The sequence below is a fragment of the Tiliqua scincoides genome, chromosome 4, assembly GCF_035046505.1.
Source record: "Tiliqua scincoides isolate rTilSci1 chromosome 4, rTilSci1.hap2, whole genome shotgun sequence".
Taxonomy (NCBI): Eukaryota; Metazoa; Chordata; class Lepidosauria; order Squamata; family Scincidae; genus Tiliqua; species Tiliqua scincoides.
Genome location: NC_089824.1, coordinates 171921531 through 171993274, shown reverse-complemented (window position 1 = coordinate 171993274; position 71744 = coordinate 171921531). Strand labels below are relative to the sequence as shown.

At 41.9% G+C, this 71744-nt stretch overlaps 1 protein-coding gene across 1 annotated transcript; it reads left to right on the top strand.

The window, feature by feature from the left end:
• The first annotated feature begins 19817 nt into the window (after positions 1–19817).
• Positions 19818–53054, top strand: NUDT3 (nudix hydrolase 3). The gene is made up of 5 exons (XM_066622842.1): positions 19818–20205; positions 41592–41702; positions 47613–47657; positions 48040–48124; positions 51552–53054. Exons 1-5 carry the CDS (start codon positions 20107–20109, stop codon positions 51722–51724), a joined length of 513 nt encoding a protein of 170 aa, XP_066478939.1. The 5' UTR covers positions 19818–20106; the 3' UTR covers positions 51725–53054.
• Positions 53055–71744: the final 18690 nt, after the last annotated feature.

Here is a 71744-nt window from a genome sequence, read left to right as displayed (position 1 = left end):
ACCAAAAGGTTGCCGGTAAAGTGAGTAGCCCCATTGCGGGGCTGCTTACCTTACTCGGGGGAAGGGGACGAACGTCCCCTTCTCCCGAGGCGCCTCCATGCTACCGTCGCTGGATTTGGGGCAGCCCTCCTTGGTGCCACAGAGCTTGGGCACCCTGGGCAGCTCAGGATTGGGCTGCACATTGTCAAAAGGATGTAGAGCTACCAATGTGCTTCTCTGATCCTCCATGCCTTTCTCTTAGATAAAAAAGGATTGTAAGGACCTGGTCTATCAAAGTTCATACGAGTAAACATTTATGTATAATCTGCTTTGATTCCACACTATAGGAACGAAAAACAATTTTTGCCTGATTAGTGCCCAAACCTGCTCATCTTTACATGGAAGGAAACTCCATTGAACTTAATAGGTTTTAATCCCAAATTAATGTGCAAAGGTTTACAACTTTATCCAAATGTTTGAACAAGTTGTTTCTATTCAGAAATGACCTGTTAAATTCAGCAACCCTTTAGTTCAGTGGTTCTCAAACTTGCAGGAAGTTTGAGGACTGCAGTAAGTCCTTGCAGGGGAGCAGGGAAGACAGCAGAGGTAGGGGGAAGGCAGTGACGTGGTCCCCAGGATTGCGTTGCTAAAGGGGGTGCAGGGACTGGCATGCATTTACCAGTCCCTGCAGCAGCCTCCGGGGGTGCTGGGAGCACTGCGCCATGCTCTGCAGAGCATGGCGCAAAGCTCCCCAACCTTCAGAAAATGAAAGTAGAGTGCTTTTGCTCTGCACAATCTCCCTTTTACTGATGAACTGAGAACTGAAGTTGAGATTTTGACATGCACAGTCACCTAGTGAACCAGCACCCTGGGCTGGGATCTCAACCCCAAGTTGATGTTAATCAGTGGTTTTACTTCTGGAAGGAGATCTTGGAAGGAAAAAAGTGTAGTATTATAAATGCAGACTTACCTGCTTGCTAATTTTGTAATGCAGTGTACTAAAATGCATAGTATTTAAAGGAGCTTGCCAAGGATTGAGATGCAATGTATAATTTTGCCAGTAGATGTCATTCTAATATTGAAAGGTTGCAGATCCTTTGTTAACGTTCATTGCTGGACCTTTGAAGTCTTGTAATCACCACACACCTACTGTGCTTTTACTGCTCTTAGAAAATTTTTTAAATTTACTAAAGTCAGTAATGGAAAAGATGAAATAAGAAAGACAAGTTTAAAAAAGATTGCACTGGGGAACAAAATCACCCCTGATACTCAAATGTTGGACAAACAATGCTCATTAATGTTCACTTTGAGAAGAGATGGTTCACTTTCTAAAGTCAGAGATCTGTGAATAGTATTCTGAAAATGGGCCATCTTTCTGATCTTACCATGTATAATGTATACCTTGAGGTCTAAGAGCATGTCTTGTCATGAATCAGGGCAAATACTGCTTTTTTGGAGAAGGGTGGTAGTATAGACATTGGTGTCCATACTGGGTCTCTGGAACTGTGGAGACAATGAGATTTTCTAGCATTAACCTTGTGTAGGTTAATACTGGTAATTATTACAGTATTAATACTGTTAATAATAATAATGGCCTTTTCAGCCACACTAGACGCTGTTCCAGAACCACCATTCAGAGCGGGATACCATAGTCTTTCGAGACTGAAGGTTGCCAACACAGTAATAATAGGTTGAACTAAGTGGTCAGCTCAACTAGGAGCAGAGAACAGACATCAGGGCAGTACTAAGTCATAAAATGTGTGGGCAGTGACCAGATTGTGATGGCTTGGTATGTTACCCAAACATACAATGAACACTGGGTACAGAATTCTGAATCCTAAGTTTTCAAAACAAAACAAAACAAAACTCCATGGAGCAGGAATTGTAGCGGTTAATGCTGCAAAGATGGATTTGAATTCACAGGAATTTGCTCCATAATCTCAAGTCACTTGCGGGCTGGGTTTGATTCTTGGTATCCACAGGACTTGTTCTGCATAGTTATTTTCCCTTACCCTAGACTAGCAGTAGTGGAGTAAATCACGCAAACATGCGGAGTACAGTATATCCAAGTTAAAATGTTCCCTTTTTTTGCATGGAGTGTAACATATCTGTGAGCTGGTTTTTCTGTAGTTGACTATTGATACCATGCAACAGCTCTGCTCATTTTATTCTTTTCAAGTATAGTTAGTGACTTGTAATTCAAAATGTATCACCAGCTGGGGTGATAGGAGTAGATTTGTAGTGGGGAGTATTCAGGGGACTGGAGAGAGAGAGGAAAATTGGTGGCAATTGTGCTACTTCCCTTCTCTGTAAGACCAGATTTTAAAACATGTTCTCTGCTTACTTTGAGCAAGCTGGCATGTTTTCTAGCACCAGTTAATGAGATGGATGTCTGGAGGGCATTTCTTTTGTTACTGCTGCTGTGTCAGTGACTAGCCTTGTGCTTTTAAGACATTAAAAAAAAAAAAAGCCCTGAAAGGCACTGCAGTTTGAGATTTTTTTTTTAGCTCATGGAATGTGTCTACTGAATCAATATTGACAAAGCACAATATGCTGGTGATGGTTGACCTTGAAGTATGTGGTGAGAAACAACCAATGCTTGCAGCTGAGAAAGAGCCTTTTGGTGCAGAGCTTCCAAGGGCAACGGGGGGGGGGGGACGGGGACCAAGAATTGTATCTATCTCCTTTTCCCTATCCCCCTCCCCCCAAAAAATCTCAGTTGTCTTGCTCACAATGAGTTGATCTTCCAAGCACAAAACTAGTAGATTTTCTGCTTGCAGTGGTGCCCTTTTGCTTTCTAATGTGCATCTGGGATTTGAAGCACAGCTGAGCAAACTCCTTGTTGTATTTGGAACAAAGCAAACCAGATTGTTGATGAGTTAGGTTAAGGAGCATCTTTCCCTATCCATATCAGGGAAATTGGCCAGGACACTGCATGCTTTTGCATCTAGTGCTTGGAGGTCCAGTGTATAATACCATAAAACAGAGATATACTGTTTTAAGATATAGCCCTTAGAGTATTTGAACTTCTGTTTTAGCTGTGTGGGAGAAAGTGAACAAAGGGAAGAGAGTGAATTGCCTAGCACAAGCGAGGCCAAACATGGGCAGACGGGACCAGGAGTTTTATCTATCTCCTTTTCCCTATCTCCCTCGCCCCCCAAAATCTCAGCTGTCTTGCTCGCAATGAGTTGATTTTCCCTATTGAGACCTGCTAGTGCATTTTAATCCCAGGTTGGGTAGTAGTACAGTATTTGCAAGCTGGAGACTGACTAGCGAGGCTTGTTTTTCAATTTATCTGAGCTTTTGGAGTGGACCTAGCTGCAAAGTACTGCGTGGCTAAAAAAATTAAACAACCTACTTCACCCTGACCCTTAAGTTGCTGACTGAGCATATGATCAAAAACATCTTGCTCAGGGTTGAATTTTGACACAAATCCAGAAGAAGCATTCCATAGTGGGTGAATCAGCCACATCTATGTTTTTTCTCCCTTTTTTGACATCTTGCAAGTTTGGTCCATTACAATTAAGAAGGTGCTCTTGATTTATTTTAGGAAAGATGCAGTGTGTTTTGACCTTTTTTGTTGTTGAACCTCGCCTCTCTAGTTGAGCCAAGGAGTTGACTTCTCTAGTCATGCCAAAGAAAACATCCAGGAGACAGGATTTAACCAAAAGCCCTTGATATGGGGAGACTGTCTTGGAAAAGTAAATTCCTTTCTCTTACTCCCTGCTTGACAGAGCCCATCCACATTAAGTTGCTTGAGGTTGAATTGCTGATGCCTGATGTATAATTTAAAATAATATGCTGCACACTGGGCATATTTCAAACACAATATATATTCTGAAATGTTTCAAATGTCGTTCAGTGTACCTCATTGTTGCTTTGATGTCTGATTCTGTGTCCTATCCTCTTTTCAATATAGTGAGGATGTTTTTCTCATAGAGAAGCATTCTGCTCCGAAATCTGGATCAGAAATGTCTGCATCTTGTCTGCAAGATGAAAAACTGCTACCAGACAGTGTAGGCAACATGGAAGAGAGAGCCAGTAGTGAGAGACAGTAAGAGAGAGGAAGTATTGTACCATCAGCCAGCCAATTTGCTTTGAAAATTAAGGCACATTCACTGGCAAGAGGACTGGAAACTGGAGACTTCCCTGCAGCCCTTGGGGGAGGGATGCTGATGAGACCTCACTGCAAGGCCTGCCCAGTAGTAGGCAGTTAGCAGCTGCTGTCCTCTGGCTGCTGCCATTCTGATCATTTAGCTACCTAAATGCTTTCACAGCCTTGTGGAATTGGTGTAATCAGTTTCCTTCAGAGCTTGTGCAGAGTTCCCAGCTGACATGCACAAGTGGTTCTGATGGCAGTGAAAGCAGGGCAGTTTCCTGGTTCTGCTGGCATAGCCCAACCAAGAACAGCAGTGTTAACATGGCAGTGAATTTAACCACCCTGTAAATCTTACTCTATGCGAGTGTTTCAGGTGGCCTCATCAATTGGCTAGCCCTGCAGACAGCCCAATGCCCCTCTGGAATGTTTAAACCAGCCATTTGCAACCTTTTTCATCACATGGCACACTGACAAGGCACTAAAATTTTCACGGCACACCAGTTCTTTTACAATTGGCAAGGCATATTGTGCTGCCGGTAGGGGGGGGTCACACACCTAAATTGCCCTAGTAAAAAACCACCCTCCTGTGAAGTCCCACAACACACTTGCAGACAATTTGTGGCACACCAATGTGCTGCAGCACACAAAATATCTGGTTTAAACCAATCAGCTAACACTCTGGGGTGGAATGTATAGGGCTTGAGAGTGACCAATCAGGGTTGCATTTGAAGTTCTGGAGAGGTAGAAGGGAGTTAAGCTGAATGTTGGAGTTGTTGGTGTTTAGCTGGAGGGTGTGTTGGTTGTTGGCGTTAAGGAGGAGTGAGAGTGAGAAAGTTTTAGCTCTGGTGGGGCTGTGTAGAAATAAGCTAGGGAGACTCACAGTTGTCAGAGACTTGTCTGTCACTGCATTTAAATGCAGGCTAGGGTACAAGTGTGAAGAAAATCACGTCCTAGAAAAGTCTATGGGTGATAGTGCTATGCCTACTGTCTGGGTACTGTGAGGGGCAGATTGGGGTCTTGCTAGATTAATACTCCCAGGGCAATAGTAAAGCTTAACAAATATTGATAATTTCAGTCATATCAGAAATCTTCTGTAACAAGCAAATGTAAAAGCTCTGAAATACAGTTTGCCTTAATAGCCCTCTTAACTCATTTCAACAACTTAAGTCAAATCTGTTTGTGCCAAACAAGAAGCTGTGATGCTGAATTGCTGTGTTAAGTTCAAATAACAGCTACCAAATGAGCCATCTACCCTCTTTTTAGGGGTACTATAAAATCTTATTCTGTCTATAGTTGGCCTCTTTTGTACTTTTGCAAGAAGTGTTGTGGTTTTATGTGTATTTAAACAGTACCTAGCCTCCATTCTTCACTGCCCTGAGAACCTGCACATTAGAACCATCAAAGCAACATTCAACATAAACAGTGTTATGCTCCCACACTACATGCCATTTGTGATCGCACACTCATTTTCCTCCCTCACTTGAAATAAGGTGTCACATATACCTTCTGTGCTACAGAATTATATCTGTAGTATCTCAAATGAGGGGTGAAATAAATTTCCGTTAGCTCTTTCTGTACACATGCAAGACAATCTACTGGAAGACAAAAGATTGCATACAAAGTTCAGCTAGTCATAATTAAACTTGCAACAGAACACAAAAGCTGCAATGCTATGTACACATGCTTGAGTGTTGCACTTAAAAGGAAGTAAGTTCCATTGAACTAGGAGCACAATTCTATGCTTATCTACACAGAAGTCTTATTGTCTTCAGTGCTCCTTACTCTCAGGAAAGTGTGCACAGAATTGCTGCCTAGTGAGCATAAAATGCTTAAAATTTGATGGAAAATACCCTGAATTTTCCATCTCATTGTGAGAAATGGTTTTGCTCCAGTTACGAGCCATTGCTTCTGGAAAGTAAATTTCCATGCTGTTTAGTTAGTTATGCACTATAAATATTCATAATGCTTAGCATATTGGAGTGCTTGGGTAGAAGGCACAAAGTGAGAGTATGACATCACCAGATGGGTTCAGTGGATGATCCTGCTGAGATACAGGATGGCACCGCCTGGATCCTAGTGCCTGTGATGATTTGCCAATCCCTGGGTCCCATACGAAGTCAATAACAATAAATAGATGATTGTATCAGAACTACAAAGCTTTACCGAAAAGGTCAAGATATTCTCCCCTCCCCCATTCTCTTACATGAAGCCAACAGCAAGTGCCATCTGTGAATTACAATGCGGTTACTGTGTAAGTTGGTACTATTGAAATGTACCTACAGAACTAGTTTAGAACAATTATTTGACGGACACAAAGCAAATGTATTGCAAACCAAACTGGTTCAGAATAATATTTCTTGCATATCACAGCTGCTGGTTCTTTAGCTGGACTTGGTGTTAATTGCTAGTCTGGCCCCACCCAGGGGCATAGGACCTTGTAATGTATTTATGTATCATGTGTGCTAAACCAAGCAGGGCAGCTTTTTGAATTTGACCAATAGTAACTTTGTCAATTTTCAGGTGTTTTAAATGCAATTCAAGCATTTTTGAGACTGCACCCAGCATACCAATCACAACTGGGATAACCACTGCTGGTTTGTGCCATAATCTTTGGATCTCAATTTTTAAATTTGGATATTTACTAATTTTTTTATACTCTTTTTTTTATAAATCCTACTATTGCCTGGTATTGTTATATTGATAATAGTTTATTTTTTTTCTATTACTGTAATATTTGGTGTATTATGTGCAAAACCTTATCAGTTTGTATTCAAAAATCCCACAAGATCTTCATTCTCTCTTTTTCTGTTACTTTTTCTGGCTTATGTTCCCACCAATTCTTGATTGTTTAAGGGCGCAGTCCTAACCCCTTATATCAGTGCTTTCCAGCACTGGCATAGCGGTGCCAATGGGACGTGTGCTGCATCCTGCAGTTGGGTGTCACTCATGGAGGCCTCTTCAAAGTAAGAGAATGTTTGTTCCTTTACCTCAGAGCTGCATTGCCCTTATGTCAGTGCTGTAAAGCACTGACATAAGGGGTTAGGATTGTGCCCTTAATGTTGTAATTTCTGCATACTTTCCAATAGATTGTTTGAGCCACTGTATTATGTCTAATTTATAATCAGTCTGTGCAGTCTTCTTGCAGGAACTAAGTATATAATTAACTGTTCCTTTGGCTTCTTTGCACCATCTGCATTTTGCATCATTTGATGATTTTTCAATTCTGGCTTTTATTGCATTTGTTCATTGGGCTGCTAAAATTAATGATTCTGATTTTTTTCTTTAAGGTTCCAGATGTTAACCATAGCCAGATCTTTTATTATTTATTTTATCTTTGATTTTTTCCATATATTGGCCATGCAATGCTTTATTGTGCCAGCTTTCAGTTCTTGTTTTTATAGCATTTTTCACTACACTCCTGTTTAGTTTGCTTAACTTTTAGTAAGTTCCTATTTGTTACTTCAAGTGCTTGTTCTTGACTCTCTTTTACATAATCAGCCAATGCATGTTTCTCTCCCTCCACTGTTTGTTTTACTTGCAGAAGCCCTCTGCCACCAAATTTACGGGGCAAATACAATCTGTATACATCACTACGTGGATGTAAAGCATAGTGTATTGACATGTTTATGGGTTTTCTAATCCAAAGAATCCAGATCAGCTTGAGTCTAATTAATTATTCCAGTATATTTTATGACTGGTATGGCCCAGCAGTTGATGGCCTAACTGTATTCCAACCATTTAGTCTGGATTTCAAGACTTTTTCAAGAACCAAACTGGTTCAAAATATTTTTTTTAACAGCCCCACTGGATCAGGCCATAGGCCCATCTAGTCCAGCTTCCTGTATCTCACAGCGGCCCACCAAATGCCCCAGGGAGCACACAAGATAACAAGAGACCTGCATCCTGGTGCCCTCCCTTGCATCTGACATAGCCCATTTCTAAAATCAGGAGGTTGCACATACACATCATGGCTTGTGTAATGATTTACGGGAAAAACCCGTAATGATTTTTCCTCCAGTAACTTGTCCAATTCCCTTTTAAAGGCATCTAGGCCAGATGCCATCACTGTTGTTATTAACAATATTTATGTACTGCTTTTCAACAAAAAGTTCACAAAGCATTTTACAGAGGAAATCAAATAACTAATATACCACAGCATTCTCAGTCTAGCAGTACAGTCCTGTGCATGTCTCTTCAGAGGCAAGTCTTGTTGAGTTCAGTGGTGCGTGTTCCTATGTAAGTGTATACAGTATAGGATTGTGCTGTATACATAATTTATTTCCTTTGGGTGCTACTTCGCTTTGAACTGTGACCTGAACAAAAACGGAATACATTTCTCACTTGGGATGGTCTACTTACATGAAGAATCAACAGTTGCTCTTAGACAAATGTGGTACTGCTTAAGAAGTACTGAAAATCTTGCAAAATACAATAATGTGGAAACGTGGTTTTTGCTAAAGTGCTGTGATACAATACAATCCACAGATGCTCACATTTAAAATGTTTTGCCTTTCTCAGTTCATATTCAAGTAGGGTACGTTAGCTCATTTTTTTTTAAATTATCATGGACTAAAGAGGTTGTATGCATTTCATATACTGGCATAAGGCTCCACTAAGAAACGATTCTACCCATCCCTAGCTGGCCTAGGCTGTGCTGAACCTATGACTAGCATGCTCTGAGGCAGGAAGGGGAAAATAAACACATCTGTTCAAGTTATTTTCAGAACAGGACCAATATTCAGTGGGTCCTGTTTCTATTCCAGAAAGGCTTTCACCCCAGCTGCTACCTGAATTTGTGACAGCTGGAAGTAGAAAGAGAAAAAACCTCCTTAGCCATTAGTATATTCATTGTCTGGAAGTCACTTTAACAATTGCAAACAGATGTACATATTGTTGGTGACAGCAATACAGTTTAGAGACTTTCAGATTTATAATTTTCCAAACAGAATAACCACCAGTTCTAAATTTAAACCATGCACCTACATTTGTTTCTTCATGTGATTAAGTTTTTAAAATATTCACACATCTGCTTTTTTGCCTTCATTTGGAAAAAATACAAATGAAATGCCTTTTGGGCATTTTTCATGACAATGTTTTCTCTCAATTGATTTCTTCATAAATATCCTTAGTAAAATGACATGCCGTCTCCTATGTGGTTATTGCTATGATACCTGCATGCTTTTCCTTATATTTTCATGGTGTCAAAGTATGCCAACACAGTCATGGCAGAAGCAAGTCTTAGACAAAGACTTGGCAGACTTACACAAAACTTCCCCACCTCCAGTTCCCAAGGCCTTTTCCTTACTTAAGGTACATTGATGATGTCAGCAACTCAATGCCAGTTCATCCATGAAGGAAGCAATGCGCTCATGTCAGCAAAAGATAGTGAGGGGTGCAGCATATTTGTCCTTTACCTTGAGTCTGCCATGGCCTTGCTCCAGAGCACCACAGATGGAGCCACAAAGATCTGCTGCTTTACCTGCTCCTTCCTTGGATTCAACTCCTGCTTCTTTCCCTTGTGGTGCTTCTTCTTTTATTTAAAGGGACAACTCTTTCTCATATCACTTTCAGTTATTTTGTATTTTACAAAGTGGGTTGTAGTCTGTGAACTTTTATACCACAAGTCCGTTAGTGTTTCAGGTATCACAAGAGTTTTTGTTGTAACAAACTTTAGATGCAGTTATCCACATGGAATAATTTCATTGTAATTCAGAATCTGCACTGTTTTTATTACGTTATGGTCAACTGAATTGTCAGTGCAAAAGTGTATGCTTTTATACATCACCTACATATTCTACATGCTGTATTGATTGCAACTATCCATTTTTATACTGCTTTAGGCAGTAATCTGTGACTGCATTGTCTGTGCATTGAATAATCCCCATAGGACACAGGAGACCTGTTTTTCCCCTTTGACATGCATACACAATTAGCACCAGGCTGTATGCACCTCCTATATCCTGCTCATCTGAGTCAGAGAGCATAGATCCCTGCTTCTTGACTGCACGGAGCAGGCAGACTTGATGAAGATATGAGAGATGAGCATAGGCCACACATTCCTTGAAATGGCCTGATGTGGTGCCTGCGCATCATAGAGGAGGATGGGGAAAACAGGATTATGCCCTATATGGAGATTCTTTCATGATGTCAACACTGAACAGGATTGAACCTCTGAACACTGAACAGGATTGAACCTCTGAACAGGATTGAACCTCTTATATCTTGCTTCTTACCTGAAACAAAGAAAGGAAAAAAGAAAAGAAAGAAGTATACTTTTGAAGAAGAGTGCAATCAGGGGCAACACAATGAAGCTGGCTTAAGAAGTACATTTTGTAATGTCTAATATTAGGGGTCCAGAAACTTTTAGCTTCCAGGGCCACATCTCTCAGTCTTGCTCTTATGATGGACCAGAATGGGTTAATTATTGCATATATTATATACATTTGTATAACCTAGTGTTCTGTTTGTGACTGAGCCATTTCTTGTTCTAGGCCAGTATCTGGAGCACCCTGGGTTGGTTGGAGACTAGTAGTTCATTCCATGACTTACATTGGGCTGAAGGGGCAGACAGTATTCTCAAAAGGAGTGGGGGGGGGGGCATCTGTTTGTAGCCACCTGCAAAGAAAGAACATCAGTAACAAGTACTGCATTTACTTAACCCATTTCTGCCCATCTCACAGGTGTACATACTTGATCCCTGTTGCAACATTGGGCAGAAAAGGCTTAAGATCATCCTGCTGATGTGGTCTCATTGTTATGAGTTCCTGGCACTCTACCAAACTAAGAATTTTCACAGTAGGAGTTCTTTTTCTCTCAGTGGGAGTAATCCAGTTGGCATTTGCTTCAACCACAAGGAGGAAGAAGGTGTGTGGTGGCAGGCAAGAGGGAGAAGACAAAGGAGTGGGGGCACATGTAATTACATTGCCACTGGGTTGGTCAAAATGTATTTGTGAGGCAGACGTGGCCTTTGGATCGTAGTCTGAGAACCTCTATTTTAGAGGGTTCTCTTTCAATCTTGAACCACTAGGCATATAACCATCTGGGGTGTATGGAAGCTGTAAGCAATTGCAGTGCGTGGGTAGGAACCCTAAACCTAGGACCCAATACTATCCAACTTTCCAGTACTGATGCAGCTGCAATGCAGTCCTGAGGTAAGGGAACAAATATTCCCTTATCTTGAGGAAACCTTTATAACTGCTCCCCCACCACAGGGTACAGCACACACCCCATTAGTACAACTGCATCAGCACTGGAAAATTAGATAGGATTGGGCCCTTAAAGTGTTTCAAATTATTTAACATTAAATGTTAATTGAAACATTGTATTAAAATGAGTTATATCAATGTCAGGGGGATTATTGACAGCAGTTGTACATTTATATCAGCTAGAAAACCAAGAGCAAATTGACTGTGCAATGGAATTCTATGCAAGGTTACTCTGAAGTAAGTCCCACCATGTACCTAGGAATAAGCATGACTTATTAGGTAATTAGGTAGAAAAAACTCCATTACAAAAACTAGAGGTTTATTTTTTTCTTTTTTAAAGCTTTGAAACATTGCATCCTCTGAGTGCTTTCTTCTGCCCTGTAGAAATTCAAAGGGCAGATATCTTGTTCTGAATGTTTCTCTAAATGGATCTATTAATGTATGTTTTGGTGAAGAAGCTATTTATTCTAAGGCTTGACTGGAAGAGAGAAAAATCTTTCAGGAGGTAATAAATGTGAAGTACAAAACTGAGATGACTAAGGACCAAATCCTATCCAAGTTTCCACTGCTGGTGCAACCGTGCTGATGGGGTGTGTGCTCCATCCTGCAATGGGGAGGCAGAGGCCTCCTCAAGGTATGGGAACATTTGTTCCCTTACCTTGGGATTGCATTGCGTCTACACTGATGCTGGAAAGTTGGATAGGACTGGGCTCTAAGCCATTATGCAGAAGTAAATCGTGTACTTAAAATTGGTGCTTACAGTCTGACACCCTTCTGTTCACTGTAGCTTTTGGGCATAATTCTTAGTGTATGGCTCACTATCAGTAGTAATTCAGGGTTTAAATTAAATGCACACCTATATGAGAGAGAGAGAGAGAGAGATTCACTAGTAAATAAGATCAAATCCTGTTTCAGGTTCTTGTGTATATTTCTATCAATGTTGCGATTTTAAACAACGGCCTCCTATTACGACAAGTGGTAACTATGTCATACTATCCCTTTTTGGTTGTACAGCCTACCTAAAAGCAGTATTTTGAATCAGTCTGTGAGGGACGTTTTCTATCCACAGAGTTCCTTGACAAAGGGACTTTGCAAAAGGACCTCTTGCAACTTTACCGTTTGCTACAGTACAAAATATTGGCTGTATACCCAGCTACTATGCAAGTTTGAAAACTATTATAGTATAGAACAGGGGTCGCCAAACCCTGGCCCACGGGCCAGATGTGGCCCGCAGCCAGCCTCTTTCCGGCCCACAGCCAACCTCTTGTCCCCTGAAAGCTTCTGGCCCGCTCAACTGAACATGACCAGAACTGTGCTCTGATTGTGTCTGGAGGATGTTCTGAGGACCAGAGAGGTTGAATTAATGAGCCCATTCATTCATTTATTCACTCATCTAAGTTCCATCTCTAATGTATTTATTTGAATTTTATATTTAAATTGTTTTCCGGTCCTCCACACCACGCCAGATATTTGATGCGGCCCTCTGGCCAAAAAGTTTGGAGACCCGTTATAGAACATAATACTAGAATTCTCAATTCAGAGAACTGAATTGTGCAGTGCTTCTAATCTAGGCTTTGGGTCACACTTGCCATGTAAGGCAGTGTTTACCTTAATCCTAATGGCTGCCACAGAAGGAGGTACCACATTTTGTCATGCAAGGTAAGGTTACTAGACTTTTTAGCACAACACGAAACAGCCTTATGGCATTGAGGTAATTAAAAAAAGGTATCCCTTCTATTAAAATAATGAACTGAAATCTGTTCTGCACAATCATATGCATGTTTCATTTTCTTCAACCTCCCAATGCTCAAAGCAGGGTGCCAAATGCTGTGTCCCCTTATTTGGAGATGCGCCAGCCTCTGCTCTTGCCACTCCCTGGATGGATGAGGATGCTCACAAGCCCACTCTTCCTCTCCATTTTATCCCTTCTTCCTTCTCCAATTCAGGGAGTGGGGTGAGGAGAAGCAATGGAGGCATGTTGGCAGACAAATGTGGGTGCCCTCAGCCAAATTGCTGCCTGAGGCAACCTCCTCAATTGGTCTTGCTAGCCAAATTTCTCATGGTCCCTTTGGTCACTGGCTGTCAAACTCAGCTCTACCAGTGAGGGCCACAGATCACACACAGACAACAGGATGAAGTTGAACAAGAACAAAGCTTTTATTGAGAAAGAGATAAAAGGTGAAGCTTTGCTATACAGAACAAAGATCCCCAAGACATATAGCTAGCCATTCCCCTTCCTAAACCCTCTGCTATTAGAAGTGAAGGGTAAATATGGTTTTCCCCTTTGGCTGGTAGTCAGCTGCTAAGCTGGATCTTTGGGCAGTACAGCTTATGGTAGGTAACTTGGACCACAGATGTCTTGGCTGGATCTCAAGCAGATCTCTTTTTTATATGCTGGTCTCATGGGACCTTCTAGCTGTACAGCCAATCCAAACCACTTCAGAACTCAAATATTTGCATAACTGTCACCAACTGTCTACAACTGTCAACTGGGTGGGGCTGAGGAGCATTTAACTCTGAATTGACCAGTTACCCCCCCCCCCAGGAGTTTTTGACTTCATGATCTTCCAAGAGAAAGATAACAATTTTTCTTACAATTCCCCCCTTTGAACATTATTCCATGATCTTCAGGGCAGAATTGTCCACCATTCTCCTCTCTTGGGCCAAGTATCTATTACAAATTTTCTTGCAACATGCAAACACGTACCCACAACATTGTAACCACTGCAATCCACAACAACATATTATTGTAACACTCACTCCTATTACCAACCATTTGAATAATTCTTTGAACTCTTCCAACCAGTTTGGTATCCATGTGAATAGGCAATGGAACCATTCTTTCAATTCAGTGAGCCAATCTTTAGCTGTTTCATCTGATTCTTCATCTCTGGCCATTTGGGTTAAATGAGTTGTGCTATTATCTCCTTTTACTTTAACCATTAATATACTACCAATCAGCAACATGAACAATTTTCCATATTTTGCAATAACCTTAATAGTTACACTAATTTATTTTGTTGTTTTCTTTCACGTGGATTTCCTGGAGGTCTTCTCCTGAATTGTAAATTTTAGTCCACTTGATGCCTTTGTTTCCAAAAGTTCTGAAAGTCCAGTTTTCTCTAGACAACTAACAAGTCAATTCCCTCTGAGTCAGTGTTGTCTGTAAAATATATGTTGTCCCCTGGCTGGAACTGGTGGCTTGACACTTCAGACGCATGCTGCTGTGTGGCTGCCTGCTGATGAAGAGGAGAAAGAGTGGATGTCAGTTTTACCACATACTCTCGCTGTTCTTCATCTCCCAATACTCTCAGGGAGACCAATAGATGAGCTTGTGACCATTTAAACTTAATTTTTCTGCCCAGTTTTTTTAAAGGCACTACAAGAAGCATGAGAAGAAATGGGGTCAATAAGCACACTTGTGACCACTTCTTATAGATTTTTTAAAACAGATCAATGGGTTTTTGGTATGATTCAGTCTTTCCACCTGCTCCTTCAATTTACACGAGATCCATAGATTGGGACTGCAGCTTCTTCATGGTACCTTTCAAGGGTTGGATGAAGCTTTACCCAGAGAACTGTGCACCACAAGCAGCAGTTTGCTCTCCATTTCTGGTTCCTGAGCCAGTTGTGTGCTCCTCAATAGTCCTTCTTCAGGGTCAAATTCATTAGACTGGTTTCTGGTTTGCTGTTATTTCCCTCTGTAGGGGTAACAGGTTTGCTGTTATTGTCGTCTGTATCAGTGGTTCTCACACATTTAGCAGTGGGAACCACTTTTTAGAATGAGAATCTGTCCGGATGCACTGGAAGTGATGTCATGACTGGAAGTGACAATAACCAGCAGGAAAATTTTTAATAATCCTAGACTGCAATCCTATCCACACTTATCCCAGAGTAAGTCCCATTTACTATCATTGTTAAAAGAATATACATTGTAGTTTGTTAAAAATACAAGCCTGTAACATTTCCCCAAATGCAGTCACATACCATGGGAGCATCAAGTCTAATAGATGAAAAATAAAATATTGAAATGAATGGGGACCCACCTGAAATTGGTTCACAACCCACCTAGTGGGTCCCGACCCACAGTTTGAGACACACTGCTCTATATGGTGTACACTGATTCAGCGGTATGCAGGCCCATGCAATAGGACCCAAATAAGTCAGGGAATTATATGAGAATCAGCAGCTTATGTCTTGGGTGGCAATAATAACATGCAGAGAAAGACCCTGAAAAAGCCATACTGCTAAGTAGTTGTAGCTGAAATGTGGCTGACAAAACACTAAAAGCCAACAGAATAATGTCTCCTGTGGAGTAATGAAACACAGGGCAGCCGTGCCTGAGGCAATAATAATTGCAGTGACCAACTGTCTACAGCTGCCAAGTGGGTGGGCCTGAGGACGAGTATTTAATTCTATATTAACCAATTACCCCTTTTTTTGACTTCATAGCCTTCCAAGAGAAAGATAAACCATTTTTCTTAGTGTCATGGATGGGCCAGCCCTAAGTGGGGCTCACTCCCAGGTAACTGCACAAGTCTATAGCCTAATTATAGTATATTGTTTTGACTCCTCAACAATTGTTGAAGTGTACGTAATGTAAATATGCAAGATTCCTCAAGGAGATAGGGTGTGGTGTCAGCACTGGTTCCTTACTCTGGCAGGCAAGCATAGAGTTAAAACCTAGGCTTTGAGCAGTGGGTGTGCTACACAGCTGCAGCCACTAGAGGCAGCCAGGTCATTACAGGGATAAAAGTAGGACCTGGAGCAGTGAGCGTGTGTTGATGTAGAAGGAACAAGCTTGGAGGAAAGAGGATAGACTGAATGAATGCAGTTTGGTGTGTGGCTGCCACACCCAGGAGCTGCTGGCAACCAAGGTGTTGCTACAGCAGCTGGAGAAGCTGCTAGCAGGAGTGGCAGAAGGAGGAATTCTGTAGGTTGAACAGGTGAGCTAACTTAGTAGTGGGATCCAGCAGTGCTTTCTGCAGAATTAGGGCTATTTTGAGTGAAGAGGGGAACTAACTAGCTTAAAGTGGGCCTATGTTCTCTAGACCAAGTGTGGAAACGGAATTTGGCAAAGCAGTGTAACAGTGGTATGGCTAGGGGGTGTGGGCTGCATGGGGTGTAAGCGTGACACCACCACTGACCAAGACTGTTGAAAATACCAAGATATACTTGGTATTTTTTAAATAATACAATCATGTTACATATCATTTGATGTGGAATTTCATGTAGAATGCAGTGAAACAAACTGCATTGAAATACCTCTATTTTATAAAACGTTATAGCTAAAAAACCAGAAAAGGAAAACATATCTGCCTATGTAATAAGTGGATTTTCTTTTCACAAAACTGACCAATGAGACTCATTTTTCTGAGAGCCAATGAGGTGTTATGGCATAGCAGGTAACCAATAAGGTGTTGGTATGAGTCTCATTAAGTTGGCCCTGGGATTTTGTGGTTAGCTGATTTGTTGGGTGACCTGAACTATTATATATTAAAGTGAATGGAGGTGACACCAACCCTAGTGATGTTACTGTATTTAGACTGTGCATATGATATTGTAATTTATTCTAAATGGTCTAATATAGAAGGTCCATCATGGGGGTGATGCAAGGAGCTCTGGCACCAAGTGACCAAACCCTAGTGATATTTCTGGGCCCTCAGTTTGGCTGTACTTGTCATAAGAGGTGACTAAACAGCCACCAGGTAGGTGGGACTAGTCAGCCTGGGAAGGCAGCTCATCTAAGAGAAGTAAAACTCTGATCCCAAACCTCCACTGCCTTGTGGCTACATCCAGTTGTGGAAAAGGCTTCAGGAGTCAACCTCGAGGCAAAATCGAGTCCCTGAGGCAGTTCATGGCTGAACACAGTCACGTTCTGGCAACTCCTGCGATGCCTCTGGAACCAACCGTATTGGCTTCTGCCTTTCCATTGGACCATTTCAGTGACATGGAGAGTGGGGATTTGCGGAATGGGAAACAGTCTATCCTCCATATCTACGTACTTTACCCAGGCTTTGTGCACTGGAGAGGACACTCTGTTCCAGAACCACTATTCAGAGTCTTCCATAGTCATTACCATAGTCTTCTGAGACTGAAGGATGACAACTAAGGTACTGCTTATGTATTTTTCTGTTCATTTTTACAGAAATGAGTACATATATTTAGGTTGTGTGTATGATATTGTCATTTAAAGGTGCAATTTTAATGTTATGGCAGTTGGGTGATGATGCATTATCATGCCCACCACTGGGAGGTGGGGTGCTGCTCTGTCCACTGCAGGGAAGGAGGTCTATCATGGGGTGATGCACACCCTGGTGATGCTACTGAAGTGTAAAAAGGGAGACAGAATGGATAGGCTCAAGTCACCCACCACTTGGGAAAATCATTCTGTACACTATTTTAAGGTGTTCTTCACTTTATGTGTTCCTGAGCCTAGCCTTTGCACTGCAAGCTATTTCTGGCCCAGAGCCCTAGCACAAATAAAGTCCTGCTCAACAACAGTTTGAGCAGCTTATTAAATATACTAGAATAAATAGAAGTTAATGGTTGGGAACCTTCAGTCTTGAAAGACTATAAGCCTACAGCACCCGGTATTCCCAAGCGGTCTCCCATCCAGGCCTGACCCTGCTTAGTTTCCAAGATCAGACAAGATCAGGCACGTGCAGGGTAACAGTTGCTGTCACTAGAATAAATACAGAATAAACTATATACTGTATACTCAAATATATATGCTTAAATAAAAAAACTATGAGAAACCTATCTAAGAAACTGTGGTAAGGACGAACAGGCAAGAGTTAGTATGCCTTTAAAAAATTCAAACAGGAGCAGGCAGTTAAGCCAGTGGCCAACAGACAGAAGAGAGACTACAAATTCTTTATAACCCCTGAAGGTGCTTTCCACAGTTGAAAGTGAAACGTTGGGATGAGATCCTCCAATGTCTTTTAATCTGTGGTTGAAAGACTTGAATAACATATTAAATTATGTTTTAAGCTCTTAAGTTTAGGTATGCTAAAAACTGTTCCAGATATCAAAAGGGGGGGGGAAGCCGTGACTAAAGTGCTGGTGGCCAGCCAGAATTAGTGTCAGGTCAACCTGTTCCTGTACAATGCAGTCAGAGAGCTAACAATGCAGGCAGTGGCGTAGCCAGAGGAGGTGCAAAGCACTCAGCTTTGCAGGCAGCCACACTGTGCAGTGCAAGTGACCCTTCCCTCTCCCCTTTGGAGCCATTCTGGGCTGTGGGAGCAAAATGGAGGTGAAGGCCCAGAATAGCTCCAAAGGGGAGGGGGCACTTGCACTGCAGGGTGAGGCTGCCTGCAAAACTGAGTGCTTTGCATGGCCTCTGGCTACACCAGTGGAGTTAACCTCAGGTTAGAGAAGATGGTGGCTGGAGAAACCATCTGCTTTTGGGGCAGACTTTCTGTGGGTGGCTACTCAAGCCAGTGCAGCTGTGCTTCAGCAAACTAACAGCCAAGCCTATGCCTGTCTACTCAGTAAGTCCTGTGATAGTCAATGGGGCTTACCCCAGGAAAGTGTGGATATGCTTGCAGCCCCACAGCCCAATCCTATGCAAGTCTACTCAGAAGTAAGTCCCATTATAGTCAGTGGGGCAAACTTCCATTTAAGTGTGGATAGGCTTGCAGCCCCACAGCTGATGCTGGTCTACTCAGAAGTAAGTCCCGTTATAGTCAGTGGGGCTTACCTTCAGGTAAGTGTGGATAGGCTTTCAGCCTCAGAGCCCAAGCTTATGCAAGTCTACTCAGAAGTAAGTCCCGTTATAGTCAGTGGGGCTTGCTCCCAGGAAAGTGGGGCTAGGGTGGCAACCTCGTTGCCAGTGAAGGGTGCACAGGGAGGGAGGCGGCTGGGAGCTTCGGAAGAACTATGAATGCCCCCGCCCCACGGAGGCTGCCGACGGCCCCCTGCCCGCCTCCACGCACAGCTCCCCTACGGTCAGCTGCATCCCAGCGGGAGGGGACGGGGACGGGGACAGCCAGCCTCTTCCCGCAGCAGACACAGGGCAGCTGTGCAGAGGCGCCTTCCCCAGCACGGGCACGAAAACGCCCCTCCGTTCGAGCTGCACGTGAGAGGCTCCGAGCGGGCGCAGACGAGGCTTCACGCTCCACAGCGCGAGGAGACTCCCTCTCCCCGGCCTATCCAAAGGCGCCCCCGCCTTCTCCCTCTCCAAGGCCGCTCTTCCGCTACGCTGCTGGCGTGCGGCCCTCCGCCCACAGAACAGGCATTGTTCCTCCCAGGCACGCCTTTTGCGGTGTGCCAGGCGTCTGGCTTCCGTGCACGGAGACGGCGCAAGGGCACGCCGGGCGGGGAGAGGAGCGCCAGGCGCCCCTCCCCTGCCGCCGACGCGCTTCCCCGAGCGTGCGGCTGGCGTTGGGAGACGCCGCGAAGCGCGCGTCCGGAGCGGGAAAGGGGCGAGTAATTCCCAGTCCCGGCTACGCCGCTTGCGCAGCAGCGGTAGGCGGAGGAGCCGCAGCCCGCGCCCTTCTCCGCCCGCCCCGCTGCGTCGCCGGCGTAGCATGCCCCAAGATGGCGTCGCGGTCGTCGTCGTTGGCGGCGGTGGCCGGAGCGCTGGCGGCAGCCGCGGTGCCGACGTGGGAAGAGCTGAGCGGGGGAAGGGGGCGGCGGGCGCAGGGCGGCAGCGGCAGTGACGAGTAGCGGCCGCAGAGCCCCGCGCGCTTCCCCCGGCCGGCCGGCGCGGCACTCTCCGGATCACGGCCCCCGCCCCCTCGGCAGGGAGACGGCCTCCCGCGCAGCGCAGCGCCGACGCCTCCCTTCCCGGTGGGCCTCCCACCGCTCCTCCCGCGGAGGATGATGAAGCTCAAATCCAACCAGACTCGCACCTACGACGGCGACGGCTACAAGAAGCGGGCGGCGTGTCTGTGCTTTCGCAACGAGACCGAGGAGGAGGTGGGTGAGGGAGCGGGCGGGCGAGCGGCTGAGGGGAGTGCGGCGGGGCTCGCGGGCGCCTTCCGTCCGTGCGGGAGGCGGCTGCGCGCTGCTGGACGGGGGGCCGCCGCCAGACCAGGCCAGGCGAGGGGACGGGGTGGAGCTTGCGGGGTGGGCGCCCTGGAGGGGCGCGGGAGCGGCTTTGGACTGGTCCCGAGCGGCGGTCTGTGCGCCCCCCCCCCATATGCACAGTGTGCTGCAGTTTGTAAGAGAGCGTGACGGGGGCGCCTCCTCAGTGGCTGGTCGGGAACGTGCGGCTGTTACTAGGCGAGAGGTGCCGGAACGCCTCCCATTGACACCTGTCTCCCGTTTGGAAGGCAGCCGTGCCTGGGAAGAGCGCGGCGCGGCACGTCCGAGGAAGGGAGCTGCTCCCCCCTGCCTTTCAAGGCGGTGTGAGCTCTTCCTCTCTTGGCGCTGATATATGCATGTTAAGCATACTTTACCAGAGTAGCCTGGCTTGCTTTACACGCATATATCATGTGCGTATGCTTTACATGCATGCATACATATATGCACACTCTTCGAGAGTAGCCTGGCTTGTTTTGCACGCATATATCACGTGTGTATGCTTTACATACATGCATACGTGCACACTCTACGAGAGTAGCCTGGCTTGCTTTACACGCATATATCATGCATGTATGCTTTACATACATGCATACATACATGCACACTTCACGAGAGTAGATTGGCTTGCTTTACATTTGTATATCACGTGTGTATGCTTTACGTACATGCATACATACTTTACGAGAGAGTCTGGTTTGCTTTACATGCATATATCATGCGTGCATGCTTTATGTACATGCATGCACACATACATGCACACTTAACAAGAGTAGTCTGGCTTGCTTTACATGCATTTATCATGCGTGTATGCTTTACATACATACTTTACGAGAGTAGTCTGGCTTGCTTTACACCAGCGGTGTCCAAAGTTTTTGGCAGGAGGGCCACATCAGCTCTTTGACACTGTGTCAGGGGCGGGGGGGGGGGAGAAAGAATTAATTTACATTTAAAATTTGAATAAATTTACATAAGTTTACATAAATGAATATATTAAAGATGAACTTATATGAATGAATGAAGGTCTTGCAGTAGCTCAAGGCCTATACAAGGCCTTGCACAAAGCAAGGCTGGCCTTTTCTTTGCTGCCGCTACTGCATCACAGACGTGAAACAGCAAGCAGTGGAGGGAGCCCTCATCCCACAGCTCATGCGAGAGGTCAAACGAGTTACTCACACTGAGATCAGTTGTGATGAACCAGAGCGGGCTCCAATAAATCTCCAGAGGGCCAGGGGTTCATTGGAGACTGGGGGCTCCCTGAGGGCCACATTGAGAGGCCTGGAGGGCCGCAGATAGCCCCAGGGCCGGGGTTTGGGCACCCATGATATAGAGAATAATAAAACTAAAATCACAAAGCAATTAAATACAGACACTGCAAGAAAATAACTATATTACACTTGAGGACAACTTGTCAGATGAATGTCCACAGAATTTCATAGCATCAATAAAAATTAGTAGTGACTGTTTCATCATACATATTCTTATAATGATTGTGTAGTTAAAAAGAGAGATACTGGTTGCAAGAGTTAATGCAGTATTGCAGTGATTTGTATGTCAGGAAATGTTTCTTCAAGGGTCTACGTACCTTATAGTTAGGTCAGCATTTATATAATGTCTAACTAACTATGCTTTATGTACTTACACCAGCAAAGCTGAATTTTAGTGAGAAGCCATTTTTAATCCTTCATATTGGAAAAGTATCATAATGTAGAGATTGGCAGTGTATGTGTGGAGATTCTCAGTTCAGCAGTGACAGAGTAGAAAGCAGCTTTTATTGCCATTGAAGTCTTACAGACACATTTTAGAATTGCTCTGTTCAGACAGTTGATTACAAACCAGTGATAAATTCAGACACAGTACAATTCTATACATGTTTACTCAGCAGTATCATTGTATTCCAGAAGCTTGCTTTCAGGTAAGTATGCATGTAATCGCAGTCTTAATCCATTAATTCTTGAATATGTGCTGTGAAGGGGGACAAATTCAAGTATTTTCAACACTTGTGTTAATATGGAGAATTGTAACTGGTTGCGCACTTTTGTCTTCCTGGAAATTGTGGTTTAAAGTGAGAGATCTTAACATGTTTTGGAGATTATAACAAGTGAATTGCAATTTAAGCTGTTCTTTCACTGGATTCTGCAGTGTAAATATTTGTTCACAAATCTCTGTGAAAGATTATTTTGTGCTCTTTGTACCAAGCTAGAATATTTTTATCTCATCAAAGATCAGAAGAACTGCAGTGGACCAAGCAGCACTTTCAGTAGTGAGTTATTTGATGACTAAATATTATAATACTGCTAACAGTAAATGTTTGTTCATAAGATTGTTGTAAAAAATATCCTGTCTGAAAGTTGGTGAATTTTGAAAACTTTGAAAGCCTTCCAGCTTCCTTGAGTTGTCTTTTGGGATTTATTGTGCTGTATCTTCCATGTTTACTTCTTCCACAAAGACACTAGAAGTGTACTTGATTTTTAAAATGAAAAGTGTTATGTCACGAAACCAAGAAGAGTAAGGGTGGTGCAAAAATATTGCAGGGACGAGAAGTTGATCTTGCATGTAACTGAGGAGAAATAAGGTCATTTTATTATATTTTGCAATTACTAATGTTTTGTTCTTGGCACAGTTTCCTCATGCTGTATATTTTATAGTTATCTTTAATGATCTTGTTATCTAAACTTGTAATTTCAGCATATTTTAGAGCAAGCTTGTGTAGCTGTTTTAGTAGCAGTGATAGATATTATGGAATTGGACAACAGAAGTCGGTATGGAAACAGAATCAAATTCTGAATGCTCAAGTATAGTGCCTCTTGTCTGTAAAAGCCTCAAATTTGCTAGCTGAAAGGGTTTTTTTGGATCTGTTCTTTCTCCTTTCAGTGCAGATTGCACTGTCATTGCATACAGTATGAAGATATAATGATATGGGGAGGGACTCAACCAAAGTTAGTGCCTGAGAATAGGCCTATGATGTTGTTCATTAATAAATAGAAAACTTATGAGGAGGTTAGAATTAAAAATGTAATGAAAAATAATACATTTCCGAACTAAAAGATATTTGTTCTGTCTTTTGAAAAACCTTCTTTCACTTATGAGTGGTTAGACATCTTTTCAGATATCATGTAGTAATTCAAATGCCTTACAGTCTGTTAGTTTTGGAAAGGAATTTGTTAGTGAGTGTCAATAAGGTCCTAAAATAGACTTCTTTGCATCAAGTATCTTAGACTTTGGGGTTTTTTGTTTTTTTTTAAAGCAGTTCAGGTGGGGCCTCTTTACTTGTGGATTCGGGACCCACAGTTTTACCTCACCACTGGTTCTGAACCCATGGATCTCCCCACCTGCTGTCCTCTGAACGTGACCATAGTTATGCTCTGGTCATGTTTGGAGCTACTTCTGAGGGCTGGGGAGGCTGTGCATGACCTCCCTGACTCTCAAAAAGCCTTCTGAGGTCTCTAGAAGGCTGAAAATCAGCACTTGTGGTTTTCAACCAAAACAAATTCCAGGAACAAATTTTCCATGGATGCTCAGGCACCAACTGTATAGTACTAAAGGACTGTCTAAAACAAAATCCGCCAGTATTCAAAAGGTGGTTGAGAAGCTTTCAGGGGGTGATGAAAAGACTTGAAATAACAAGGCCATGCTTCTTACTAGATAACTGGTGGGCAGCCCAGTCCTATTCAGCGATGACACAGTGGGGCTGCATGGTCCATGTGGTATCCAGTGCTGAAATTGAACAGGCCAGTAGAACTGGGTAACATTTGTTCCCTTACCCTGTGTCAGGTCCCAGCCTGCCCAATGGGGCTACTCAAATCTGCACAAGCAAAATCACTGGCACAAGTCTGAGTATCCCTGTATGAGCTTTCAGGCCTGGGAATGGCCCAGTTCTGCCATTCCTGTCCCCTTCCCAGACCTGAATTGTTACCATACCCACCCTCCCCCACTTTGAGACACTCCCTTCTCATCACTGTTCCACCCTCTCCCCTGCCCAGGTGCTGCCTGGCGGTAGCTTAAATTCTCCATCTGATGTAGCATCTGAATTCAGCACCGGCAGGATGGCACAGGCCTTCCAGCCAGTGCTCCCCACTCAAAGTTGTCGCAGATGTGCTTTATGGAACGTTTGCAATGGTTGGTACCAGTGCACTTTTACAGTAGGATTGGGCCATAAGTCTTAAAAAAAAAAAATGCTGTAAAAATGTAAAAAAAAAAGAAAAAAAAGAAAGAAAATGCTGTATTTATTTAAATTGCTCCTTTAAATTATCCACATCTTTAAAAGTTCTTTTTTATCTGAGTATTAATGTTCACCAGTAAAACATTAGATTCTTTTGTAAATTGTTTAGGTTGTGCTCTAAAGAGAAAAGAATAAACTACAAGGTGAGCGCAGACTGAGACTAAGTACAGGTGTACATAAGGATTCTTTTTTTCTTTATGAGTCAGGGAATGCTCCTTGTATGCAAAGGAAAATGCTATTGTGCATGAGACTATGAATACGTAAAGCATTTTTGGATCATGCTTTACATGGTTTTTTCACATATAAAGTACAATGTAAACACTTAACAAGCAAGAAGCTGCTCTAAAATAATTTTAGTATGGATGTGTAAACAAACAGCTATTTCTTCCCTTCCCTTTTTCATTCATCTCAGTAATTGTTTATATGGGGAAAGTAACAGCAATATCTTAAATAGTGCATGAAAGATATTCCTGAAAGTTGAATGCTGCATGAAACAGCACTATAGGACATACACAAGAACAGCCCCACTGGATCAGGCCATAGGCCCATCTAGTCCAGCTTCCTGTATCTCACAGTGGCCCACCAAATGCCCCAGGGAGCACACCAGATAACAAGAGACCTGCATCCTGGTGCCCTTGCATTGGCATTCTGACATAGCCCATTTCTAAAATCAGGAGGTTGCACATACACATCATGGCTTGTAACCCTTAATGGATTTTTCTCCAGAAACTTGTCCAATCCCCTTTTAAAGGCATCTAGGTCAGATGCCATCACCACATCCTGTGGCAATGAGTTCCACAGACCAACCACATGCTGAGTAAAGAAATATTTTCTTTTGTCTGTTCTACTCTCCTAACACTCAATTTTAGTGAATGTCCCCTGGTTCTGGTATTATGTGAGAGTGTAAAGAGCATCTCTCTATCCACTCAATCCTTCCCATGCATAATTTTCTATGTCTCAATCATGTCCCCCCCTCAGGCACCTCTTTTCTAGCTCTATTAGTACATCAGTACATCTAGGTCTACCGAGTCTATCAGTACATCAATCTAGTAGACTAATTGTCTAGGCTTGTAGTGATTTCTGCAGAGTTTCCTTTAGATTGAACACTACCACACAATTGGTTGACTTTTTTTATCAGTACAAAAACTTCTGTCTCCTTTAAATTTTCTACAAAAAGCAGCTCTAAAGTCTAAAGTAAACTACATACAGTAGTTTTCTTCTCCTTTTGCTACTGCTGTTCTTGGAAGTTTGCTTTCATAGCCCAAACACCTGAACTCACGGGTTTTAAGAAAATAAGGAAATGAATAATGAAGTCATGGTCATCAGTGTAAAATGTGTAAGGAGGGGGGAAACTCTAGAATGTATTAAATTCATTATCTTCTCTCACTACGGGTTGTTGGAAATTGTTGTAAAATAGTTATAATTTGCTAGGAGGAGCTCAACAGGTTGTCCGCTTTCTTAAGAGTATGATTCCCTTTTCTATTTTAGTAAATATAATTTTATATGACTGGGAGCCATAAGTCCCCTGTCATTTGCTGGAAGTTCCCCTCTACTTACTCTCCGCCATTTGATCGCTTTGCTGACAGGTCATGAGAGTGAAGTGAGTATTGAGATCCAATTCTGGATCACTTAATTCTGTCCTACTGACGTACTTCAATTAGCCTTGGGCACCCATAGTGTGACCATAAGAACCTTGCTAATGTGGAGGTAAGGTGGGGTATAAAGACATCAGAAAAGTGAGATGTAAATACCTGAGTTGAATAATTATCCTGGCCTGAATAGCTAATTGGTTTTATAATATAATTGCTGGGTAGTTCTCCATGTCCTTCCATCCCACTAGAATATATATTTTCAGAACTTTTTGGGAAATTTGAAAATCTGTTTTGGGAGGGGGGTAACCCAAAACCCTTCCTGGGGTTGACTTTGTGTTTTTCATCATTTGTCTCTGTGATCTCCCCAATTTGCAGATCATCTGAAGAGTCTCCTTTTAAACTTGGGCTATTCTTTCAGTAGGTTAGTACATAGATCTTTGTACCTCTTGGCCAGTGTATCTCTTGGAACTGGGTGGAGGAAGGGCAGACTCAGAGCGGTTTAGGCCTAGGAGTCATTTATTGATACCTTTTTGTTCAAGATGTCTTCTATAGCGGCCTTTCATGCTTACCTAGGCAAGAATGTGAAAGAGGCTCTTTGTGCTAGCATGTTTTCTTAAGGTTGCTGTCAGAATCTTTTTTCTGGTACAACTTCTTCAAATTTTTGAAATGCATTGATGAAATTAGTATCTATCGCAATTGAAATTTACTACATCAGTATCTGTGCAGTGAAAGGAGAAGGCTTGAACCCATTGCTTGTAGTGGAATCCTGCACTTTCTCAGAGACTGGGGAATTGAACTTGTAAAAAGAGGAATTGCGCTATGTTTTACATTGCTAAAAAGTGAAAGTTTGGCACATCTGTAACAAATTATGATTCACCTAGTAGCAGTGTAGTCAAAACACTATACTGTACTTGTTAACTGAAGATTTGTGTGTGGTTCATTGTTTTAGTATGCCTTCTTAATATCTTTATTTTGCTTTTAAAAAAAGCTGTCCTTTGTCCCCTATATTTCAGCTATTTATTCGGCAACCCCTTTGGTTATCTCCCTTCTTACTATTCCACCTTTGTTCTTTCTCTTCTCTCTTCTTCCCCTTTCCTTTATTTAGAAAGCTCAGGCAGCCTTTGAGACATCTTTGGCTTCTTCGTATACCTAATTAAAATCTGTGTATTTTCTTCCATCCACTCTGTATCTTTGTCTTTGTGCAGTCATGAGTTCTACAGAGGAAGTATTGGCCCTTCATAGAACACTATATAAGATGTATGATGATGATACTTTTATAAAGCCATATTTTAGCAGTTAATGCAGTGAACATAAGAACTACTTTGCTGGATCAGGCCAAAGGTCCATCTTGTACCATAATCTTATTTTCAGCAGTGGTCGTCCACTTAGAAGGCTCAAAGATGGGATATGATGATGGTAGTTTGTCCCCAGTATTTGATGATCAAGTTTTGAACATGCAAGATTAAACTGTGTTATGCTTGGGGCAGTGAGACCTCATCACAGACAGTGATTTGGAGGAGACAGAAGCAGGTGTGGGAGGAAGAAAAGACATACATATGTGGTCATGCAAGGGGCAGAACAGAATCACTTGAGAAAAAAGTGCCTGTAAAAGCGCAGGGAATATGTGCAAGAGTTGTTCTTTTTCTGATGAAAGCATAAGCATTAGCAGAGATGTTATATTGGAGATCATGAACAATTTCAGATGTGGAGCCATCATCGGTTCTAATTGTTTCCATTCATTTTCAGAATGGCTGCCAAATTAATGGAGACAATATGTACCAATTTACACCAGGATTGCTTCTTTCGTGACACAAACTTAAAACTTGGTGGAAATGTACTCAACAACATTATAAAGAATCTCAGATGTGGAGCCAACACGAACTTTGAATAATAATGGTCATTTTTTATATGGCTGCCAGAAGACTGATTCTATGTAATAGACATGAAAACTGTAATTTTCATGAAATTGTATGTACCAACATAAATACAGAACAGTATCCTGTGGAAAGGAATGGCTATTCATCACGGAATGTGTGCAACATGAGCATGAAGATTGCTGCTAGTCCAAAGTAGGCTTTTACATATTTTCATTTTTACTACAACTGTATTGTATCCAAACAACAAACTATGCAATGAGCCCACCTGAGAATAATGTGGACTTATTGCACTTATTGCATAGCATACTGCTATGTCAGTATGATCCAGAACAGTAGTACACTTTGGGTACAGTTGCATTTCATTGATCTGTCCTTCTCTTGCAGTTACAAATGAGGACCTCAACACATAAAGCCTGTGGTTCTCAAACTGGGGCATTACAATGCCCCAGCCTGAGAAACCCTTAAGGGGTGGGGGAGGGAGGAAGGCAGCAGCGTAATCCTCAGGGACAAGGCAGGGCAGTTGGCTGCTGCCAGAGACAAGGATTTTATACTTGCCTACAGATCGCTCCGGCCTCCTGGGAGGGTCCAAAAAGCTTCTGCAGTGCTCCTCAGGCCCCCAAACTTCTGAAAAAAGAAACATTCTGTTTTTATTGCTAAACTGGAAGTGGGTATTTTTTTACTTTTACACACGTTTGGAGGCTTGGGAAGTGCTGCAGAGGGGTCCGCAGACTCCCTGGAAACCCCCCCCCCGGGATTCTGGAGATGCCTATAGATAAACACCCCCCCACTGTCTCTGGCAGTAGTGTCAGGGATTGCATTGCTGCCTCCCCCTTCACAACAATTTTCCTCAGTTCTCAAACATCCTGAGAGTTTCAGAACTGCTGCATAAAGCTATTGTTTCTGGAAGAGCTGCTTACAAAAGTTATCAGGTACCACAATTGTTTTGCACTAGCCTTGTTCACTTGAACAGGGCAAGTGTAGACATAACTATGTGAATGCTTAGGGAGAACTGTTTCAGTGTGGTAAATCATCCATTTCATTTTTGAAAGTTAACGAAAGAAGAACTGACCAAGTAGAATTTATCATGGCTTCATGTTTGCAGCGGTTCATGTGTAGAATAGATAAACCCTCCTGCTAGCCTTTATGCTTGTATCACAAAAGGAATTATCATGGTGCAAATTTGCACCATCTGCACTAGAAAGGAGGTGGAGACTGAGAGAGATTTTTCCAGTCTGTTGGTTGGATAACATGATAAAAGGGTATGGGTTGAGTTTTATCAACCAAAATAATGGCTTAAAGTGTCTGGTAGCCATTGATTGACTCTTCTGTGATGAACTTGGATAACTTTCTAAAATGATTAGCTAAGGTTCAAACGTGCATTTAGAAATGTCTGGGTTATGCAACTTCAGACTTTGCGTAAGGGATGGAATGTTTGAATGTTGGGAAGGGACATTAAAGACCATCTGTATGTATAACTAATATGTTAGTAAGAAGGGTGCGCTCTCCATGTTAGCTTTCTGTGTGAAGGAGAATAAACCCCATTGAAGACAATGGAACTTCACAGTAAACATCCATAGGATTGCAGAGTTGGAGCCAGTGAAGTTAGATTTTAAAATCTCAGTGTGTTTCACTTTGCACTTAATGTTCCGTGTGCCATTCGATTGCAGCATTTTTGGAGTTATTTGTAGACTGCTTGGGATTTTTCCCAATTGAATATTGGTAACACTTGGAAGCTTGGTTGACTTCACTCCACTTCAGTTATGAATAGGGGAGGATGAACACAATTATTTAGATGCACTATAAGAGAAAAGTTAGTTCAGTATGTGTACTGCATGAATGCATTTGCAGGGACAATGGATGCAGGGGATTCATTCAGTTTCCCTTCAATTTCCCTGCCTTCTTCAGCACTCTGGTATTTTGTTGTCCTGTTTTCCCTCTGACTTCCTTCCTGCTTTGGGTTTCCTTGTACTGTGTTCCCATGGAAATGTGAGCCAGGCAGCAGACTCTACCAGTTGTTTTCTAAAGCGATTCCTTTATCTGCAAGACCGGTAAAGTTGTTATACTACAGTGAAGTAGCTATATTGCTGTAATTATACAGTGCAGTAGTTATCCAGTATACAAATTTGTTTGCTATAATAGATGTAGAATTGCACTGTATTCAACTTCAATTAAGTTATGTAGTTACCTGCAACACTTAAGAAGTGCTTCCTTAAGTAATGAGAATCTTGGAGATAGTTGACTTTGTAAGGCTTATGATCATTTAACAAAGTGATAAAATCTTTATAAAGTTGTCTGCTGTGGTTGGGGCAATTTTGACTTCCTGTAAAAATGAATTTGTAAGAGATGGCTGTGGGCAGGAGGTCTGGTCTAGAGGGTAGAGCCTCCATTTGCCTGAAGATTAACATCCACAAGGTCGCCAGTTCGAGGCCACCGGCACCCTGCGACCTTGAAGCAGCTGGCAAGCTGCAGCTGAGCTGTTCCATCTGCTCGGAGCGTGGGAGGATGGAGGCCAGAATGTTAAACCAGATCGGAGTGTAACAGCTTGAATGTGGTGGTTCTTGAAAGAGAGAACCTTCTTTCAATTTGTAAAAATCCCTGCGTGGATTTAATAAGCCTGCCTGTGTAAACCGCCTTGAATAAAGTCTTGAATAAAGACCAAGAAAAGCGGTATACAAATACTGTATATTATTATATTATTATTATCATAGTTGAGGGGCAAGTCTGAACACTGTTATGCTAATCTGCCTACTGTATAACACTGTTAGTCAACAATGGCTGACAACCCAGCAAATGAAGATCTTAAATGAGGAGATAAGGACAATTACAAATGTCTGCATTGTGGATTAGGAGGCATGGTTACCAAATTACTGTAGTTGTTGAGGAGGTTTTTCTGTTCTGTTGTAGATTTCTACTGTTTTGTATAAATTGGAATTTGAAGTAGAGGGAAAGGAATTCTACTGTTGTGGATTGAACGCTGAAATATCTTCCTATACGTTCTAGATCAGGTTCTAAATCAACTTTGAGCAGTGGGGGTATGTGTGGCAAATGACCCTTGCGTGACCCTCCGGGCTGTGCCAACCTGGAAGTAATTGGCGGTTGATGTGATGACATCACCACTAATTACTTGTGTGTTCTGGGTTGACTCAGGATGCAAGCAGCAGAGGAGAATCTGGAACAGCGTGGCAGGGAGACCAAAAGGCCACTGAAGCAGGAGGAGGTGGGGGACTGTAGCTGTGCTTTTTGCCAAAAAAGGGCCTCAGCCTGTGGGCTGCATGTTGGATCACCATGAATGGTCCCTTCTGTGCTACTATAGGATAGAAGACAAGAATATATTTGAACATATGTGCTGTTCTTAGATGTGCTGCATTGTGGGTACCAGTCAAAAATACCTGTGGCACAGCACAGTTGTGAGAGAAGCATACATGCTATTTCCTCTCATGCAACTCTTACCCCAGCAGCCCTTAGAATGTCTTTGCAGGAGTCGTTCCTTATTTAGTGAACTAACAAATGTAGCAAGTGTGCAGGAGACAGGAGGGCTGTTTGTTGCTTGTACAGGATAATGCTAGAATAAAGCTAGTTCCACATTAATAGTAGTATTCTCATGAAGAGGGGTAGGTGGAGATAGCACGAACAGCATGTGATAGCACTTGCATTTAATGGATAACTTATTGAAAGCAAGCTGAACTTGAAATGAAGGAGGCATGACACTGCAGGAGAGGGAGAGTTATTCCATCTGTAGATTAGCATTAAGGGAAAGATGAAGAAATGTTTTGCATGTTAAAACTACTTGTTTTAGCAACTCTGTGTGAGATTGTAACAAATGCAGGAATGTGCAGGCTCCTGAGAACTCCACAGTCATGGAATTAGAGAGCAGATCCTCTTGTGAATTAGGAACTGGTTAAAGACCAGGAAACAGAATGGGTGTAAATGGGCAGTTCACAATGGAGTGAGGTGAAAAGTGGTATGTCCCAATGATCTGGAGTTGGGGTAAGCACCAAGGTGGCCAAGTTCATGGATGATGTTAAACATTTCTGGGTGGTGAAATCCAGAAGGGATTGTCAAGAGCTCCAAAATGGTCTCTTTAACCTGGGAAATGGGTCACAAAATGGCAGATGCACTTCAGTATGAGTAAGTGTGAAGTTATGCACATTGGGGCTCAAAGTTAAAACTTCATGTATATTCTGAGTTGTCTGTGGCAGATCAGGAGAGAGATCTTGGATAGCTCGATGAAAGTATCAATTCAGTGTGTGGCAGTGGTAAAGACCAGTTCTTTGTTCAGGATTACTTAAAAAGGGATTGAGAATAAAACGGCCATTATTATGCCAGTGTGCAAATCAATGGTAAGGACACATCTGCAGTTCTGGTCGCCACAGAAAGGCTATAGTGGAACTGGAAAAGAGAGCTACCAAAATGGTTAGTGGGCTGGGGCACTTCCCTTATGAGAAAAGGCTACAGTGTTTGGGGCTCTTTAATCTAGAACAGGGGTGTCCAGACCTTTTGGCAGGAGGGTCACATCATCTCTCTGACACTGTATTGGGGCCTGGAATAAAAAGAATTTATTTACATTTCAAATTTGAATAAATTTACATAAATAAATATATTAGAGATGGAACATATGAATGAATGAAGGTCTTGCAATAGCTCAAGGCCTATAAAAGGCCTTGCACAAGGCAAGGCCAGCCTTTCCTTTGCTGCCGCTGCTACAAAGATGTAATGCACATCATAGATGTGAAACAGCAAGCAGTGGAGGGAGCCTTCATCCCACAGCTCACGTGAGAGGTTGAACAGTTGCCCTCACGCTGAGAGCAGTTGCGTCAGGCCAGCATGGGCTCCAGCAAGTCTCTGGAGGGCTAGAGGCTCATTGGAGACTGGGGGCTCCCTGAGGGCTGGATTGGGAGTCCTCGAGGGCTGCAAGTGGTCCCAGGGCCAGGGTTTGGGCACTGCTGATCTAGAAAAAAGGCCCCTGAGGGAGACATGATTGAGACAAAAAAATTATGCAGGGGTGGAAAGAGTGGATAGAGGAAAGTTCTTTTTCCTTTCGCACAACACAGGGACAAGGGGGAATCCTCTAAAATTCAGTGGCAGGAAAATTAGAACAGACAAAAGAAAATATCTTTACCCAGTGCATAATTAATCTGTGGAACTCCTTGCCACAGGACATGGTGATGGCACCTGGTTTAGATTTCTTTAAAAGGGATTTGAGCAGATTTTATTCTTCCTTTCTGTCAGTTTTAGGCCGCTATCCTGTGCATGTTTGTGAGGAAGTAAGCCCTGTTGAACACTGTCTTCCCCTGAATGCTAAATGCAAGGGAGTGGCAACAGGATGCAGGCACCTTATTGACTGTGTGCTTCCTGAGGCATCTGGTAGGCAGCTGTGAGATACAGATGGGCTGAACTAGATGGGCCTGATCCAGCAGGGTTCTTATGTTCTTAACATTGGACTGGTCCAAATAGAACTATATTTATGGATGTTTGCATTGTTTGCCTGCTTTGTAAAGTTCAGAATGGTCATTTCTGCTAGATTTTATTCTTCCTTTCTGTCAGTTTTAGACTGCTATCCTGCGTATGTCTGTGAGGAAGTAAGCCCTGTTGAACACAGTGTGATGTCTGAAGCAGCTACTTTGAGGCTGGAATTGTTGGATATATGTGTGAAGTCAAGGTTGCATTGCAGGTGCTTCTGTGGAGAACGCTTGTGGCAACTTGACAGTGGCTAAATTGGCTAAATTTTGAAGTCTTCTCTCTCATTTTAAACAGCCAATTGAAATTATTCATTAGGCTACAATTTAATTGGTGGTGGGCAACAATAGTCTGAATACAGAATTTAGAAAGGGATTTTAAAGTATTCTGAAGTACAAATAAAAAATTATCAGGCTATTGTTTTCTGGGGAGGGTACTTGCTAAACAGAGCATTCTCAAGACATGGTATTTGTTCTGAATCAGTGATTCCAAAATAATTCATATGTATTTACTATGATTTTTTTATGAATTTGCTATGATCTGAAAATATAGTATCTCTCAAATAACTAGCATTAGTAAGAAGGTATCCACTTGTAAGGAAGAGACTTGCTTGCCACTTCCACTAGCTTCTTCATTTTTAATGCCTCCACTCTAATTAAAAACTTGTTAGTAAATATTTTGTATGTTATTCATAAAAATAAAATTTATATTCTCCTTTTCAACCAAAAAGTTCACAAAGCAGCTTACATATCAAAATAAAGGAAAAATATGGTTACCTATCCCAAAGCTCAAAAGGAAGACACCAAAAATAACCTTTTGATGCTGCAATGAATTGAAAAAGATGCTGCAATGAATTGGGCAGCAGCTTTTCCAAATGCTGTTTTGTAGACTAGATTATTTGCAAGACAGTGTTTATGGGACTGCCTTTGAAAAGTGTTTAGAAGTTTCAGTTGGTTCAGGATTATCCTGGTGTGAGAAATTTTGATCACACTATTCCAAAGTTGTCCCTGCTGTACTGGAGCAGTACAATTGACTACCAGTTGACTTCTGGACCCAATTTAAAGTGCTGAGTTTAATGTTTAAGACTCTCAAAAGCATGGCACATGAATCCCCTGTTGTACGAATCTGCTCATGTTGTCTTTTCAATAGTGGAGACTGTAGAATAGTGCCCCCAACATCTGCAGGATTGCAGTAAAGTGGGTGGTGATAAGTTAGAGTGTTTTCCAGCCGTAATATCTAGGTTGTGGAATACCCACCCATTAAAGTACATAATACTATTCATTTTACTCTTGTTTTTTTAGCCTTAAACCAAGACTTGACAACTTAATGTGAATAGTGTAATTACTTTCTGCTGCTATTGTTTGTCAGTGTTGGAGCACATTCTTAACTTGAAGAATGTCCCTGGTTCAATTCGTAGCATCTCCGAATAAGATCATCTCAGGTAGTAGGTCCTGGGAAATGCTTCTGTATGGGACTCTGAAGAGCTGCTGGCAATCTGGATTACCTGACACAGGATAAGGCAGCTTCATCTGTTCTGGTATACACATGGTTGTCCCTTTTTTAAATCCTCACAACATACGAGCAAGATAAGTTAGTTTGCCACAAGGCCTCTTTAAGACATTTAAAGAGGCCTTGGGCCAACAGGGAATACTTCCTCAGCTTTCTAAAGAAATCAAATGAGCTTATACAATAAATCCATTCCTCATTGTTCCCATGCAATGTGGGTTATTGTATATGCCCCATGGTGATATTCGGGCCAATAAGGACCAATAATAAGACAATTAAAAAATATTGTCAATAAGACAGTAATGTGCCTGAGCCAGCTTTTGGTGTTGGGACAGTTAAACTGTTCTTTCTTTGCTCCCCTTGCTCAGTAATTCATTGTTGATAGCCTGATCCCTAAACAATTAGAACAGTGGTTCTCAAACATTTTAGTGTTGGCACCCACTTTGCAGAATGACAATCTGGAAGTGATGTTGGGCCAAAAGTATCATCCTCAAGCTGGAAAATATTTTGTACCTTCATACTAAAAATAAAATCAATCAAGTAAATTAAAACTTTGCAGTAAGTATAAAAATTTATTTAAAATAAAGTACTCTCCTAACCCTCACAAGTAATTGCTGATCTATTTAAAAAAATTCCCCAAACATCCCAAAGGCTGTAATCCTATCCACACTTACCAGGGAGTAAGCCTCATTGATTATACTGTTCAACAATGAAACTTTTACAAGAATGAAAGTACTGTAGTTTATAGATTTTTGGGTGCTGAACACAAAAATAACAGTGAAAATCCTCTATTAGCTATGGTTCCGGATTAATTTGACCATTTATATTTTGTATAGATATCACATATATTTAAATGGGATGTCCAAACTGGATGGATCTGGTTCCAATCACTTCTTTGCTATGATCATGTGATTCATGAGGCAAAGACACGTGATCCAACTCACCCTGACTGGAATTTAACGTTTGCCATGCTGATTTATGATTGTCACTATTATAAATCCCATTGAAGTATATGTGAAACAGAAATGGTCGATTTACTCGGAAATTTGAGCTAGGAGAGTATTTTAACTGTGATTAAAATCTAAAATCTTTGGTTCAGCAACCAAAAATCTATAAAGAATGTCTAACTTTGTTTTTGTATTTAAAAAAAAGTTAAAATCTGTTGAACAGTGTTATTGTTAAAATCATATGCATAGCAGCCTGTTAAAAGTACAGATCTGTAACATTTCCCCAAATGCAGTCACATACCATGGTAGCATCAAATCTGTTAAAAATAAAATACACATTGACATGAACAGGGACCTACTGAAACAGGCTTGCAACCCACCTAGTGGATCCTGACCCACAGTTTGAGAAACACTGAAAAATGTTTGTGAGCAACTAATGATACCAAGGAAGTATGAAGAATTATGCCCATTCAGAAGTTGAACATGAGTAATAATGTATTAAAACCTACCATAGATACTAGCTGTACTATACTAGCTGTACTATACTAGCTGTACATACTATAGTATGTACATAAAATTTTTGCCAAGTAATCAAGCTCCAATTATCACTTCACCTTATCTCCCGGTCAATCAGAAGGCAGAGCCTTTCAACTCTGAAAAGTTTCTTTCTTGCTAAAGCCTGTAATTAAAGCAATGCAGAGATAATTGTTTCTATAGTAACTTTCATGGGAAATTCCAGCCAAAGTTAATCTTTTATTCTCTGCAACCTGGTTCCTTCTTGCAAAGGCATGCATGTATTTGGCAGAGGTCTCTTTTCTGCACCAGGATGGGATCCTCCTTTCCATTTGAAATAAAGTCCCAGGCTACAATTAAGTGCACCATTATTTAAGAATAACTCCCATGAAAGCAGTGGGTCTACTTCTGAGTAAAAAGGGTTGCAATTATATGCAGCTGCATCTCTCTGCTGTGAATTGAATTGCATACTCCCAGTTATGTGTTATACATTGTATGTTATATGTAGAGCTTCTGGCTTAACATACCAGACACCTTAAAGGTAGATTTGATTCATGGATCTCCTGCAGTGATTCCCAACCTTTTTCACTTGCATATCCCTTGGCAACCCATTTCCATAAATTGTACCCTTCATATTAGCAAAATGTTTGTAATAATACAAGCCCTCATCTCCTCTCTGTGAAAACCCAGACTTCATGTATTCATCACATATTTTCTCTTTTCATCTGTTTGAAGAACAGAAGATTCTGCCTTTGCACTGTTTTGCACCAGAAGTGTCCTGAGAAATTCTGGGTGATTGATCATTTTCCATATTATGTTTCCGCTTTTTTACTGTACTGGTTTTCAGTCGCTGGTTCATACATGAATTGATGACCAAAAATTAGCTATTGGTGGGGCTTTCACAGCCAACTAGCTACCGCCCTTTCTGCCTTGCTGGTCCTTGTAAGGCATTCATTCCTTGCTAGGGATTCTGGAGCACGACCTGCCTTTTTCTGCCACTATTCCATTCTTTTTCAAGTACCCCTAAATGTCTTGTTGACAGTCCCTGGGAGTATATGAATACCAGGTTGGGAACCACTGTTTTACTGGCATGTTGTTTACAGTGCTCTTACTCTGATAAGTGTTTACAAAAAGGTGGTGACCAGAATTTTTAAAAACAAAAATGTATCTTATGATTTTTTACTATGTTTTTAATAAATTAGACTACAGTTCTTAGGTAACAATTAGTGGTAGGTTATTTTTCAGAATCTGGCCTTGGGTAAAATCAGACAAAACTATAGTCAGACACCCCCATAAGTTTAACCTCCAACTTATCCGAGGGTCATGGAAAATTCCTGCCCTCGGCTTATCTGTGGGATCGACTTATATGCAGGTGTCTGCGGTGTGTGGTGTTGGCCCGTTGTTGACTTTTATTTGCATATGGCTTTCCTAGGGTCATGTTGAACATGGTGTTGACTGAGCTGGATTGGCATTATGGTAAACTATACAAGCATCCAGACCTTTAAAAGTGCATTTTCCAACCCAAAGTCCCTGCAGTAAGATGCTAGACCTAAGGGTTGAGGCTGAAAGTGCAGCACGCGGAAGTTATTGCAAGGCAAGGGCAGAAACGTAGGTCAGTCCAGAGAGGTCACTGCCTGCCAATGACATAGGCCAATGCTGCATATCTCTATTCACTTCTGTCCCTGCAAAAGCCTTGGCACACACACATCCTCAGGTCACAGAGATCGTATTCCAAGCCTCAGAGACCCAGATAACCCTATACTGGATGGTAATGGCTTATTAACACCCTATTGTCATCAAGGTAGTAAATGCAAATCTTGTTTATTTCACTTCTGTTTCCGCAGACTTGTGATTCACAGACCTGCAATCCATTGTGGATCACAGGCCCATGATGGAGGGCCTCAGAGGACCTCCTGGACATGACTGTTGTTGATGTCCTGGATGTTGTTGCCATCTGAGGCGTTGGGAGATTGTGCGTGGCCTCCCCATGCCCCAGAAGGCCTGCTGGAGCCTTCTAAAAAGCACTTCCAGTTCTTTGCTAAAGTGGAAATGCATCTCAGAAGGCTCTGGCAGACCTTCTGATGCCCTCAGGAGACCTCCTGGATGCAACCTCTGAGGTCCTCCATTGCAGGCCTGCGATCCATGGTGAGTCCCCATACCCCAGAACACCCTGAGATACAACCGGAAGGCGCTGTGAATTGGTTGTTCTGAAACATACTTTGTTTCAGCTGCCAAAAATGTTCTGGAAACTTGCTTTTGTTTCCATGCTTTCATAAGCCGCGCTTTCATCCCACTCAGATTTTGGTCTTTTATCAAGGAATAGTGAAACCCTAAAGTGGAAAGGTCGCTTCTTATGAGTTACTGTTTATAAAGAGCAAGGACATCTGGTGGGCAAATACTAGGACCTCATTCCTGCACTAATGGAATAGAAACTACTGGCACTTCTAAACCAATGCTTTAATGCTTCCTTCACCCCAAAACTATTCTGGTTCAGATTCCAGGGAGCAGTACTTATTCACAGATGAAGTCCTGAATGGAAGTATGTAGGAGGTCTCCATTCTCTTTCCTATTTTTGGTTCAGAAAGTTGAGTTGACTTGAGGGGGATTAATATAGTTTTTCTTCATTCAGGAGCTTAACTGGAGAGTTGAAGAGTGTTTTTCCTCGCTTATACTGAAGTAACTATTGATCATACAGTGCATACCTGCTGTCAAAGAGCATGGGTACAGCCCACCTTTGATCTATCCATTTGTGTAGGGCAGTGGTTCCACACAACCTTTAGGAACCCGCGAACCACTAAGGCAAAAATTGGAATTGCCGTGGACCACATTCAATCCCCTGCACACAAAAAAGTACAATTAAATCTGGTATTCCGTGGAGCTCAGCAAGACACCAGAAGTGCTGGCTGCAACTGCATGTGGTCGCTGGTGGTCCAAGGGGAAGCATCTTGCCAAGTGAGTGCTTCTCTACAGGCTACCAGAGAGGACAAAGAATAGATTGCGCACAGTTGCAGTTAACACTTCAGTGTCATCTGTGGATTTTCCCCCTTCTGGGGGCCTTCAGAAGCTCGATGAGGCTGCACACAGCCTCCTCGGGCATCAGACCGCTATCTGGAAGCAGATGCCAGCTCCCATCATGGATTTCATTATCTGCAGTTGGACTGCTGAGGTTGGACTGTAGTTATAAACCAGTTATCAGAAACAAGAAGGGAAATGATATAAACACCAAAACATATCACCCATCAATCACACAGTCAAGAAAGTCAGGGGGAAATAATCAAAGCAGGCCAGCAGAAGTCTCCTGGAAAAGTACAATTTTAAACCTGCCCCAAAATACAGATAGGGGAAGACCTCTAGTTGTATCTCCCGTGTCAGGGGGTTTCATAGGATGGAAGATATCACAGAGAAGCCCCTTAGGATGTTGAAGGTAGTGGAACTCCAATGGAAGAGAGCTTCTCCAGATGATCTTGGGGAATGGGCAGATTCACACAGAAGAAAGCAGCCTGGACCATAGCTCTTTCAGGGTTTTCAAGATGGTGACTGGTTCCTTGAATCCTGTCTGGGAACAAGTTGACAACCAATGCAGCTGGTGCAACAAATGGAATAAACATATAATCTAGATCTGCAGTTCCCAAACTGTGTGCTGCAGTACCCTAGAGCAACACAGAACTACAAGGTATTTAAAGACACCAAGGGAAACACAGTGAGCAGTGTCATGAGAAAATTATACAGTGGAGTCTCAGTATCCATGAGGAATTCATTTACAGACCCCTGCTGATACCAAAACTTGAGGATAATGAAATCCTTGAGTTCCGATGCACAGAGCCTCCAGGCGTGACCAGAACCTCATTTTGGTCATGTCTAGAGCCTTCCTGAGGCTGTTGAATCTGCACTCAGGCTGTGTGTGACTTCTGCAGGCCTCAGAAAGGCTCCTGGATGTAGCCATAGAACATCTCTGGCCTTGTCCTGGAGCTCAGGTCCAGCCCTAGACTGCAGGTTTGGAACCCACAGTCTATTAAGACTGTGGATAATGAACCTGCAGGTAATGAGGCTGACCCTGTACTTGGTCTAGGGATGTCATGAAAAGAGAAAGTTTGGGACCTACTGGTTAGATCCTTTCTAAACCTCTGCAACTGCATTTTGTTCTAGTTGAAGTCTCTGAATCAGGGCCAGCTCATTTGCATCTGGTGGTGGCTTGAGGCCCAAGGAGTGGGTAGTGAACAGATGCCTGCACCTCTCTCTACTTTGCTGCAGCTGACAGAGCTGACCTCCTTACTGGCCCTTTTGTCCATGTAGCTCTTTAATTAAGGCAAGCAATGTAGGGTGTACTCCCTGTATTGCCTGCTTTGCATAAAGTGCCTGTGCAGAGAAAGGAGTGATATTGCTATGTTCTGATAGTCGGAGCACAGTAATCTGGCTCTTGCTTTCCTCCACCAGGTGCTTTAAAACAGTCTGGTGATGGAAATAGCAATATTGCTTTTTCTTCTGCATGGCCTCTTTAAATAAAGGAGGAAATGTCTTCTGGGCATAAATCAGCATGCTTCCCACTTGGATTCAAGAGTCCACACAGAAGAAGGAGCCAGGCAAAGGGGGAGGGGTGGCAAATCTGTATGTTGCCTCAGGCGAATCTCTGCTGCTTTGGCTGTCCCTTCTGTGCAGGGTTGTTGAGGGCAGCTCATGCTGTAGTAGTCCAAACAAGAAAGTAATATTGTATTGCTTGACTAGCTTAAAAGCTGCAACCTCCTTTCTAATTTGGCTGAGTTCCTGGAGTTTGCAAGTCCTCATACATACAGAAGTCTCTGTTCCCCCCCCCCCAAGTCTTAGATAGCTTACTCTTTGCTTGCTTTTTTTTTTCTTCAAGTGCCATGCCCACTGGTATTTAAAGTGGTAACCAGAACAGGCTTTCTGTTTCAGTTTCAAGTTCACTATGTGATAAATAGCTGTTATTGGAAAAGTTGATGGAAAGTCCCAAACTTCAATCAACCCATTTTACTTTTCAGTAAATTGTGTAAATAGGGAAGGCGTTGAGAATTGGTGGTATCCAAAAAGAGTTGATGTATTCATAGGAATTTAACAGCATTGGGGGAGATGATTACAAGCTTTCTTATATATAGCAAGAATTATTTCAAAATTTTGCAACCATATAATGAATTTATGTTCTCATTGGTAGGTTCTGTTAGTGAGCAGTAGTCGTCATCCAGATAGATGGATTGTCCCGGGAGGTGGTATGGAGCCTGAAGAGGAGCCCAGTGTGGCTGCTGTACGGGAAGTCTGTGAAGAGGTGAGTCTCCAAGATGTGCTTGGAGTTAAGCTGTTGGCACTGTTTTAACGCCTTCTCATTTTTCCTTTGTTTGCTTCATTCCACATATAGGAACAAATGCCTATCCAATTAATTGCATTATTTGTCAGACTCTTAGTTGAGATAGCAGCTTCAATATAATTTTATCCCTGGTCTTTGTATCTGTGACAGTGATTCTGACTTGAGCAGGGATTCCCAAATTCTGCAGCTGGAAACTTCCTTTTTAATCTACTGATAATAATATTGTGCTCCTCAGTCCATAAACTGTCTGATATTGCCAATTAGAGAATATTGTCAGTTCCCTAAGTCAAATTCAAACACTGGTCCAAACTAGAGATGACTGCAAAAATATACTCACCCCTGGTCACTGCTTTTCAGAAGTATAGCTTCTGGAGTAGGAGGATTTGAGAATGATTCAGGTGTGCTTTACCTTTTCCTTGCCCACTGCTTCTTTGCTTGCATCCTAAACCCAGTTTCTTTCAGCTAGAAGGTTCTGAACTATTCTTGCAACCCATTTACGAATCTGTTTCATTTTTAAAATACTCTTATAGGTGGGTACTGTACATGCTTTTATATGTAACATCTAGTTGGATTCTCATCACGCTTGGATATATCATTATGAAAACAATATTAAGGTTATTGTCTGGGTGGAATTAAGGAGTGTTTTTAATTAATGCAAATGTTAAGAGTACAAAATATATCTACATTGCATAAATTATGAAGAACAGATGCATGTTTAAATTGCCATTTTTTCTTTGAAAGATTAAGAGCAGTGATTGAGAGAAAGCTCATGCATTTTGCCAAGAGAAGGAGAGATTTGATATTTAGAAGTCTGTCCAAGCATTAAAAAATCATAAGGTACAGCTGCCTGTTGCCTAGAAAAGCACTTGTTACTTATGCTTGATCCAAGATAGTCAGCCCCATGGGTATGGCTGGAATTCCTTTTTTTGTGAGAAGACAGTAGTCCTGTTCAGAAATTAGTTCTCATGTGTTCCTTTATGTATGAGTGCTAATTTTTGAATAGGGCCAGTTTGTTTCATGAATAACAACTATGAGAACTCCTTACACTATGCAAACGAGGATTTAATGCAACTTATTCAATGTTGTATTTTTGCATTGGTCTCAGCAGGATCTCATTGCCAGACCTGCTTGTTGTTCCACATTTGAGATAAAGTAAATTATTTGTTGGATCCAAAAAATTATTTGAGACTATTGCAAAAACAGTTGCCAAGTGCAAGACGTACCATTACTTGTTAGCTGCAAGAAGTGGTCCCTCACCAAAGGCTGCTGAGAAAATTCCACAGGGAATTAGAGGGCAGGTCCTCTCCTAGATTACGAACTGGTTGAGGTCCAGGAAGCAGAGAGTGGGTGTCAGTGGGCAGTTTTTACAGTGGAGAGAGGTGAAAAGTGGAGTGTCCCAAGGATCTGTCCTGGGACCTGTACTTTTCAACCTGTTCATAAATGACCTGGAGACAGAGTTGAGCAGTGAGGTGGCCAAGTTTGCAGATGACACCAAACTTTTCCAAGTGGTGAAGACCAGAAGAGATTGTGAAGAGTTCCAGAAGGATCTCTCCAAACTGGGAGACTGGGCAGCAAAATGGCAGATGCATTTCAATGTAAGTAAGTGTAGAGTCATGCACATTGGGGCAAAGAATCAAAACTTTACATATAGGTTAATGGGTTCTGAGCTGTCTGAGACAGATCAGGAGAGAGATTAAATATTATAAACCGCTGGGGGGGGGTGCAGGCTGCCCTGGGTGACGTGCACCGGGGTGTGTGTGTGTGTGTGTGTGTGACATGCTAAAATAACGGTGGTTAGTAGTATACCCATCATATTATGCAGAATTTTGAGCAGAATTGGATGCAGAATTTTGAGCGGAATGCAATGCAAACAACCGGAGTGAAATATCGCCTTTCTGTCAGAAGTTATGGCCAAAAAACTGGAGAACAACAAATGCATGGATTCCTATGGAAAGTGAAAGTGAGCTGTATCGTGCATTTACTTGCGAGTAGGTGAACATGCCTCAGTCCATCGGAAAGGCAGGCTGAGAGGAATCCAACGACACCAGAATGGTCCTGATCCAATAAATGCAACCCCCAAAAACACCTGAGAAGGAAGTTGCTTTCTCCAAGCAGATGAATATATTGAGTCCTATGGAAAACGAAACTATGCCGCACGGTTGCATTTACTCGTGAGTAAGCAAACGTGCTTTGGCTGGTGTGGAAGATCAGGTGAAGGAGAGTGCAAGGCTACCAGAATGGTCCTAATCCTATGCACCTGCAGCTAAACAGGTGCTCCAGAAGGCAGCCCCCCCCCCCATTAAAAAGGATCAAAACAGAGCCTTCAGCTGATAAGGTGAACTTTTTTGAGACCTGCAAAGCCAGGTGGATCCTGACAGTGATCTGGTTTAAACAGAAGTTCTTAATTGAACTGGGCATTGGGTGGGACTGAAAACCTTACTGGTTTTGGAGGGGGGGGTGTTATTGCAGGCAGGCTACAGAGGAAATTCGCTTCGTGGAACAGGGCTGGCTTCTGCTTATTTAATTATTTGTTTTACTTTATTTATTCTTATTTTAATTTGCCTGATGATGTCACTTTCACCATGACATCACTTCTGGTGGGTCTTGGACAGATTGTCATTCTAAAAAGTGGGTCCCAGTGCTAAAAGTTTGAGAACTGCTGCAATAAAGTGTTAGTAAGTTGACACCTTGGGGGGGGGGTGACACCACTAGTGACCAAAATCACTAAAATTACAGTTTGGAGGAATAATACCATCATGTTATATATCAATCAATGCGTAATTTCATGCAGAATTTGTTGTATCTTTGTTCTATTCAAAGGTACAGCCAAAAAAGCAGTGGGGGCAGAGTGATGGCACATCACCTTGGGTGTTGCCCCGCCCACTGCATGGGGGTGACGCACTGGCATTCTGCACTGGATGACACGAACCCTAGTGACGCCACTGACTGTAAATCATCATCATCATCATCATCTTGGGGTGCTGGTGGACAGCTCGATGAAAGTGTCGACCCAATGTGCAGCAGCAGTGAAGAGGGCTAATTCCATGCTTGGGATCATTAGGAAATGCATTGAGATTAAGACAGCTAATATTGTAATGCCGTTGTACAAATTGATAGTAAGGCCACACCTGGAGTATTGTGTCCAGTTCTGGTTGCCACATCTCCAAAAGGATATAGTGGAGATGGAAAAGGTGCAGAAGAGAGCAACCAAAATGATTACTGGGCTGGGGCGCCTTCCCTATGAGGAAAGGCTACAATGTTTGGGCCTTTTCAGTCTAGAAAAGAGGCGCCTGAGGAGGGACATGATTGAGACATACAAAATCATGCAGGGGATGGACAGAGTGGATAGAGAGATGCTGTTTTTCCTCTCACATAACACCAGAACCAGGGGACATCCACAAAAGTTGAGTGTTGGGAGAGTTAGGACAGATAGAAGAAAATATTTCTTTACCCAGCGTGTAATTAGTTTGTGGAACTCTTTGCCACAGGATGTAGTGATGGCATCTTGCCTGGATGCCTTTAAGAGGGGATTAGACAAATATCTGGAGGAAAAGTTCATTACAGGTTACATAGTAGGTATGTGTAAGCTCTTGGTTTTAGAGGCAAGCTGCCTCTGATTGCCAGATGCAGGGAGGGCACCAGGACGCAGGTTGTGTCTGTTGTCTTGTGTGCTCCCTTGGGCATTTGGTGGGCCACTGAGATACAGGAAGCTGGACTAGATGGGCCCTTGGCCTGATCCATGTTGGCTTGGCCCACCAAGCCAAGAGCCCTTGGCTCTTCTTATGTTCTTAAGCTCTGAAAACACCACCTCTGATGTGTTCGCAACCAGTGTGAACAGCACCAGCTTTAGCAGAGTTTTTCCTTTATGCTCTTCAGTCTCCTGCACAAATCAAGACTCTGGCAAAAAGGCATGAGCAATTGAAATGCACATGTGGAGGACTCTGGCAGAGATGTACACATAAGAGGTTGAAGAGCCCTAATTTTGTAAATTGGTGGCCTTTCAAAATTGAGCCCTTGTTTAAAAAAATTGCTGACAAGTACTGTAAATGGTTAGCCATTTTCTGTGTTGAAATTGTATTTTTCTGTATTTGTATTCTCCTCTCGTGTTTATCTTCTGTAAGTGCCTCTCTACTATGTTAAACCCCATGGAAAAACCTGAAAAGGGAAGTAAGAAGGTAGCTATTGAAGGCACTTTAAAAGGAATATTGCTACAGAGGGGGAGAGTATCTGGACTTGCAATCCTTCTAACATTTTGTTTCTGAAAATGGTAGTTGAGCCAAATTAATTCTACCATGTATGCACTTACTGTTTGATATGTCAATCTGCATAGTATAATTCTCATGTCATTTAAAGTGTTGTTTTATTACCTGTGTAGTGATAGGTACCCAGTGTTCTTTCCTAGACAGTAAATAAATCTTTGTCTTTTAAAATATCTCTACAACATGCAACATGGCAGCACCTTTATTCCTATTAAGCAGGCATGCCCCGGTATCTGCGAGGGTTCTGATCCAGAACCCCCCTGTAGATACATGAATCCGTGGACACTGAGGACACTCCCCTCCCTGTGCCCTAGACCCTCTGGAGGCAAGGGGAGCTGGCCTCTGTGAGGCTCTGAATGGCCATTTAGGCAAAAAAAAGTCACTTCCAATTTCTCAGCAAAACCAGAAGTGACTTTTTCTGGTCTAAATGGCTCGTCTGAGTCCCGCAGATGCCGCAGGAAAACACAAATCCACATTTTGAAGTTTAATATATTTTCCAGAAATTAAAATAGATTACTTTTCCAGTTAGAAATAATACTGTAACTGCATCTGCTCAGACTAGATCACCTACCTAGTACACTTTTAAAGTGATTAAATGATTAAAGTGATTAAATTCAACAAAAATGAAAACTTGGAATGAGATTTTGGAATAAAAACACATAACACTGCTTTCTGCCTTTCTCATTTTTTTTTTTCAAATCACGAAATCTGTGGAAAAAAACCATTTTCAAATACCCCTATCCATAAGGATTTGTGGATTAGGGCACCTATACTTTCCTTTGAAGTGTGTTTGCGTGCCATTTTGGCACCAAAATAACTTTAGCTAGCATGTGTTATCAGAACTTGTTAATAGTAAATTAAACAGTTTTCAGTGTTACAACTAGAGGTCAACAGTTTCAGATTTGTTTTATTTTCTGGAGGATCCATGCTTGAGCTCTGATTTGTAAAGTCAGACCTATTTTAAAATTTGAGTTGTGGCAGTTAAAGTGGTTAAAGTATGTATTTGTGAGACTAACATGAAGTAATTCCAGCTCTTCTATTCCTTCTGTTACACAATTTGACACCGGCACTGCTTTCTTCTTGTTCATTAACCTGGAAGTCAATTTTATTTATGAACTTGACAAGCTGGATGTGGTGATGATGTGTGATTGGATCCTTGAATATTTGAAAAACAAACAAAATAAACTTAAAAAGCATGGGTGTGTGTGTGATAACTGACTTGGAGCACTGGTATGGGAAGGGAGGAGAAGAGGTTTTAACCCTTTTTATGCACTGTTTCCCTGATAGAATTGCTTCCTCCCCCCACCCCAGGCCAAGCAACTTGAGGGCAATTTTACAGCACAATGCTGTTCGTGTCTACTTAGAAGAAAGTTCCATTGTTCTCAGTGATGCTTACTCCCAGGAGAGTGTGCAGTGTTAGTCTTCAAAGAGGAAAGAGTTAAGTGCTTCCATAGGGTAAAGCAGTGCCACTCCCCAGGTGCTTTTAAGCTTGAAAAAATAGTTGCTAATTTCCCATGGCATGTGTAGTTTGTCCCAAACTGCAACAAGAAAATAAGTTGAGCTGTTATCATCGAAACATTAAATTCCATTTTTTGTCTTTGAATTTTCATAGGCTGGAGTGAAAGGGACATTAGGAAGATTAGTAGGAATTTTTGAGGTAAGCATCAAAATAATTGTCACATTGACAGAACATTTTTCTTACTGTACAGTCAATTATGTTCTTTATATATGGTTAAAAATTTTAATGCTTTCAGTAAAACTAGTTAGATCACTGATCAAATTATTCCTGATTTGTAATGCCTCTTACCCTTGGAGAAGCTAGAAAGTTGTAACATTTTCTAACTAAGGATTATACAATTTGATTGGAAATGTTTACATATGTAGTCCTGTTCAATTTTCTGATTTTGGTGGGGCATTGATGTAGGTGAGACAGTTTTGAGAATATACTGTACCTATTCTTATCTTATTCAAGAATAATCTTTAGCCATTTTTGTGGTTTGTGTCTACTTTAAAACTCTAATATTTCTGCCTCTTTTAAGAACCAGGACCGGAAACACAGAACATATGTTTACGTACTTATTGTCACAGAAGTGTTGGAAGACTGGGAGGACTCTGTGAATATTGGTAAGAATTTTGCACACATCCGTTTACATGAACTGCTTGCTTGAGAGTAGCAGCTGAATCTTTTTTAAGATTTAGTTACTTTTGGAAATTAAACAAAAAACCTGGACTTATGAGTAGAGGTGCTTGTTTCCAGTGAGTAAGATAGAATTACAGCCTTTGCTGAACACAGTAGGCTTACTTCTGAGTAAAATTAATCACCGTTTTCAAACACTTCTATTTATGAAATCATAATGTGCTATCTTCTGTTGGGTAGGGAAGGGCAAGCCTTCAGTCTAGCAAATTTTGTATAACTTGGGAACTATTGTCAGACTCCTGAGAACCCCCACTTTCTTGAAACAAAAACTAACAAAAAGCATTCTAGCTTTTATGATTGTGAAGAGAATTTGAAGTGTGAAAATACTGGTATATAACAAGAATACAGAAGAGAGTTATTTTCATTTTGGAGGGTAAGATTTCAGAACTTGTGAATGTGCTTACCTACATGACACCTTCCATATTTTTTATACAATGATGTAAAGATAATTCTATATGAAAGTTAACTGATCAACTGTAGCCTTCTAAAGAAGGAGTCACCAGACTTTCAGGTTTCAGAATCACGTCACTCAGTTTTGCTCTTATGGTGGGTCAATCATAGAAAAATACATACATTTTATACATAATTCTAACAACTGGAGAAAAAATAGTTGCAAAATAGTTGCAATTTTTGCAACTGTAAGGCCGCTTGCTGTCTCTTCCCAGAACAACCTGCCCCAGCAGTCACTTTCTTCTAGCAGAGGGAAGAAGGTGTGTGGTTGTGGAGGGAGGGGAGAAATTGATAGAGGCACATGAAATTCTAATGCCTCTGAGCTCAGTGGGCTGATCATAATGCTTTGGTAGGGTGAAAGTGACTTGTGGGCCAAAATTTGGAGACTGAAAACATTGCATATGCCTGTGGTGGCCCTGAGTGGAGCACAGGAAATGGTCCTGTACTAGGTCATACTAGTTTGTACCAGTACATGTACTAGGTGTTCTTATCTCAGTACTGTTTACATCAGGGGTGCCCAAACCCCAGCCCTGGGGCTACATGTGGCCCTCAAGGCCTCTCAATGCGGCCCTCAGAAAGCCCCCAGTCTCCAGTGAGCCTCTGGCCCTCCAGAGATTAGTTGGAGCCCACACTGGCCTGACGCAACTGCTCACAGCATGAGGGCAACTGTTTGACCTCTCACATGAGTTGTTAGATGAGGGCTCCCTCCACTTCTTGCTGTTTCACATCTGTGATGCAGTAGCGGCAGCAAAGGAAAGGCCAGCCTTGCTTTGTGCAAGGCCTTTTATAGGCCTTGAGCTATTGCAAGACCGTCATTCATTAATATAAGTTCATCTTTAATATATTCATTTATGTAAACTTATGTAAATTTATTCAAATTTTAAATGTAAATTAATTCCTTTTCCCCCCGGCCCCTGACACAGTGTCAGAGAACTGATGTGGCCCTCCTGCCAAAGACTTTGGACACCCCTGGTTTACATTGACAGCTGCTCTCCAGTATTTCAGATGGGGTCTTTCCAAGCCAAGATTTTGCAATTGTACTGAATTCATATCTGGATCTCTTGGTCCCCTCCAGTGCACACATTTTGCAGCACCTGTATCCTTATTGCCAGTATATAAACTTCTCACCACCCTTTTGACTCCTTTAGCATTGTTTGTACAAACACATTACCTATTCCCAAGTTTCTTTCCAAGAGTCCTTTCCCAAGCATGAGGTTGTGCCATAAGACACTTTTTTCTAAGGCCTATCTGCCTCCATTGTCTTCTCCATATCTTGCATCTATCAATCTTTTACAGTATTCTCCCCAGCCCAATTGGAGACACATAAGAAAGTAATGGGTAGCTCATTGTTCATTGCTCATGTTATAGGCTTTGGTATTGTTCCCCTTCTTGCCCAGAAACAGGGTTAGGACTGAGTAACCAAGGCAAGTATGTGTATGTGGCACCCATGTGGTAAGCAAGCATGTTATACAAAACTATACACATTATACAAGACTGCATTTACTGCTTATGTGGTGGGCAAGAGTCTTCGGGCACAATCTTAACCAGGTCTACTCAGAAGTAAGTCCTATTTTGTTCAGTGGAGCTTACTCTCAGGAAAGTGTCGTTAGTATTGCAGCCTTATTATTTTGGTGGCTTTTGGAGCATGCATGAATGTTTAAATTCTTTAATTCTATAACAGTGGTTCTCAAATTTTTTAGCACAGGGAGCCACATTTTAAAATGACAATATGTTGGAGCCAACTGGAAGTGATGTTGTTAACTTGGAAGTGATATCGGGGCCAGAAGTGATATCATCAAGCAAGAAAAATTTTAATACCCCCCATACAAAAAAATCAAATTAAATTAATTAAAACTTTACAATAAGTATAAGTTTAAAAATGTATTTAAGGAAGAACCCTCCTAACCCTCCCCAATAGTTGCTGGTTTGTTTAAAAAAAATTTCCCAAACATCCCAAAGGCTGCAGTTTAATATACCGAGGAGTAAGCCCCATTGACCATCATAGTTAAAAGCCTATACATAGTAGCCTGTTAAAAATACAGATCTAACATTTTCCCAAATGCAGTCACATACCATGGTAGCATGAAGTCTAATATATTAAAAATAAAATGCACATTGAAATGAATGGGGACCCATTGGGTCCTGACCCACAGTTAGAGAAAGGCTGTTCTATAACATCCGTGTATATTTTAAAGAAAATGTACTAATTATATCTTTTTATAATAGTAACAAACTTTCATGTAATTCCTAAAGTCCCAAGTGCTTTTTCTCCCCACCCCACACTTCCTCATAAATCATATTTGATTTTTATGTCTGAACAGTTTCTTCATTTTCATAGAAAGTTGCACATGTCACACATACTATAAAATGCAGTGCTCCCTTCTCATCAAACTTCCACTCTCAGCTGCAGTTTACTAGAAAGAGATGCATGCATCTCACTGAAAATTTTACAGGCATTACAATGAGAGTTTTTCCTGTAGCTGTCCCTCTCCCACTGACTTTCTGTAAGGTGACCGATCATGTTACAGTTATCCACCTGCTTCTTTTCAGAAAGGAATCTTTTGTATCTCATTACTCTCTCATAGACATAACATATGATCTTTGATATTTGAACACCAGTACTTGAAATAATTTGTTGTACAGTACCAAGGATTTGCTGCTTTAATGGTATATCCATATTGTGAAAAGTTTAATCATTATTTTTTGGTATTTTGAAGAGGTGAACCTTCAGTCAATGAAATACCTTGTGGCATCTCTCACAGAATTGCAGGCCAGTGTTATTGCTGAGGTCCTCTTAATAAAGGCATATAATTTGTCTGTGGAACTTCTCTATGGAAAGAATTGTAAAGTCTTCAATTTCTTTACTATATTACTAACTGTTTCCCCTTCTCTGTTTACCTGCAGGAAGGAAAAGGGAATGGTTTAAGATAGATGATGCCATAAACGTTCTGCAGTATCACAAACCTGTGCAGGCCTCATACTTTGAAACCTTGAGGCAAGGCTATTTGGCAAACAACGGCACTCCTGTTGTGACCACATCATTCTCAAAAGAGAGTGCACTGTCTGACATCAGATGACTGAGGATGTCCCTATAAGAGAAACAGATTTTGAAAAGTAGACTGAAACTTGGATTTCCCTTCCTCTTCCCCTCTTCTCGCCTCTTTCACATGCTTCTTCTGTCAAACAAGACATGTGCAGCAACCTTTGGCAGAGCAAATGTTTGAGTGTTGCATTCTAGTGCAAAGTGGGGGTTTCTTGCTTTTTCTTGGATATGTATTTTGTAAAACACATCTTGTGCATGAAGTACCCCTTCCCTGTTAACAAAATTTTGACAACCTGAAGAGCAAGGCTGCTAGCTTCATCTCTGCCTTGACTTCTGAAATGTTCCTGTGTGTGTTGTCCCAGCCATAGCCAGACCTCTTATCTTTTCAGTTAAAGAAGGCTACAATTGTGAGATTGGTTCAAGTCTTAGATTTTGTACAGTAAGGTGCTGTTGAGATCTGTGTGGTGGTCACTTTCTCAGCGCATGTGTGTATACTTTTTTTAGATGGCAGAAATCTAATACTTTGATTTTGCAATTTTTTTAAAAACATGGGCTACTTCTATAAAGGAGGGCTTCATAATCTTGTTTGCCTTGTTTTTTAAAGAAACTTTTTGTGACAGTGCTAGTGGCTGGGCCAGTTTGACTACCTGCACCCCGCTCCTTGACCCTAATTTAGTACAGTGACATGTAGAAGAGAAGGCCAAGTTACAATCACTTGCAGGACATCCCTGGTGCTCTTTTCATTCTACAGGTTCAGCCAGTATGTCATCTTTTAACAACGCAAAGAATTGGTCACCATTCACTCAAAAGCATATGGCCTCAGAAACTAAATGAATTCCAGCCTCGATAAATAGGGATTCAAAATGAGTTTAAAAACTAATGAACTGGAGCATCAAGCACCAATGCTTTCTGCTGGTCTGGAAGTGATTCCCTTCCTGCTGCATATTGCTGATGTCTCTTCTTGTCCACATGCCTTACACCATACTGAACTGAATATTGTAATTTTGTGCTAAAGCATTGGATTGTATTTTTGAGTGCCACTGCATGGTGGGATAGTTACATTGCGTCCCTGAAAAGAAATCCCAGGGAAAATTTTCAGGTGTTCAATCTCCTTTGTCTATAGCATTTCAGCACTTATAAATGTGTCACCAAGCATACTCAAAATTGTAAAATTTATCCCTCAGCCGCAAAGGTACAACTGGCTTCTGAGCAGAAATGCTGGTGTGGAGAACTGTGTCATTTTAATAGGTTAGTTAACCTGACGCATTGGTACATGTCACATTTTTTGTTTCTATTGATGTATGTTTCATGCTGTCTTGATTTGCCAACAGTGTTGTCTAGTTGGGAGACTTTGGAAAGGGTTGTGGGAGGGGGGTGGGTCTGGAGAAGGTTTGGGGAGGGGCATTAGTTAATCCCTGGCTTGGGACAGGACCTAGTTGCTATATTTGGTGACTTCTTCTTTGTCAGAGTATGGCCAAGATGTGAAATTAAATCTGCAGTACTCTCATTTAACTGATCATTCTCTCTTCTCATTAAATACTAGCAGCTTTAAAAAATGGCCATGCAGCCTGAACTAATATAAATTGGTATACTTTCTGCTTAGAAAGGACCTGTGAAATCTCAAATGGTTTTATTTCCTTCCTTGAATTCCCTGCTTTCCGTGAATGGGATAGCATTCCAAACAATAGGATCACAATGACAAAAGTGAATCCAGTGATCACTAATGCCAAAAAATCAACAGAGGAAAGACTAAGAGACATTTATTCAAGAAGTGGCTTAAACTTGAACATCTAGAATAAATTTGAAATTATGCGATGCCACTTTATTGCCCTTCATTTAAAAAGTCAAATAATAAAAATATTAACTCAAAAGGGCTTGACTAGTGTCTTGAAGTATGATTGATTCAATATGGTTTATCTGAACAAAGCTATATAGGGTACTTTCCAATATAGCATACTGTTGCCTTCAGCTAAACAGGGGTGGGGGGAGTTGTATCTCACTGAATAGATTAGGACATAAAAGATTGTTTGAAAGAGAACTGAGACTCCTGAAAGGGTGACTGCAGTTTTAATATCTATAGCATGCACACTTTTTTAAACTCTAAAATGTTTTTATAGGGCTGTTTAAACTGACAATTTAGGATAGAATATTGTTAATGACTTGGTAATAGCTTTTTTTTGTTTGGGTCAGGAAAAATAAATTGTGCCAAGAAAGTAGTTTAATGTTGGATGAATTGATTCTGTTTATGCAACTGCATTGGATGGCCGATATTTGCTTTCTTAACTGGAAATAGAAGGTGCTGCTTCTGGAGTGCAAACAATCTGGATTCTTCAACTGTGTATTTTAACCCAGTCCTTGTTCCTGTTTACAAAAACTCATCTTTTCATCTGCTTTTAATGCACTAGAGAGTGATTCCACAGCTTTCCCAGTATCTCAGGGTATTCTGTAATAAATGAGTCATGGAACTACTCAAATTAACTCCGTCAATTCACCTTTTCAGAGCATGTCTAATACACTGGAACTTCCTGCATTGGTAGACCATGCATCTGACATAGTATAAATAAGGTGTTTTGATTTAAGTACAATCCAGTGCTAAGGAGGTAGAGTGATCCTCACTTTAGAGTTAAGATGTCTTAAACCAACTAATTTAGACTATGGTGAACTTTACCATAAAATGCAGCCTTTTTATTTGTCTGAACATGTAAATACTCTTGAATTTACACATTGTAATCAAGGACTGCTGGCAAAGGAGAAAAAAATGTTTGACAACCAATTCTTTCCCTAGAGTATGCATTAGATTTAAATTGTGCCTGGGCATCCAATGTCCAGAAGGCTACATATGACCTCCCCCAAATCTCTTGTGAATCTCATGAGCCCAGGGAGCCCCAGCTTTAATTTTTATCAGTACATTTCTAGTTGCAGAGAAGAGGTTGACTATTTGATTTCAAGAATTTCTTGAACTTCCGCCCTTCTTGTTGGACAGATGCTGGAACAGCATGAGCAGTGTTGCATCTTTGCTGGTATATATTTACAAATTTTTTATGAGGACCTATTTGCTATCAGTGAATACTGTATTGCTGTTCCTCATTTAGATGAGGTTTAGGTGGGTGTTTGGCATTGTTTCTCCTATATTTTAGCTCAGAACAAGGTTGACAGTACTGTTAAAACAATTCTTGGCACTGAGTCTGCACATAACTGCTGGATAATCTAAGTGAATTTGACGCACAGTAGTGTTATGAATGAGAGGCACAGTCTCTTACCTTTTTAACAGTATGGAGAGAAATAGATTTTCATTGGGAGGACAAAGTCAACTTCAGGCTCCCTGCAGTAATATCTGCCATCCTGTTTGCATACAATGCAATAGTGATTTTTCTAATGACATCCCTTCTGTGTTTGTGTTGTATATTAGAAAGTTTGTGTGGTATAAATAGAATATGCTGGAGTATTTTGATGTAGCTTTTTTGGATTAAATCTTAAATTAACTCCCATTAGATCTGAAAATGGAAAAATCATATTTGTATTAAGAATTTAGACAATTTACCTTCATTATTATAGAGGCAGCGTAGCTCTTACCATCCAAAAACGTTCTATTGGTTAGCCTTATTCATGTAATCTTTCTCTGTTTCTAGTCTCCCCCCTTCCCCCAAAGCCCTCATTTTGTTTACTAGTTTAAAAACTTGCCAATAAGAAAATTGAGTGCCATATCCGACTAGTACTTGTAACTGAAAATGTTTAGACCATTTTTAAAAAGATAATTGGTTAGACTTAATTCAAATTCCAGCTATCTGATTCTGTAGTCAGATTCTTAAAACTTAAGTGGAACATGGAAATTGGGAGTATACGCTAGAGAAAATTCCAGGAGCATTTCTATGGTGACTTTGGATTTGCTGTTCCTTATGCAAAAATGTGGCTTTTCCTGAAGGGGGATAATGTCTGTTTCAGTCAAAGATTGTGCATAGTTAACAATTTGCCTGGTGTTGTTTATCTGTCAGCATAGCTGTCCCCTGGGTATTAGGCACTGGGTATTATGCTGGGGAATGGAGAAAGATGGTAGTATTATGGGTCTGCTTTACACTGGAGGGGTATGTATGTATGCTCTAATCCATGTAATAAAGAAGCTGCTTTGAGTACAATTTGCCATCTCTTATGACATCAGATCTTATTAGAACCATTATGCTGCTTTTTCAATATGATTATTTGCTCAATATGAATGCTAAATTCTTGCTGTAGTGTTGTCCTCCAAAACCAGACATCAGAGAAGTTAAAAAAAGAAATGCAAGCTTTGCTTCTTAAGATGCCACTCTAATTTTGACAACCATAGAAACATGAGTAATCTGCAGGGTGTTATCCCTGTGCTATGGTAAAATTGTAGATACTCTTGTAAATGATTGACACTTGGGACTCCAGCTATGATTTACTACTCCCTGTATTAGAGCAGGATGAACCATACTTTGACAGTTAGTTATTACTTGTACATTTCCTTTTCTAACAGTTTTAGTTTGGCTGCTAAACTGATTCCTTGAAACTAGCATGCATTTTAATGGCCTTTGTACACTATAGAAAGATTATGAAGCAGAGTCTTCATATAAAGATTGTGAAGCAGAATCTAAAGGAAATCTAACTGCCAGATGTCATGGAAGATAAAATGTAACTGTCATTGGCATGCGCTATGTAGATCATTCATTACATTTTCCTCTCCTGTTTCCAATATGGATTTTTCTTCAGTTTGTTTTTAGAAGTTTCATACAAAATAGTGTGTATAAATATTGAGAAATGCATGTTGCATTGTTGCGAACTTCACAGCACAGCACAGGAAAGGAATTTTTAGACCCGTTTTTAGTTAGTAATCCAATAAACTGGGCTAGATATGCAGCAAAACAAAACCAAATTCTGCCCTCCATAAAGATGCTTTGAATGTAGGGCCATGGTATACATGAGAAATGAATAAGTTTACATGGCAAGAAAGTAATTATTCTTCAAAATTTCTGTCACTTGAGAATTTGCACTGGCAGTATTCATTCACAGACATTTTATCAGCGTTTTGAGTAACTTCTTGCCTGTGATGTGATTTCCTCTCCACCTTCTGTGTAGTGCTTTAGTACATGGTTACTCTGTGTGGATTCTAAGAAGTGCAGTGGGGGAATCACACCTCTTCAGTTCCATTCTGCTCTGATTTAGATTCAAAAGCATATCAAAAGGGAAATTTTTTGGTCTGTATAAAACTTTGTTTTATTTTAGAATTTGTAAATTCCAGGTATTTGATCATAGTTCTTAGATGGAATTGTCTTTCTACCTACCATCAGTGTAGTTGCTTAGGGGATGTATGTATAGGAAGAAAACTTTAAAACGTTAGGGTGTTCTGTCTGGGCAGAGATGAGACACCAAGGGTTCTTAATAATAATGTTAACTTAGATACATTACTTTTCAGGGAAGCCCTGATGTTATGATTGATCTTGGTAGCAAGCTTTCCTGTCTCATGATGGGAACTGACTGTCAAAGAAAAACAAAACATAATGAGGATCTACAACATTCGGCCTAAACTCTTGGTTTTCTCTACTAGATGTGTATATTTCTCAGAGATTGCCTTTAAATCTAAAATACAGCATACATAATGGGGGGGGGTGTCCGTTGTGTTTAAAAATATGATGGTCCAGAATAAAACTACTGATCATTGGTGGGACTTCCTGCTGTTCACCAGCATCCCATTTTCAGTAACATGGTCTTTAATTTGTTTAATAAATGGAATTTAGATGCAGCATTCAACAATCTGAGTGATAATTGCTTTGGTCATTGAAATTGGTCATTTCATTTCATTTTGGTCAATGAAATTGGTCATCTCATGTTTCTCATAAATATGGGAACAATAGTAATTGTGAGCTGATGTGATGTAGTGGCTAAACTGAGCTGGAATTCATCACTTTTCCAGACTGCATTTTGCCTGTTACATAGGCAAACTCACTAGATGGCCTTAGGCAAGTTACATCCCATCCCCTCTGCCTCAGTTCCTCATTGCAATGTGGGAATAATACTTGTCTTGCATGGTTGTTTGAAGGGCTACTCCAAAATATGTGAAGTGCTAGGCACACTCCATGTGCTGTACAAATGTGAAGTATGTCTCCTGATCATTATTGATATATGGCAACACTTGGCTTGAAATGGCAGGATAAGTTATCCCTAAACAACTTAGGCACAGGAAAATTCTCCCTGGGGCTTCCTGAAGTATACCAAACAATTTTTTTGAAAATTTTGCAAGCAGTAAAAGGAAGCCAAGGTTGTAGAAGGAACTTATTAACAGTGAGACATCTGATTAACCTACTCTAAATTTAGACTGCCTTGATAAATTACAGAGGCTAGAAAAACAAGATTCCCAAGTATGACAGGATTTGTGCTTCATTTTAACTGCAACAAAAGCAAGCCTAATTGCTTGATCTTTTAATATTCCTGTTAAAGATATTAGCAAAGCAGCAGCTTGGTTTTTAGCTTGTTCACATACAAAGTAGACTGTGAATCTGTGTAGGAAAAGGATTACAAAACTACAGTACTTAACAATGTACTGAGCATTTGAAGAAGTACAGAATGCTTACATGTGTAGACTTGGGGGTCTGTGCCACTTTATTTTCCACCTACCATTCCCCAAAGCTTTAATATGGGACCAGGAATAAGGAGGGGAAGGAACTCAATTCATGTGGTATTTTTGCTTCCAACCATCTCTGCAGTCCCAAGAAAAGGAACTTGGGGTTTATAGTTCCAGATAATCAAATTATGTATTCTTGGCTCATAGCAGCTTGTGGTAACAAAACCCATACTCTTTTGTATGAACAAAACCCATACCCAACAGTTTTCTGTTCTTGCAAACTGGATGTATGTAACCCCTCAAGTAACCCCTCAAATTCTTGTTTTTATTTGTTTACTTTCCGGGAAACTTGCACCCAGGGTTAATCTTTCAACTGTGTATCAGGTAAATAGTGCAAGTAATCATTAAGATATCCTGGTGTAATTTTTCACAACTTGTCAAAAGGCAGTAACCTTCTGGATGAAACTCTGTGGGGGAGGGAGGAGGTTCAGGTTAACATGCTGCATTACCAATCCAGCTATAGTAGCCAATCAGTTTTGCTTGGCCCAGTGAACGAAGGAGACGGAGAATTTTCATTGGCTCATCAAATCTTTGATGCAACAGTGTGGGGCTGTTGAAGAAAACTTGATTTCTGAATCTCTGCACCTCAGCTTTTTGTGCCGTCTTTCATTGCCTTGTCTGATGGAGGATGTGATGAATAAAGTATTTAAGGACCAGCCACGTGTCACCTGAATCCCCTTTCACGTGGAAAGAGGTAAGCCAGTGATTCTTAGGCAGTGTGAAAAGGAACAAAACACTTGATGGGGGTGCAGGTTATGCAGCTTAATGTTTTGCCATGTATGTGGATGCCTCCATTCAGAAACGTGTGTTGCAGGAGTGGCAGGTGAGGCAGAACTGCCCTGTCGCATCGTAACTACCCCACCTCCTTACACCTGAGGAGGCTCTCCTTACCCCTGCTTTCTCAGGTGTAAGGAGAGCCTTCTCAGGTGAAGGCAGGTGGGACAGCTGCAGAACTTGACCATGGACTATGATGGGGCGGCTCTGCCTCACCTGCTGCCCCCACACGATATGTCCCTGCCTCAGTTTGTGCTTGTGTGGTTTTTGTTTTTGTTAAAATATATGCTTAATATGGGAGGTTATTTCTTGAATGGTGGATTGCTTCCTATGGATTACAGCCAAATTCTACAAGCACTTGTCTCATCTCATGTCCAGCTACTATATTTTAGTGTGGCCTTTGACAAAATGGGCAGCTCACTTGAGTATAGCAGGCTGCTGCTATTTTGGGACATGAAGTTGGATAACATATGTCAAATGGCAACCATGGGGTTTGGTCCAAAGATGAACTCTCTTAATGACCGTTAATAGTAGAAATGCTGCTAAATTAGATTGCTTAAATTAAGAGAAGAAATGAATTGTTTGCTTGAGGGAAGAAAAGTAGGCCGAATTCCTCTTGTGTTTAGTGCTACCAAATAAGCAGTGCTACTTAGTTATGAGAGGGGAATACTAGTTTCTGGACTTCTAGTCCCAGCTTGGCATTTACTGGCTCGCTAGGTAGTTTTGCTTGACTCTGGAAAACAGAGCATAAGTGAAAAAGCCCATGGTCTGCATACAGAAGGTCCCAGTTTCAATGCAAAGTAAATGATCTTTGGTGGCAGGAGTGTGGAAACCCCCTCGATATTTTTGGGTGGGAAATACTGAGGTAGATGTTCACCTTGGTGTAGAGCAGTTTCACAAATGTGTCAGAATTCCACCTGTAAAATACAGCAAACTTGGTCTGTAAAGTATGTTCAGGTTGATATCAAATATCTGTCAGGTGTTGTAAGCATGCATGTTGTATGGTTTGATTGTTTCATCACAAAAAAACACTTTAGTGTTCTCCACACACAAAAAGATGACTACCTTTTCTTGAAGTAGCATGTGGACACACATTTTTACTGCTTTACCAGTCATTCCTTAGTCATTCAACCCTTTTCCCTCTGTCCATGATTCATGTAAAAGAGAGTGCATACACTTTTGCAGATGTGTTGGAAATCATAGCAGATAAATTTTTTTAAGGTACCTTTCTGCATACATAGGTATGATACCGGGCTGATTTTCAGGGACTTTAGCCCATGGTTTTTCATCACTGTTGCAGTGGAACCTAGTACTGAGGGCTTACTTACAGGCTTTTGGTTCAGCCCCAAACAAATGTTTGTCACAGGCCTTTTGTTAGTCCCACAGGCTTCTGGCTAGATTATCAGTTTATTGCCACTTCCATTAAAAGCAGAATTCTTGATGAGGAAATGTTAAAACTGGGCCGTATTCTCTCTCTTTCTCTGTGTAGTTTCATAGAAGTTCTGGTGAAAGGAGTCTTTTAGCTAGCTAATCTGTACTGCCCAGTGCCATGTATTTAATGTCACAAATAATGCGCAATACACTCAGTAATAATAATAATAATAATAATAATAATAATAATAATATACAGTATTTATATACCGCCTTTCTTGGTCTTTATTCAAGACTTTATTCAAGGCGGTTTACACAGGCAGGCTTATTAAATCCACGCAGGGATTTTTACAAATTGAAAGAAGGTTCTCTCTTTCAAGAACCACCACATTCAAGATGTTACACTCCGATCTGGTTTTAACATTCTGGCCTCCATCCTCCCACGCTCCGAGCAGATGGAACAGCTCAGCTGCAGCTTGCCGGCTGCTTCAAGGTCGCACGGTGCCGGTGGCCTCGAACTGGCGACCTTGTGGATGTTAATCTTCAGGCAAATGGAGGCTCTACCCTCTAGACCAGACCTCCTGCCCATTATAACATTTATAATGTTATAAATGTTATAAATACCCTCTAGACCAGACCTCCATTATAACATTTATAATGGAATAAATGTTACCAAACAAGTGGCTATTAAGGAAAACGCATGAGTCTCATTGTTGCAGCATTACCTTAAATGGTCTGCAGTGCCACATTTGGTTCACCAGATGTCCCCTAAAAGATCATAGGATGAGGTAAGTTGGTGCCTGTGCCCAGCACAGAATGGGAAATGGTTTGGAAACATTTGATAGACTTTCCCATGCTTGGTTCTGTTTCATTTGAGGTAAACCTTTTGATATTAAGTGTCAAGAATTGTAACTGGGCAAATCTTTTGGTTCTGAATGAAGATGATTCAAAAATAATTGTCAAGTGGGATACAAGATTGATGGTGAGAGTATGACAAAAAAGGGGTGATTTATCTTGGTCAGTTCATGTCCCAACCACATACACAATATTCCCACAAATGGGAAATGTAAAAGAAAACTTTGGTTCAAAGTTCACAAAATCACAGTGCATTGTGTTAGGGAATATTAGTCCAGCCATTGTTACACTGTGTGCATACACACACAGCACTAAATGACAGTTACTGCATTGCAGTTGCAGATACTTAAAAATGTTACAACTACAATTGCCAAGTTCTACAGTCATGGAGTGAGGAGAAAACATCACTAATGGTGTTACAAGCCAAATCCAGGTGCCCATGGCACTAGTGCAACCATCAACCATTGGGTGCTTTCTGGGGGAAGAACTGCATATTTCCTGATACAAAATATCACAGTTACAGTAGTGGGCAATGTGATATTCCCATAACAAGTGCTTGAGGGGAGAAAGGAATGAGTGCTGTGTACAACAACAAAATCCCACCAAGGCACATTAAAAACTGATTATGTGAAAAGGCCTTTCATGGTCCCAGACATGGATAACCTTTAGGCACTTGGGCCCTGTGGATGATGGGGGCCCTGCACTACCCTTCCACTGTGCTTGTGCATTCCCTTTTCCCCCACCTGCTACTTCCTCGCCTTCCTGGAAAGCGGTGCTTGCAGCAGCAGTAGAGCCCCTTGCCCTGCTCTCCATAGCCTTGTTCTGGATGCTGTGCCTTGGGCTGCTTCCAACTGGCCTGACATTGGTGCAGGCGGTGGTAGCGTGAGGTGGCAGCATGTTCACCTTGCTCTTTCCCCACCCTTGCAGCTCCTGGCGCCATCTTCTCTCCCATGTCGCTCCAGTGAAGTTCGCACTTTATTGTTCATCCTTCAAGGTTTGCTACACTTTCACCTTGTTCTGCAGCAGGCAGAGAGGCCAGGAGAGAGCTGGGAAGGCAGTGGAGGGGGGTGCAGTTCTCTCCAATGGCCTCTGTGGGCCTCGCAGGTAGGCGCCAGGGGCTGTGGTGGTGAGGATATGTAGGGCATCCAGGGGTCCACCAAGTCTGTTCTGCAAGAAATGCCTCCTAATTCTCTTCGTTTCCATTCCCAACCCCTCACAACCTCCACCTTGATCTATGTTCTGCTCCTCCGCCCCTTCCTCCCCCTCCAAACGCACCCTCAAGCTGGAAATATTCTTAATCTATATTATATGAAGAATGGTGTTCTTTATCTGTGAAAAACCTCTCCTGTTGACTTCTGGAAGGTTGGCTGAGTTGCCTCTTATTGTGGCTGAAGCCCTCCCCAGTGATTATGCAAACTGGCAGGGCACAATCCTATGGATGTCTATTCGGAAGTAAGTCCTTTTGGGTTCAGTGGGACTTACTCTGAGGAAAGTGTGAATAGGATTGCAGCCTTAATGAGAGAAACCAGGATGTGCCTGCATCATAAGTGTACGTTTCTCCATTTCCCCATAATAATTCTATTATTCCATTCTGTGAATCATTACCATATTCAGAAACAAAGGAAAGAGCAAGTACTGGTATGAAGCCAGGACTCTTCATTTTGTGGGGGAGAGGGGGAATGAGTGAAATGATTGGTAGTCGGCTCATCTGGGTTCTGTAATTTTCCCCTAGGTGGAGCATGAGCAAATTCTGTGGTTCTGCACAGAACTGTAATTTGTAAATTGTAATTTACAGGCTATAAAGATGATTGATTAGTCACAAATGATGACATTTGTGAACCTGGAGGGGGTCTTGCAAAAGTTTCTCACTGGGCCCCACGGTTCCTAAAGACAGCCCTGGTCCCAAACCATTTTGTAAATTAAAGATGGAAATGGCTTCCACTGAAATCAGCAGAGGTACTTCATACAATGAAACTCTTATTCTGAGAATACCAGAATAAGCAGATTAAACTGTTAAATGTTTCTCATGCTTCAAGAGATAAAAATTGTGCAAAAAAATTTGAGCAGTGTCACCTACATTGGGAAACTGCTAAGGTAGTAATAAGGGATGTTGTTGTTTATCCCTTTACAGGAACTTCCATGTAAAAATGAACTTTGAGTTCAATAAGTAATCTTATTAAGAGACTTACGACTAGTCAGTTTCTGCAATTTCTCTTTTCCTTCACCCTGCTATTCTGAAGATATTTAAGTCAGAAAGCAGCTTTATTTTGGAGCGACAATCTTTGTAATTATGATACCCCTTTTATAGTGACTATCTTGGGCCTTATAAGATTTGATTCTTGTTAATGAGCATGATTCTGATGATGTGTGTCGTCATTTAAGTGCTTATGCTTCTGATGTGTTTGACTTTGCTTAAGTTGGCTGCCTTTTGATCTGGCTTTCAGTAGTACTCTACCTTTTGCAAACGTATCAAATGGACAGCCCAATCCTCTGCTTCCAGGTGCCTGCTGGAGCAGCAGCAGTGCCAAAGGGGCTACCACTGTATCCAGCGGGTGCTGGGAAGCCACTGGGAGTCTCCTTGGGGATGGGGATTTTTGTCCCCTTCAAGAAAAGCCCTGGCAATGGGTCTCCTTTTGTCTGTGCCAGCTATTTTGCTGGTACAGATGCAAGAGCCTCCAGGTTCTGGCCAGACATGAAGTTCAGGATCCAGCGGAGCAGGGCTCCACCGGGCCCACCCCCAGAGGTCCGGTAGTCTCACCCCTAGGCAGTGGCGTGTCCTCCTGCTGGTGCTGGGCCAAGCATCTGACTGGCATGAGTCCAGTGCCAGCGCTCCCTACTCACCAGGTGCCATAAACATGCTTAATGGCACCCAATGCTGGTTCTAGAGCTCAGCGCCAGTGTTAGGTGAGTATAGGATTGGACCCTAAGACTCTTGATACTTGTTTTGAAATTTGTATTCAAATAACAGTAATGTTTCTACTGACGTCCAACCAAGGCATTGTATCTGAAGTGTTATCAGCTAGGGTTACAGAATGTAACCAAGACCAAAATGCGGCAACATTCTTTTGTTACCTTCAAGATCTAGAAGTGCTAGAGAGCTGATTTTTTAGGTTCCAGCATGCTTGGGTTGCGTTTTGTTTTTTTAAGGTTCTAGCGTGCCAGCCATGCTAGAACTTCTGAGTGAGCTCTGAGCTAGAAAAAATGGCCGCCTCTATGGCACTTCCTCCTATTTTCCTATCTGAAGAATGCAGACACCTGTCAAAAACATGGCAGCTCCCATAGTGTACGGAGTACGTGGGAACAACATGGTGACCTCCATACAATTCATTTCAATGGGGAGATGCTATTTTTTTGTTTTTAATTTAACAGCGCTGGAAGCATGCTAGTAACATGCTGGAAATGTCACTCCCACCAATTCTGCTATCTAAAAAAAGAGCTCAGCCTGAGTGTGTCAATGATTGCGGTTCTATCATCCTGTTTAATTGGCTTCTGTTGAAATATTTGATATATTGACCCAACCTGAGAGGAGATATTCAAACTTAATAATGAAGGATAAGGGATTTCAAAGTGATTGTGAATTGTTACTGTGATTATTTTTTTGCAGTAGGCATGCTAATCTTAAATAATGAGTGTATAACCATTCTGACAACAGGTTTTATAGAACTTATTCTGACAGCAACAAGAGATTCTCTGAGAACTGATAGGCCTGGAATATTTGCTCACATGCAAATATTGTGTGTGTCACAAGAAAGAGTAAATTATGTATGTTGATAAGGGCCAGATCTTGGATTCAACTAGCTATTTCAATACTCTTTGTATGTATTAATGTGGGATGTGTGTTCAGCACAGCAAACATTTTTGATGTATGCACAATTAAACCACCCATCTCTGTCAGATTTCACATAGTGTGAAAACTTCCTTTTGATATTTCAGCTGTGGAATCTCTTAAATTCCCTTTCACTTAAAAAAGCTCTTACATATGCTGGACTGATGTGACATGCTGCTGTAATAACTGAGGTCAGTAGAATAATGAACCTTGGCTTCAGCTGAAGATCTGGGCCCTGGTGTGTTGTACTAAGTTCTTTTTCTCTCTCAAAATATTTCCCTTGGTGTAGTAGATGTGTGCTGAAAAAGAGGTTACTATTTTGAGATGGTGTGTGTATGGAGGTGGGCTGTGTGGGGGCGTGGATGTTAATAGCATGCTCCAACTGGACACGTGTAGGTTATAATCTAGAGCTACCAACCAATAAACACATCAGTATTTAACATTTTGTTTACTGTGGTCTTTGTTCTTTGCAAAGCACCTCCCCAAATTTATGACATTTTAAATACATTCTGGGGGCATAAAAAAGATCTTATACAAAAGGGGTAAAAACAGATTTGTATTTCTGTTGAGTAAGTGCCTCTATAAATGATGACATGATTTTGCAGTTTAGTTATTTCTCTTTTACTATATGTTGTAGAGCTCTTCCCTCTCATTGGCACTGTTGTGGTAAAACTATTTTCTAGAGCTTCAACTTTTTTTAAGAAAGAGGCAGAGAAGGTGAAAGACAGACATGGAGTAAACAAAAATTGAGTTTCAGGTTGAAGTTAAAAGTGGATCTAGGGTTTGTAGAAGTTGGAAGCTACTGATGCAAATGCCATGTCCCATGTGAGCTGAACTGTGAAAGCCATGGCCTGTTCTAGCCTCTTAAACTGCATTGCATTAGTCTTTTTTGCTGTTTCCAGATGTACTGATAAGCTTCCAACCTGGCTCCAATCACTTGTTGGTGATTTGTACCTGGGTTGCCCTCAGTACTTGCATGATCAAGTCACTTCGCATATATGGTTTAAATAATGCATATGCATCAAACTCAGTGGGGCTTACTGCTCAATTCTATGTACACTTAATAGAAAATATATCACACATATTTCACTACGACATAAAGAGTAGAGATTAACAGTGGTTATCTGGTGTAAGCTCAGTTGTACCTGCATAGGGTGAAATCTGTCCTCCTGCCTCAAACATGATTGGGTGTGCTCTGTAACTTGCAGTAGCCAGTGCATCACCTTCTGTGCCATGCTTGAAAACCAAACCTGAGGAAAAGAACGGAGAAGTGATGAAAGACAGGGAAAGTCTGGAGTATGGACAATGCACTACTGGGGATTTAATTTCTTGCATTACCAATGAAAGTACCCACTCTCCTGCAATTCCTCCTAGTGGTGCATGGCTGGATAAAAATAAGGGTGTGTGGGGAGTCCAGATAAGCAGTATTACTTGTGTGTGATGTAGAATTAACTGTTTTAATATTGGAATGTATTAATACCAAACAGCTTCAGAATTTGAATTATGTTGATTTCTGTAGTGGAAATTGGGTTGTCTGATAAATCCCAAGGATCTCCAGTGTCAACATATTAGGTTATACTGCAGAGCCTAATTCACCAAGTTTAGCTTTATGCTGTGCAAAGGTTCATTGCAATTCTATTTTTAGTTATGTTAGATAGCTGTAAAGCATCTCTCTTCCCATGAATGGTCTCCTGTTCATTTTGGAGGGGATACACCTTTAGGGACATGCAACTTGGCACACACCTTTTTGTGTTCTATCCTGTGTGTGTGTGTGTGGATCCAAACTGGGACATTTCCCAAATTCCCCTAAAGGCCACTAAGTGTTTGCCATTACACTTAGTGAGCTGTGTCTTTCAGCAATTGCAAAAATGCTCAATACCACAAGAGGGCAAGTACACTATGTTTTCCAAGGAGTATTCCTAGAAATTTCTTGCCTTTTTATGTTTAGTAGTTCCATTTTTGTCTGGGTTAAAAGGGAAGGAAGAGCCTTTCTCTACAGGTATCTTGCATATACACTATGTCTACCGGAAAATGTTTTTGATTTATTTTACTATGTAAACTGCTTTGTGAACAAGTTTTGTGGAAAAGTGATACACAAGTCTTATCCTCTCACACTTTAGATGTGCCATATTTCAGTCACAGACACTCAAAGGAAAAAAGAGTCAAGTGACAGACAGTGGTGCTTCTGTAGTTCAACTTCCCTTCTCAGGCCATCCTTTGCTGGTACTGGGTACAGGGCTGTAGCTAGAGGGGCCAGAGGGGGCACTGCCCAGCCTGAGTCAGCAGTGTGCCCACCCTCGCATTTATGGGTCTTTGATGTTTCTCCATATTTAATTCTGCACACCAGTTATATACCCAACATAATTGCCCACCCTGAAAGAAAAGTCGCCCACCCATGTCTGGAACCCTGACTATGGTCTGAGTGGGTGATTGCACAGAAGACAAGACCCTTTGTTCATTGTGCTTCAGTGCTGTAAAGAAATGTTCTCAGCTGCCTTATTCAGGGTGAGCACCAAGTTCTCAAAACTACCTTTACTCCTCCTCTTTCCAAAAACACAGATGATTAAGTAAAGCTCCCCCTACCCAGGTGGCCTGAGGTGTAAAGGAGGACGGGCTGGATTTCACCACTCCCTTTGTGTGGTCACTCAAGGACTGCCCTCCACTGCTCTGGGTGCAGGCTGCAATCCTATCCCCTTACCTGGGAGTAAGCCCCATTCACTACAGTGATGCTTACTTCAAGCACAGGATTGGGCTCTCATTCTCCCAAGGTAAAACCCCTGCCTGGCTGCTCCAGCCTACACTAGAGGCTTGAAGCAGGCAGTGGCGTAGCTGGAGGGGGATGCAAAGCACTAAGGGTGCAATCCTAGCCACACTTTCCTGGGAGTAAGCCCCATTGACTATAATGGGACCTACCTCTGAGTAGACACGCATAGGATTGAGCTTTAAGGCGGCCATCCTATCCACACTTTCCTGGGAGTAAGTCCCACTGACGAAAATAAGACTTACTTCTGAGTAGAAATGCATAGTACTGGAATCTTGGGCTACAAGCCTGTCCACACTTACCTGCAAGTAAGCCCCATTGACTATACTAGGCCTTACTTCTTAGTAGCCATGCATAGAGGAGGGCTCGCAGTGTTTCAGAGCCTCACTGCACCGTGCATGGCGCCCCTCCCCCTCGGAGCCAGGAGGATGAGGGGCCCTTCCCTGCTAAACTTACCGCTTTGCACCCCCTCTGGCTACGCCACCGGAAGCAGGAGACCTTCTTTAGCTGGATCCACAGAGGCGGGGAGGGCTGGAATCGCAGACAAAGGGCTGCGGCGTTCCCGCCCAGCAAGGGGGCCGCCTGGTGGTCCGTCCCCGCAACACTTCCAGCGCCAGAGCGCTTTTCCGACGTGAGGAGGCCTCGATCCTGTTGACTTTTGGAGGGGAGTCGGGCTGTGGGTGTGATCCTCCCCTGCTGGGGCCACGTTCCTGCTCTGATCTGCCCGCTCCCCCAGTTGCACTAGCCCCGCTGGGCACCCAGATTGGTCGAGCTGGCAAATAGCTCCGAGCCTGTCTCCTCCAGCCCACCACGTAGCGAGGCGACTATGGTGTGGTGACGGGGCCCCGCGGAGGTGATGCTCTGACGCAGCATCGCTGCCATCCCCGTGCCCAGCTTCGTCTAGCGTCGGGCAACGGAGGAGCTGCCCGCCACGTGGGCTGGAAAGATGCAGGCTGCTGGGCTTCCCAAAGCCTGCCTGGCTTATGGGGCGATGAGTGTGCCCCCCAGCGAGCGCTTCCAGATGGACTTCTTAAGGACTGCATGTAGCAGGGAGGCAAGTGGAGCTCCAGATGGGCCTGGCAAACCCATCACGCAGCCTTCTCAGGTCTACTGCCCTTGTAGTTAGTTATTTTATGTTCAGTCCTAGACAATGAATTGGCCCTTTAATGAAAGAGTTTGCCATGGAACAGGAAATCACTAAAGAGCTGATTAAACCTGCCACTCCTTTCTCCCCACCACTGCATTAGTCTCAGACCTTACCAGTGCAAGTAAACCACATGTTGAGGGCAACACAATTTTGAATATTAGCTGGAAGGAAACAACTTAAGATGCAATCCTAACCCATTTTCCAGCACATAAGGGCAACGCAGCTAGGAGGTAAGGAAACAAACATTCCCTTATTTTGAGGAGGCTTCCGTGAGTGCCACCCAACTGCAGGACTGGGACAGCACGTCCCATTGGGGCAGCTATGCTAGTGCTGGAAAGTTGGTTAGGATTTGGGCCTTAATGAGAGAGCTTCCCCAAGAAACAGAAGTTGTGTTGAAATAAACTCCCAGGGTTTAAGAGGAATAAGTTCCTTAAATCTGTTAGATGTGCTGATGTAAAACTGCAGCACTGAGCCCGACTGTTTCCACCTTGAAAGTCCCATGAGAACTAAATGAGATGATCATGTGGATTCATTCTTGTCTTGCCCATTGTGAGATCTGAATGGGAAATCTGGTGCTATGTTAAATGTCATACAAGACCACTTTATATATGATTGTGGAAAAGCAGTGCCTCTGCTGCATTCAAAGGCCTAGAACTGAAGCAACTCCTCCCGCTACATTGCAAAATCCCCTCCCCTTTTAACTCATTTTTGCCCAGTCCACAGGTATACACATTTGGTTCCTGTTGCATATATGTAATGTTGGGCGGAAATGGCTTAAGGTCTACCCACACTGTGTGACTTTCCAAAAGAGTTTAACAAGCCATGCATTTTGCTGAGCTGTGCATACATTTGCTACTAATAATGCTTAACATTTGTATAGTACTTTCTAAGTGTCTAAAGCTCTTCCAAATGTATTATCTTGATGTTGTCCTACAACCATCCTGTAAGATGAATGAGTATTTTCCTCATATTGTAACTGGGGACTGAGAACATAAGAACAGACACACTGGATCAGGCCATAGGCCCATCTAGTCCAGCTTCCTGTATCTCACATCGGCCCACCAAATGCTTCAGGGAGCACACCAGATAACAAGAGACCTGCATCCTGGTGCCTTCCCTTGCATCTGGCATTCTGACATAGCCCATTTCTAAAATCAGGAGGTTGCACATGAATTTTTCCTCCAGAAACTTGTCCAATCCCCTTTTAAAGGTGACAATGCCAGATGCCATCACCACATCCTGTGGCCCGTTCCACAGACCAATCACACGCTGAGTAAAGAAATATTTTCTTTTGTCTGTCCTAACTCTCCCAACACTCAATTTTAGTGGATGTCCCCTGGTTCTGGTGTTATGTGAGAGTGTAAAGAGCATCTCTCTATCCACTTTATCCTTCCCATGCATAATTGAGAAGAAGTGGCTTGCCTAAGGTGAATTCAGGATAGAGGTGAGGATGTCCTGATTTGCAGTTAGTCTCTTATCAACTTAGGGCCCAATCCTATCCAACTTGCCAGCACCAGTGCAGCCACAATGCATCCCTGAGGTAAGGGAACAAATGTTCCCATGCCTTGAGGAGGCCTCTCTGACTGCCTCCTCACCACAAGATGCAGTGCACGCCTCATTGGCACAGCTGCACAGGCACTGGAAAATTGGATAGGATTGGGCACTAAAACAGTAAAACATTATCTGCATATCATAAACTGAGGCAAGGTGCTAGAGTTCCAAGGATGTGAGTTTCTTTTTTGTAAATTTTAGCAGACATAGGAAATGGTCTGAATCTTAACGCCTTAAGCTATTTCAGCCCAAAGTTGCATATGCACAACAGGGACCAAGTGTGTACACCTGTGGGCTGGGCAAAAATGGGTTAATGTAGTTATAATTTCAATCACAACACCTCCAGTCAATCCAATACAATAAATTGTTGGGAAGAATTTAATGGTTAAGCAAGCATCAATTTAGTGCAGGTGTTTCTTCAAATGGCCATCTTAGCTGGACAAGCAAACAACATTCCATGGTGCTGGGCAAAGTGAATAATCAGCTGCCTCTACACAGAGGAGTAAGTTTTGAGGGCTCAGATTGCAACATGAATCATGGGTTTTGACCTTTGGAAAGTCCCATTGTCCATATGAATAGGTGACCATTAATAGATACAAGATGTTGGCTGAAAGCCAATTTGCATCAGCTGTCAAGGAAAATTAACTAGTATCTACTTAAACAGAGGTGATTTTAACCTGAGCTTAACATGTTGACATAGTTTCAGCCTAAGATAGTGTTACATACTTATGCTCCACTTTCTTGAAATTCTATGGACCCACTGTTAGCTGGGTTATGGTTTCTTCAGGAGGAGAGGTCATTGAAAGCTTTAAGTGTCTTTGTACTGTTTGCTTTATCTACAGATTTACAGTATGAACACTGGAAGTTGGACAGCAAGCATTTCTGCAAGCAAGAGATTACAATTCCACTTGAAAGCTCTGCACCCAAAAAAAGTTGTGTTGAGCTCTCAGCTTCTCTCTTTCACAAATCACATTCTAGTGTCTTTTTCAGAATACATACTGCTCAGAAACTTGTCCAACCATGACCATCAGCGAGAGGGGAAGAATCCCCTTAACACCTCTGGTCAGGTAGCGAGTACTTGAGGTCAGTGGAGTGTCATTCTCCTAGAGAAGTCTCCCATCAAGAAATACTCTGG

Coding starts and splice junctions, on each gene's coding strand:
- NUDT3 (XM_066622842.1), top strand. CDS start 20,107: ATGATGAAGCTCAAATCCAACCAGACTCGCACCTACGACGGCGACGGC. Junction 47,658..48,039: donor GATTAGTAGGAATTTTTGAG/GTAAGCATCAAA, acceptor GCCTCTTTTAAG/AACCAGGACCGGAAACACAG. Junction 48,125..51,551: donor GGAGGACTCTGTGAATATTG/GTAAGAATTTTG, acceptor GTTTACCTGCAG/GAAGGAAAAGGGAATGGTTT.